Genomic DNA, 72,089 nt, shown 5'->3' on the forward strand with positions numbered 1-72,089 from the left:
AGTGTCACATGATCTGTCACATGATCTCAGTATATAAAGTGGGGGAAAAAGTATTTAGTCAGCCACCAATTGTGCAAGTTCTCCCACTTAAAAAGATGAGAGAGGCCTGTAATTTTCATCATAGGTACACGTCAACTATGACAGACAAATTGAGGAAAAAAAATCCAGAAAATCACATTGTAGGATTTTTAATTAATTAATTTGCAAATTATGGTGGAAAATAAGTATTTGGTCACCTACAAACAAGCAAGATTTCTGGCTCTCACAGACCTGTAACTTCTTCTTTAAGAGGCTCCTCTTTCCTCCACTCGTTACCTGTATTAATGGCACCTGTTTGAACTTGTTATCAGTATAAAAGACACCTGTCCACAACCTCAAACAGTCACACTCCAAACTCCACTATGGCCAAGACCAAAGAGCTGTCAAAGGACACCAGAAACAAAATTGTAGACCTGCACCAGGCTGGGAAGACTGAATCTGCAATAGGTAAGCAGCTTGGTTTGAAGAAATCAACTGTGGGAGCAATTATTAGGAAATGGAAGACATACAAGACCACTGATAATCTCCCTCGATCTGGGGCTCCACGCAAGATCTCACCCCGTGGGGTCAAAATGATCACAAGAACGGTGAGAAAAAACCCCAGAACCACACGGGGGGATCTAGTGAATGACCTGCAGAGAGCTGGGACCAAAGTAACAAAGCCTACCATCAGTAACACACTACGCCGCCAGGGACTCAAATCCTGCAGTGCCAGACGTGTTCCCCTGCTTAAGCCAGTACATTTCCAGGCCCGTCTGAAGTTTCTTAGAGTGCATTTGGATGATCCAGAAGAGGATTGGGAGAATGTCATATGGTCAGATGAAACCAAAATATAACTTTTTGATAAAAACTCAACTCGTCGTGTTTGGAGGACAAATAATGCTGAGTTGCATCCAAAGAACACCATACCTACTGTGAAGCATGGGGGTGGAAACATCATTCTTTGGGGCTGTTTTTCTGCAAAGGGACCAGGACGACTGATCCGTGTAAAGGAAAGAATGAATGGGGCCATGTATCGTGAGATTTTGAGTGAAAACCTCCTTCCATCAGCAAGGGCATTGAAGATGAAACGTGGCTGGGTCTTTCAGCATGACAATGATCCCAAACACACCGCCCGGGCAACGAAGGAGTGGCTTCGTAAGAAGCATTTCAAGGTCCTGGAGTGGCCTAGCCAGTCATCTTTTTAAGTGGGAGAACTTGCACAATTGGTGGCTGACTAAATACTTTTTTCCCCCACTGTATACACCTGTTCTGAAAGGCCCCAGAGTCTGCAACACCACTAAACAAGGGGCACCACCAAGCAAGCGGCACCATGAAGACCAAGGAGCTCTCCAAACAGGTCAGGGACAAAGTTGTGGAGAAGTACAGATCAGGGTTGGGTTATAAAAAAATATCTGAAACTTTGAACATCCCATGGAGCACTATTAAATCCATTATAAAAAAATGGAAAGAATATGGCACCACAACAAACCTGCCAAGAGAGGGCCGCCCACCAAAACTCACGGACCAGGCAAGGAGGGCATTAATCAGAGAGGCAACAAAGAGACCAAAGATAACCCTGAAGGAGCATCATAGCTCCACAGCGGAGATTGGCGTATCTTTCCATAGGACCACTTTAAGCCGTACACTCCACAGAGCTGGGCTTTACGGAAGAGTGGCCAGAAAAAGCCATTGCTTAAAGAAAATAATAAGCAAACACGTTTGGTGTTCGCCAAAAGGCATGTGGGAGACTCCCCAAACATATGGAAGAAGGTACTCCGGTCAGATGAGACAAAAATTGAGCTTTTTGCCCATCAAGGAAAACGCTATGTCTGGTGCAAACCCAACACCTCTCATCACCCGAGAACACCATCCCCACAGTGAAGCATGGTGGTGGCAGCATCATGCTGTGGGATGTTTATCATCGGCAGGGACTGGGAAACTGGTCAGAATTGAAGGAATGATGGATGGCGCTAAATACAGGGAAATTCTTGAGGGAAACCTGTTTCAGTCTTCCAAAGATTTGAGACTGGGACGTAGGTTCACCTTCCAGCAGGACAATGACCCTAAGCATACTGCTAAAGCAACACTCGAGTGGTTTAAGGGGAAACACTTAAATGTCTTGGAATGGCCTAATCAAAGTCCAGATCTCAATCCAATTGAAAATCTGTGGTATGACTTAAAGATTGCTGTACATCAGCGGAACCCATCCAAGTTGAAGGAGCTGGAGCAGTTTTGCCTTGAAGAATGGACAAAAATCCCAGTGGCTAGATGTGCCAAGCTTATAGAGACATACCCCAAGAGACTTGCAGCTGTAATTGCTGCAAAAGGTGGCTCTACAAAGTATTGACTTTGGGGGGGTGAATAGTTATGCACGCTCAAGTTTTCTGTTTTTTTTTATTATTTCTTGGTTGTTTCACCCCCAAAAATATTTTGCATCTTCAAAGTGGTAGACATGTTGTTTAAATCAAATGATACAAACCCCCCAAAAATCCATTTTAATTCCAGGTTGTAAGGCAACAAAATAGGAAAAATGCCAAGGGGGGTGAATACTTTCGCAAGCCACTGTAGACTACTGCACATTATGCATGAAATAAAAACATAAAAGCCTTTAGATGTAGATAGCTATATGCTCTCTTGGGTAAATAAATTAAACAAGCTCCAGTAGGCTAATCTTTTTGAGTGTGAACTGTATTACTGTACTGTATTGTATTACACTGTATTATATGGATTGGAATAATGCACCTCCTTCAAATCATGCTAAAGTTGGGAGAGAACATGCAATTCTGGTGCACCCACTGTGGCCTACAAAGATACAGGTAGGCTATAGGCTAGTGAATTTGATTTAAATTTGTAATATATAATAGTGCAAATTTCTATAATTAGTAGGCTGAATCATATATATACATTTGATTATATTTCCCATAATGTTTTAACCTACCTCCTCTTTCTCTCTCTACTGTTGCTTCATTCCTTCCTGGTTTTCAACAGTTAAATTAAATATGTTTAGTTGTCCTTAACTTCATCATTCTAATGACATGCTTGCATAATATAGGACTAGAATTAGATGCAGACGGATTTCACTTCTCTTTCACGAAGAATGAATGGTTAAGGGTCTGAATATATAACTGCTATATCCAACCGCCATCGCACGTTCATTCTTCTTTCAAACTACACGTGAGTTCTATTGGCTGCTGTATTTAACATTCAGCAAACAAGAGCTAGTGGCTACCTGCCGGAGTATGTGGGAATATACACTACCGGTCAAAAGTTTTAGAACACCTACTCATTCACGGGTTTTTCTTTATTTTTACTATTTTCTACATCAAAACTATGAAATAACACATATGGAATCAAGTAGTAACCAAAAAAGTGTTAAACAAATGAAAATATATTTTATGAGTGTGCAAAGCTGTCATCAAGGCAAAGGGTGGCTATTTGAAGAATCTCAAATATAAAATATATTTTGATTTGTTTAACACTTTGTTGGTTACTACATGATTCCATATGTGTTATTTCATAGTTTGGTTGTCTTCACTATTTTTCTACAATGTAGAAAATAGTAAAAATCAAGAAAAACCCTTGAATGAGTAGGTGTTCTAAAACTTTTGACCGGTAGTGTATATATATATACAGTGGGGAGAACAAGTATTTGATACACTGCCGATTTTGCAGATTTTCCTACTTACAAAGCATGTAGAGGTCTGTAATTTTTATCATAGGTACACTTCAACTGTGAGAGACGGAATCTAAAACAAAAATCCAGAAAATCACATTGTATGATTTTTAAGTAATTAATTTGCATTTTATTGCATGACATAAGTATTTGATCACCTACCAACCAGTAAGAATTCCGGCTCTCACAGACCTGTTAGTTTTTCTTTAAGAAGCCCTCCTGTTCTCCACTCATTACCTGTATTAACTGCACCTGTTTGAACTCGTTACCTGTATAAAAGACACCTGTCCACACACTCAATCAAACAGACTCCAACCTTTCCACAATTGCCAAGACCAGAGAGCTGTGTAAGGACATCAGGGATACAATTGTAGACCTGCACAAGGCTGGGATGGGCTACAGGACAATAGGCAAGCAGCTTGGTGAGAAGGCAACAACTGTTGGCGCAATTATTAGAAAATGGAAGAAGTTCAAGATGACGGTCAATCACCCTCGGTCTGGGGCTCCATGCAAGATCTCACCTCGTGGGGCATCAATGATCATGAGGAAGGTGAGGGATCAGCCCAGAACTACACGGCAGGACCTGGTCAATGACCTGAAGAGAGCTGGGACCACAGTCTCAAAGAAAACCATTAGTAACACACTATGCCATCATGGATTAAAATCCTGCAGCGCACGCAAGGTCCCCCTGCTCAAGCCAGCGCATGTCCAGGCCCGTCTGACGTTTGCCAATGACCATCTGGATGATCCAGAGGAGGAATGGGAGAATGTCATGTGGTCTGATGAGACAAAAATAGAGCTTTTTGGTCTAAACTCCACTCGCCGTGTTTGGAGGAAAAAGAAGGATGAGTACAACCCCAAGAACACCATCCCAACCGTGAAGCATGGAGGTGGAAACATCATTCTTTGGGGATGCTTTTCTGCAAAGGGGACAGGACGAATGCACCGTATTGAGGGGAGGATGGATGGGGCCATGTATCGCAAGATCTTGGCCAACAACCTCCTTCCCTCAGTAAGAGCATTGAAGATGGGTCGTGGCTGGGTCTTCCAGCATGACAACGACCCGAACCACACAGCCAGGGCAACTAAGGAGTGGCTCCGTAAGAAGCATCTCAAGGTCCTGGAGTGGCCAAGCCAGTCTCCAGACCTGAACCCAATAGAATATCTTTGGAGGGAGCTGAAAGTCCGTATTGCCCAGCGACAGCCCCGAAACCTGAAGGATCTGTAGAAGGTCTGTATGGAGTGTTGTAGAAACATTTGACTAGATAATCAACTCAAAAATATCTCTCAAGACATCAGAGCCTGTGAATTTAAGAATTTAGACTTTATTTAAAAAACAAAGCCGAGCCTTTTTCCAAAGAGACAAAGACTGTCCCTTTTTCGCCAAGCGCTCAATTTTATAGCCACATGTACAAACATTCCTAACTTTTTTTAGTTCGGTACCACCCTCTCATTCGATCATTCTATTGGCTGCGTGCCTAGGCCCCTTCTCAAAAGCCCCTTCTTAAAAAACTAATGTAAATGCAAACCAGATGTCTATACAACCCCATGGCCACAGTTTAAAAAACCCTTTTGAAAGAACACATCATATACTTAATGTCTATATTCATTATTTAAACATATATCTGGATTATAAAATATCAAACATGTTCATTCTGTTTCACCATTATCATTTCATAATACATTATAAAACATTTATCATTCATCATCCTCTCAGCCCCTGAGATTATGTGCATGTGGCCATGTGTCAGGTCATAAGGTCATAAACATAAAAAAATGCAAACACTAGTTCCATTGTTACTTCTATCTCCACAGCCATCACGTCATTGACATTCCTAAACCAGCTGCAGGAGTTTTCATGAAAAACACATAATTATCTCTGCTCTGAATTCAACTGGCTCTCAATCCATAAACACTCCAAGGCATATAGATTTTCAATTTTACAACATATCCATGCTTATTACTAATATTATTATTTTACCTTTGACCTTTCCCTACACTTGCCTTCATGATACATAAAATAATACCACATATCCCCCCTTTGGGACATTATAATATTGTCCCATCAATACAAAGATTAATCACTCATATCACAAGTATTATAACAATCAAAATAATCAATATCCATATCTAATCAAGTAATTGCCATGTCAACATCACTAAGCATTAATATTACAAGTTATTCAGATCAGTCAGTCCACTTATAATTTATAATCATAATCAAATGAATTACCCAAAACACTTTAAAATGACAATTCTTAATTAGTCACCTTTGTTCCATCATTCAAGTTAAAACTCTCACCTTGGCACATATCGATACTGGCTGAATGTATATTTATATTATAATAATTCTAGCATTAACTTCCTCATAACAAGAATTACATCAGATCAGTACCCTAATGCATTGTCCAAATTACTATAAATTTAGTAGTGTATAATACCTCCTTAATCAACATACTACCTCAACTAACACTCCTTCCTCTACCGGCACTCAATCTTCTGGCGTCTTCATTATTCTTCATTATGTTGTTCATAGTTCATCTTGAATTACCCATAACAATGTCCCAATTCCAATGTCACACCTGAACCACCACACCTCCACCATCATCCTGTTTTGTCCATGTGCAAACCAGTATATTGCTTTGATTTGATGCAGAAGTGAACAAGAGACAGGAACATCTTCAACGCCTTTGTTGTTTCCTCTTCAGCCAAGTAGAGGATTTTTGGTTTTTATTGAGGTTTACACCGTTCTGAGCCAATTGATCTCTGCAATGCATTACGACACCATCCGTTGTAACCTCAGGAAAGGACAGATCATAACAGTTCAGTTGAGTTAATTTCCAATCCAAAACATCCCTAGTAACATCGTCTACATGACAAATCATTATGTTTCACATTCTCCCTTGAATTCTTCCAAACTATATAACCCAATTGTTTTATTGTAACATTCCTATATTTTTGCTCATACCCTATTTGACATTAATCTAGTGTTTCCCTTTCTTTGTTCCTATTCTAACACTTGCTTATACTTCTCTCTTCTAATAACACTTTCCCCTGGAAATCTAACACCACATACTACATCAAATTGTTTATCTAAGTCTTGGACTGTTCTCCTTATGTCTATGATTCACCTGTCTCTTTCTTTCATTATCTTAAAGTCACACTACCCCATGTGACTTCCCCATACTCTTTGTGCTGGTTTCTCACACACCAATACTATTTTAACCCTTGTATTCTAATAGTGATCCCTTCCTGTATTTTTAGTTATGGTTCCTGCCTGTGCAAGAATCTACATTCTACTCCTTTCTATATCCCTTCTATGTCTTGTTCTTCTGCTCTTTATTATTATTATCAGTACTCCATTCCCCTTATTCTCAGGTAACTAGTCAAATACATAGAAATCAATGATAAGGATATCTGGTGCGTCTTGGAGATCTGGAATCTCTCAATCATCAGTTCCCTCACTCTGGTACAATGGTTAAGATGATACCCAATACTCCCCTCTATCCGTACCATCGTCGGTATAACCCATAACACATTATTACTACTTTCACATCCTTAATACACCTTGCATACTTCCCCACAAAACCATAATAAACCATTAAAACCTCTGTAATCCCAACTTCCCCCCTTGGACACATACATCACATCGTGATTCATGTGTACAAAAAACAAAACAAAACAATATTGCCTATCAAACCTAAAATAATAACTAACCTTAAAATGACAACCCTTGAGCATATCTTTACTTAACTGTATTCCATAACACTATTCAATGAATACTTCTCATTCAGGACTAACTCTCTCACTACATCCTTGTCCTGTTTAGACTCATTTATATATAGGATTTTTCCAATTTGTAAACTTCTTCACAATTATCCTTATTTTATCTAACCCCTTAATTCAGCATGCCTCTAGAATTCATAGTGCGGGTGATCAGGTCACACTATAAAGCCAGGACAGATTTCAGAGGTCATTGAAATCATTCAATGAATTGTTTCATCCTATAGTATACTACTTCTAACAACCATCAAAACCTTTCATAAATGTTGTAATACCTTATTACAGCTCTTTTCAAAATAAATCATACATATTTACTTATCCCTCAGTAAATAACCCCAAATTACATGTGTATGCCCCTTTAAGATATTTCACTTCCATCCTGTCAAAAAACCCCAAATAGAAATAAAAATCCTATACAACTAACATTTCATACTAAGTAGTTTGTTTGTGGTTATTTGAACACCATATAGTAAACCAATAAACAAACAAAAATGGCCAGGCCTTATTTATTTTTGTAGCTCCCTATGACAACCTAAAAATAAAACTACTTAATTTTACTAACTAGTTCCACCCTAGCCTAAATACTTTTCTAACCTCCCAATAAAGAAATCCCCATGTTCCTGGAAGAGAAAGTATACATGTCGTTAACATATAATCATCAATCCAAAGATAGTAATTACATACAAAACATCATACATATATCCCCAGTCCTATCTCATCAACAATCATTAACCCCAGCATCGATTTTAAAATTGTTTGATACGTCGTGTCCTACTTTACCTTTAACCTAATATTATAGGAGACTCTCATCAATTCTTAAAAGAAAACTCCCATTTAGAAGACACTATATAATAACCCATTTTATTAAGTTAACTCCACCTTCCACTATAAACCTATAACCCCTTTTTAGTAATTTAAACGTCGCAAACTGTTGCATCGATGTTCTTTTTTTTCCCCAAATATAAACTTATTGTTTCATAATCCAAAACCCATAAAAAAATGTCTACTTAATCCATCAAGTCAACAGCAACAACTACCTCCCAAGGTTCAACGTACTATAAACAATTCATCGTTATCTGAAGTAATAAAACATCATCATAACTCACTGCTGTTTAAACAAACTATATAATGTCATAATAAAATGATCAATTATCAAATATCGTTCCTTATTCAACTATCGAGACATGTTCTTCATTAGTTAATCGTCTCCACAAAGCAATACTACCTAATAACATATTCTCATTCTCCTAAATATAAACCAATAAAACATCCAATTCACCAATATGCTATTTCAATTACTATGTTATCCTATCCGACATAGATTGGTAGGACATCTTCCCTATAATGTTATCAATGAAACCAGTAATTCACATCAATAACCTCAATGTAAAAGATTTGCTTTCTGTCCCCTACTGGATTCGAACCAGGGACCCTCTGCACACATTGACAACTTTCACCATAAAAGTACCGTTACCCGGCGCTCCACCAGTGCCACACAAAGCATCTACTTCCAGTTCATAGAGCAAATGACATCACCCAACGAAAACCACACTAGCTTTCACCGCTAACTAGCCAGCAATCTCCTGCCAATAACATTCAACGACCTCCCACAAACCACGCGATCCCCGTACACCTAACGTAACCCACAACGTCCATTATAGCGCTCTCACGTTTCAGCAAGTTTAACATCCACAGAGAAAAAATTGAAATTCTTCAATTTTTCCTAGCAGACGAAATAAAACCACTTTCAAACAGCGTTCTGCATTTACCTCTATCATAGGGTTTAAAAACCCCACTTAACAACATTAACCATCCTAAATTGCCGTAGTAACGTCATGTTTGGTTCAATTGATCTATTACCATATAAGACATTCACTTTTCCATGCGTCGTAAACTATATCCTATTTCTCCTGTAATCAACTAAAATCATAGCCACATAATTAAACCATCACTCCGCCATTACAGAATGAATTAACTATCCTTGCTATGTAAGCTACAAGTAACACCATACACTTGCTATAGTTTACCTCATATATTGAAATCATCCATTTATCACAATCCGATTTATTTATAGACATATTCCACCATTGTCACTCGTTTAATTTAGCAAAACCTCATTCAATGACTAAAAATTACTACCACGTTGTCTCCTCTCCGTTAACATTTTAGTCATTTAGCAGATGCTCTCATTCCAAGCGACTCACAATTAGTGTGCTCATACATTATTATACTTATACTAGCCCCCCTTGGGAATCGAACACCCAACCCTGGCGTTGTAAGCACCGTGCTCTACCAACTGAGCTACCCGGCCACCGATGAGCGTATAGCGCCCTTTTCTGATAATGTTATAATTGTAGCCTATTGCATTACTTTTGTTTAAAATATACGTTTGTTTAGTCAACAAATCTAGAACCCACTATAAATGGGTGCTTATTCACTCAGCATAATAGCCAAAGCTCCTTGCATCCCCTAGTTCACGTAATGAAAATACATTATCATTCTACAATTCACCAAATATTCGCATACACCACTGGTGACGCAAACCATAGAATAAAATAATAACAATTAGAATTTTGTCAAATAGATGTTTTCCATCCAACTATTCAAAATGTCTTTAAATAACTATTTCAGCTCGATACAGTCAAACAAGTATGACTCTCTTTTTACCGGAAACTAATTCATGCTTTTAGTAAAATCTATTCACATCCCAACAATAGCCAATAATATATGTATATTAATATTATTAAAATACCTTACTTTCATTCCAGTCTACCTAAACAATTCAAATTATGGCCAAATCTCTTATCCAAATTGCCAGTCCGCTATTCAAATGTAACTGTCCTTTCTGATTTAGACTATAGACACTCCTCCTTTCCCGTTGAATAAGTGAGTCCTTCAGTCTGAAAAGACGCAGGCTACTAGATCTTCCAATCCTATCCTGACTGTTCCTTCAATCTAAACAACCCCCAACTATAGCTAAACTATACTTAGAAAACCTAGACTCTGTTCAGCGATGCAGAATCCATGCTTTATCGAAATGACAAGTTAATCCTCTTTTATTCCAATGATAATAGTCAGTAGTATTAGTATCTGGATTATACCACACTTTATCAGAAAATAGTTCTGAAGGACACAGTTCTCACACGCTCAACGTAATCAACTTAGCAGCCAACAAGTCAAACCCCACATTCATTGATTTGAAAACAGATCTAACAACCTAACCAAATGAATTATATATCTGCTTCTGAAATAATATATAGTTTATTATTATGCTTAATTCTACCACATGTCCTATGTACTCTCTCCCATTTCCACATCCGCCTACGTGTTTGAACAAGTCAACACCTATAGTTTTATTATTTTACGTAGTCAATTTATCATAATACTGCATTACCTCTAAAGTTTCTAAATATATCGTCCGAAACATACTCTAACAGATGTATCAAAATACAATGCATAGACGTCATATGACCACACCAATAAACGTGACCTATTCCTCCAACAGGATTTATTCTACCCCTCCTGGTAACGTGAATTTTCTACACTCAGTTGGTCAATGAATATCCACGCACCATTTATTCTTCTCTTTCCTAATGTGAGATTGGGCAAACCTTTCTCCATCAGACAGAAGCTTCAACCAACCTCAAATAGATTTCCCTTCCTTACAGAAAGGCTATCTACTTGCAGGATTTAATATTATATTCTCACTCACACAGATGAGCAGCCACTTGTGCCCAAATGAATCAGACAGTTGAATGACTCACAGCCGCACAAGCAACCCATTCACCATACGAGATGAGCAGACCTACTCTATATATAACACTTTATCAAAATTTGGAAGCCCTTGTAGCTATTTAACCCGTTCACCTACTCAGGATGACCTAACTTTTTTACCTGATAGACCCTACATAATATTGACATCATCACAACACAGGATGATTCACTACTTACCCGTACAGACCTCTAACAAAGAATTTATCATCAGAGCGGTATCCGTAAGTAATCTTGTCTGTTCAGCCCAATGGAATGCTAATTATAGCCCTCCAAAGCGGTATCCACAAGATTTCTATTTATAGCCCCCTAAGTATTACATACCTGGACTTCTACTACGCTTCCTAAGCGACCTGTCAATTCTGCCCTAATTTTTCTGTTACACTTCCTCAACACAGAAAAAGAAGCGGTATTACCCAGGATTTCTGCCTACCTATGCAGTCCTCAAGACGATTAACGTCTAAAGCGGTATCTGCAGGACTTAACCTGTTATTGTCTGATCGCTCAACCAGCCGTACAACCACCCGTGTCGAAATGACCCAGACAGAGCAATCAGCAAGATGAATCAACTGAATCAAATGAATCAAATGAATCAAATCAATTGAACAGACGGTTCAGACAAACAACAGCGACATGTATTCTTAAATTCAAAAGCTCCTAGTGTCTAACTTTCTGGTTCTTAAATTTGGAGAGACCTACTTGGTATTTCTTTAGATGTTGCCGAGTCCCGGATCGGACCACACAAACTTTATACTATTTTAGTAAGAACTTCTTACCTTTTTAAAAGCGGCCGCTTTTGTTTGTATGGTCCGTCCAAGCCGTTTCACAACTGCAAATACATACCGTCACTGATCCCTATCAAGTCCCATCTGGGGTGCCAATTATGTTGTAGAAACATTTGACTAGATAATCAACTCAAAAATATCTCTCAAGACATCAGAGCCTGTGAATTTAAGAATTTAGACTTTATTTAAAAAACAAAGCCGAGCCTTTTTCCAAAGAGACAAAGACTGTCCCTTTTTCGCCAAGCGCTCAATTTTATAGCCACATGTACAAACATTCCTAACTTTTTTTAGTTCGGTACCACCCTCTCATTCGATCATTCTATTGGCTGCGTGCCTAGGCCCCTTCTCAAAAGCCCCTTCTTAAAAAACTAATGTAAATGCAAACCAGATGTCTATACAACCCCATGGCCACAGTTTAAAAAACCCTTTTGAAAGAACACATCATATACTTAATGTCTATATTCATTATTTAAACATATATCTGGATTATAAAATATCAAACATGTTCATTCTGTTTCACCATTATCATTTCATAATACATTATAAAACATTTATCATTCATCATCCTCTCAGCCCCTGAGATTATGTGCATGTGGCCATGTGTCAGGTCATAAGGTCATAAACATAAAAAAATGCAAACACTAGTTCCATTGTTACTTCTATCTCCACAGCCATCACGTCATTGACATTCCTAAACCAGCTGCAGGAGTTTTCATGAAAAACACATAATTATCTCTGCTCTGAATTCAACTGGCTCTCAATCCATAAACACTCCAAGGCATATAGATTTTCAATTTTACAACATATCCATGCTTATTACTAATATTATTATTTTACCTTTGACCTTTCCCTACACTTGCCTTCATGATACATAAAATAATACCACAGGAGGAGTGGGCCAAAATCCCTGCTGCAGTGTGTGCAATCCTGGTCAAGACCTACAGGAAACGTATGATCTCTGTAATTGCAAACAAAGGTTTCTGTACCAAATATTAAGTTCTGCTTTTCTGATGTATCAAATACTTATGTCATGCAATAAAATGAAAAATAATTACTTAAAAATCATACAATGTGATTTTCTGGATTTTTGTTTTAGATTCCGTCTCTCACAGTTGAAGTGTACCAGTTGAAGATTACAGACCTCTACATGCTTTGTAAGTAGGAAAACCTGCAAAATCGGCAGTGTATCGAATACTTGTTCTCCCCACTGTATTTGGGACAAGTCTCTGAATGTCCTTGAGTGGCCCAGCCAGAGCCTGAATTTGAACCCGATCAAACATTTCTGTAGAGACCTGAAAATAGCTGTGCAGCGACGCTCCCCATCAAACCTGACAGAGCTTGAGAGGATCTGCAGAGAAGAAAGGGAGAAACTCCCCAAATACAGGTGTGCCAAGCTTGTAGCGTCATACCCAAGAATACGAGGCTGTAATTGCTGCCAAAGGTGTTTCAACAAAGTACTGAGTAAAGGGTCTGAATATTTATGTAAATCTGATATTTCCGTTTATTAGTTGTAATACATTTGCAACAATTACAACAAAAAATTGCTTTGTCATTATGGGATATTGTGTGTAGATTGATGAGGGAAAAAACTATTTAATCCATTTTAGAATAAGGCTGTAATGTAACAAAATGTGGAAAAAGTCAAGGGGTCTGAATGCTTTCCGAATGCACTGTAAATGCAGTGTTTTCCAACACACATGAGTGATGATGAGTTGAATCAAGTGTGTTAGTGCTAGGACAAAAACAAAAATGTGCACCCCTTTGGGTCCCTTGGACCAGGACTGAGAAACTCTGTCCACCCACCCTACAATTCTGGAAAGAAACCATACACAAACTAATCCACCCTTTTGGGTCACAGCATTCCACTCTCCCCATCTCTCTGCCTTCTTGGAGATCATCAGTCAATTTTAATCACCTTAAATATCGCCAAGAAAACAATATTACTCAACTACAAAAACAGAAACGAACAGTCTATTTTGTCAACGAGTTAACCTTCTCACAGACGACATCACAATGAAAAAATTACAGCATCCACCAAAGACAAAATTCAAACCTACAACAAAAACTGGACTCCACACCTCAACTTCTTTCAGCTACCACTGATCCCACCCTAGTGTTTCCTCTACCACCCAAGTTGCTATTACTATTTATTTGTATACATTATATGGAGCAGCAGTTGAAGGGTACAAAGGTTGATAGTAACCAGCCACAATAAGGAAGCCCCTCAGGGGAAACAAAATCTTTGATACAGCAATGCCCTCAGGTAAAAGGAGACCAATCTGCCCCAAATATTATGGTAAACATATAGGGGAAGGAAATTCCTATGTTGGTAGATACAGGTGCTAACACGTATGGGATTTCCTGTTCCCTGGTAATACATTTTGAAACAAAACCCATGTCCTATTCCATAAGACCTATTAATGTTGAAAATGATTTTCTGTATTCACCCACCCAACTGTGTAACTTGTTAGGTAGAGACTTGTTAACTAAACTTATTGCTACAATGTATTGTACCCCAGGTGGAGTTTTAGTTGATATCCCAAACGATGGGATATTAAACCAATCAGTAAGCAGGCAAATTGAACCACTCCCCCAGGAGGAGTGGGGGTCTGACACTGTTTCCCAGTCTATCCTGTTTCAGGAGCCAGACTCATCATGGACAGAACACTCCAATAACAGTAGACTTATATGCAGTGCTAGCCCAGTTATAAGAAATGTTGATCCCTGAAACAAACTCTAGTGTTGACAGCTACATTTAAAAAAGGAAGCTCCCGCTCTCCCGTTCTGAATTGGCCGATGTATTTGATCATTTCAGCGCATTACATATTCATTCTAAAATAATAGACATTTAATGAGTGTGAAGCAGAAAGTGAATATCCTACAGAAATTGGTAATAAATATAAAGAGTAACATTGTTAGGGTAGACTAAAATGCAAACAATGCCTTCCAATAAGGATACATGTTTGTTTTGTTTGTTTTTAAACCTTACAATAGGGGTAAAAGTAGAACATTGTTTGAGGGTGATCCCAACCCACCCTCACTCTCTCTGTCAGCGCTACCCTATAAAAGTGCAACCAGTCATTGAGTGTAAGGGGGCAATTACTTTTTCACACAGGGGAATTGGGTGTTGCATAACTTTGTTAATAAAATAAATAAAATAACTGTACCTTTTTTTTGTTATTTGTAAACTCAGGTTCCATTTATATAATATTAGGTTTTGGTTGAAGATCTGATAACATTCAGTATCAAAAAGATAACATTCAGGATAAAAAATATGCAAAAGTAGACAAAATCAGAAAGGGGGCAAATGCTTTTTCACAACACTGTATATTAGTTTGTTTTGTTTGGTGTGTTTGTAAAAAATAAATATATTATTATACTTCACATGAAACTGTGATTGAAATCAATGTGAAAACCCACTAAATAAAATGTTCCACAAAATATGTAGCCTATATAGTATGATGTGTTCTCGTGTTTCAGGAGCGTACGTTTGGCTGTAAGGTGTGTGTGGGAAGTGTTTAAGTACCCTATCCACCCACCTGCTAAACTAATTTCCCCAGAAGTTTGACATGAAGAAACACACCTTCATTCATACAGGTGAGTCAACATGTATTCTATTGGAATAGAGATCTTGTCTTTGTCATGGTCACAGTCAAAATGTCCAGCCGGAGGGTCAACCTGGCAGGGCATTAAGCGCTGCGGAAATACCTGGAAAATGTCAATAACTCCAAATATTTTGTTTAATTTATTTCCCTGAGCCTCAATATACTTTAAAAGGACTAAACACAAATCAAAACTGTGTAGAAATGACAATGGACCTATGTACATTCATACAGTTTCTTGACTGTGTCTAGCTCGCTAATAATCACCGAAATGAAATCTAGACAGTCAGGGATCATGGAAAATTCCCCAAACTACAATCTTACCCATTTTCTGAGCGGCCCTCCATGTCTCATTGAAGACCGAAGGCTACCCCTGGGGCATAATGAGTTTGACACCACGACTCTAGAGCCTACCCTGCTTACACCTTCAACATAGGAGGACACATATTAAAATAGAAGATGACTGATCATTGCAATTGTAAAAATCTCTGAAGCTGGAGACTTTAAGCATCAGTTGTCAGAGCACCTTACCGATCACTGCACCTGTACACAGCCCATCCGAAATTAGCCCACCCAACTACCTCATCCCTATATTGTTATTTATTTTGCTCATTTGCACCCCAGTATCTCTATTTGCACATAATCTCTTGCACATCTATCATTCAAGTGTTAATACTAATTGTAATTATTTTGCACTATAGCCTATTTATTGCCTTACCTCCATAACTTGCTACATTTGCACACACTCTATATATATTTTCTGTTGTATTTTTGACTTTATGTTTTGTTTTACCCCATATATAACTCTGTGTTGTTGTTTTTATCGCATTGCTTTGCTTTATCTTGGCCAGGTCGCAGTTGTAAATGAGAACTTGTTCTTAACTGGCTTACCTGGTTAAATAAAGGTGAAATAAAATAAAAAAATAAAAATGTATCAGAAAAATCTGATCAGATTGTGATGTCATACTGTGGGACAAAAACTCCATCCCACCTGAACAGGCTGAAAGCTCCTACACTAAAAAGGCATTATCCTAATTTTCACAATCTCAGAGGGTTATTTTTATTTTGACAATATAATGTGGAAGGAAAATCACATTTTTGACTGCACTGCCCCTTTAACTTATAAAATAGTGAACTTCCCCTTTAATACAGTATGTCCTCTCTGTTTTTCTATCCCAGATGAGAAGCCCCATGCGTGCCAGGTGTGTGGCAAAGCCTTCAGCCAGAGCTCCAACCTCTTCACTCACAGCCTTCAGCACAGTGGCAACCAACCCTACTACTGGCCATAAACAAATATGTGTGCATTTATCAAGGCCTATATGCCAACAGTTCGCAACAATGTCTAATTTATCAGAACCATTAAAGATAACAAATCGTAATTGCTAAAATGACCCATATACAGTGTCTTCGGAAAGTACACACAATACCCCATAATGTTAAAGCAAAAAAACGTTTTTAGAACTACAACTTTGTCCCGAAGCCACTTGTCGTGGAAATTCTACACAGTGGACACTCTGTGTAATCTTAAATGAATCATCGTCTGGCCACTCTACCATTAAGGCCTAATTGGTGGAGTGCTGCAGAGATCATTGTCCCTCTGGAAGGTTCTCCCACCTCCAAAGAGGAACTCTAGAAGTCTGTCAGAGTGACCATCGGGTTCTTGGTCACCTCCCTGACCAAGGCCTTTCTCCCCCGATTGCTCAGTTTGGCTGGGCGGCCAGCTCTAGGAAGAGTCTTGGTGGTTCCAAACTTCGTCCATTTAAGAATGATGGAGGCCACTGTGTTCTTGGGAACCTTCAATGCTGCATAAATGTTTTGGTACCCTTCCCCAGATCTGTGCCTCGACACAATCCTGTTTCGGAGCTCCACTTACAATTCCTTTGACCTCATGGCTTGGTTTTTGCTCTGCACTCTCACCTGTGGGACCTTATATAGACAGATATAGACTGGTGTGTGCTTTTCCAAATAATGTCCAATCAATTGAATGTACCACAGGTGGACTCCAACCAAGCTGTAGAAACATCTCAAGGATGATCAACGGAAACAGTATGCACCTGAGCTTAATTACGAGTCTCATAGAAAAGGGTCTGAATACTTATGTTTTTTATTTGTAATACATTAGAAAAAATATCTAAAAACCAGTTTTCGCTTTGTCATTGTGGGGTATTGTGTGTAGATTGATGAGGAAGAAAAATAATTTCATCCATTTTAGAATAAGGCTGTAACGTAACAAAATGGGGAAAAGGGTCCTTGTCTGAATACTTTCCGAATGCACTGTATATTCATACAGTTTCTTGATTGTGTCTAGCTTGCTAATAATCACCAAAATGACAGTCAGGAATTATGGAAAATTCCCCAAACTAAAATGTAACCCATTTTCAGTGCTGCCCTCCGGACCTCGTTGAAGACCGAATGCTGCCCATGGGGCAAAATAAGTTTCACACCACTGCTCTAGAGCCTAACCCGCTTTTCAACGTAGGATGACACATGAAAATAGAAGATGAATGGTCAGAATAATCAGATCAGATTGTGCAGGCATACTGTGGGACAAAAACTCCATCCCACCTAAACAGGCTGAAATTCCATTTTTGACTGCACTGCCCCTTTAACTTAGTAAAAAATAGTGAACTTCCCCTTTAATACAGTATGTCCCCTCTGCCCTCTTATCCCAGGTAAGATGCTCCATGCATGCCAGGTGTGTGGCAAAGCCTTCAGCCAGAGCTCCAACCTCATCACTAGCAGCTGTCAGCACAATGGCAACCAGCCCTACCACTGACCCCGCTGCTTCTTCTTCCAACGCAAACTGGACCTGAGACAGCATCAGGAGAACCAATGCACATAGATTTTCAGGCTTCCAGCTGATCTGAGATCAGTTTTAACAAGTAAGTGAACCACTGCACATAGATAGCAACTCAGAGACTCTCACATGGTTGCTAATTTTTTCATTCTTAGGCTGATCATCAAACTCCATTGATTGTCAGTGATTTACCTGTCAGTGGGTAGTTAAAGATATGGCCCTTTGAGATGAAATACGTTTTAGTGCTTGACTTATCTAAATGTATTGCTCTTGTGACACCCACGTAGCTTCTCTGGAACTGAGTCCTCCTCTTCAGTTCTCTGGAACATCAACATTTACCTGGAATGGATTGGGCAACATTTACCTGGAATGGACTCCCCACCCACCCTTCCTCTCTCTGTCAGCGCTACCCTATAAAAGCAGAGACATCTCTCCACTCTGCACTAGAACACCTGATTACTACAAACTTCAAGCGCGCCACTGCACCGAGGAAGAACACACAGACACAGGTAAATACATTATTTGAAATACATGCTTTAGGTTTTCTTTATTTTTTACATTGTAGAATAATAGGGAAGACATCAAAACGATGAAATAACACATATGGAATCATGTAGTAACTGTATTAGGTTCCGACACAATAAAATATATTGAACTCCAGATACAATTTGGCAGCTTGAACAGATGTGTGTCTCATGGCTGGAACAGTTACTCTGTAGCTCAGCTGGTAGAGCATGGCGCTTGTAACGCCAAGGTAGTGGGTTCGATCCCCGGGACCACCCATACACAAAAAAAAAATTATGCACGCATGACTGGAAGACGCTTTGGATAAAAGCGTCTGTTAAATGGCATATTATTATTATTATTATTAAATAGTGATCATTTGGCAGAGTTGAAAGATATTGGTCGATATTACTTAACAAGCAGAGCTTTGGTTCACACAACACAAATGATATATAACACATTGGACATGAAACAAAGATACAAATGTAACAGCACAACAAAGTATATAAACAATTTTTTTTTGCAGGTGCCTTTTCATTTTAAACACTGAATAGTGCTTTCTAACGGTCGTCACTAGTTACCACAGTCACAAAGTGATAAACCCTGCCAAATCGTTTAAAGACTTACAATTAGCATAAGGACCAAGACATCGCAAAATACATGCAATGCCACTTAGTGCAATGGTGAGAAATAATGATAGATTGCAGAGATAAACTTTGCTTATCGAGATCTGTGCTTTATGTGGACAGTTTGGATGAGGAATATTCTTTCATTGAATCAGTGGTATAAAGTACTTAAGTAAAAATACTTTAAAGTACTACTTAAGAAATTTTTTGGGTTATCTGTACTTTACTATTCATTTATTTTGACAACTTTTACTTGACACCCAAAAGTACTAGCTACATTTGGAACGCTTAGCAGGACAGGAAAATTGTCAAACTCATACACTTGTCAAGAGAACATCCTGCTCCCTCTGATCTGGCGGACTCAATAAACACACATGCTTCGTTTGTAAATGTTTTCTGAGTGTTGGAGTGTGCCCCTGGCTATCTGTAAATTAAAATAACAAAATGGTGCCATTTGGTTTGCTTAATATGAGGAATTTGAAATGAATTTTACTTTTGATACATACGTATATTTGAGCAATTACATTTACTTTTGATACTTCAGGATATTTAAAACCAAATACTTTTACTCAAGTAGTATTTTACTGGATGACTTTGACTTGAGTCATTTTCTATTAAGGTTTCTTTACTTTTACTCAAGACAATTGGGTAATTTTTCCACCACTGAATTTAATCAACTTAACCCTTAATTATCCTCTTTCTCTCCCCCTCTCTTTTCTCTATCGTTGCAGCAATGGATTGTGCTTCACATACCAACAGCCAAAATGACTGCAATAAAGAAAAACATGTTGCCAAATGTCCTACAAAACCAGGCCAAGACATATCATGCCAAGACAAATCAGGCCAATCCATATCAGGCCAAACCATATCAGGCCAAAACATATCAGGCGCTGTGAGCGGCAATATTTCCTTTGGCAGCCAGACCAATAAACCCAGTCATACCGGTATGTAACCCTATCCAGCGGGAGGGAATCTATATATGAATGAATAATAAATACATTCATATTTTATTGTTTTGTGGCCATTCAACATGGGAATATAACACACATTGATATTAGACATTTCAAAGCATAAAGTAATTACATTTCACAGCTCAGTTCCAGCACCAGCGTAAATATAGATACAAATAGAAAATTGTTTATTGTTGCTCATAGCAGTGTTCTCAGCAAACTTCTAATACTGACAACCACATTTATTTCAGCACTGTCCAATGACTCTCTCTCTCTCGTTCCCTTAGCTTAACAAAAAAATCCCAGAAAAACTGTCGCACCCAGCATCACCATAGCCAACATAACAGGTGGCAGAGTGGGTCTCTACTACAAGGCAGAGAAGATGGCTCTCTGTGACCTCATCAAGGGGAGTCAACTCAAGGGCGAATCCATCCTTATCCTGGAAGACACCTTTAAGAAGACCCCTCTTCCTCAGAACCTCGATTTCACTGGCTTCCAAGTAGAAAGTGACAATACACACAGATTAAACTACATACAAATTATTGATTACAAATAAACAGAAAAAATCACAGATATGTGAAAAAGTGCTGAGTGTATGGTCGAAATCAGCAATATAATCACTGTAGGTTTTTGAACAAATAATAAATGTTACCTTACTGAGAAAATGTGTTCTGTAAGATGTTAGGAGTGTGTGTGGGATTACATTACATGATTGGGGTTGCCACCAGATATCCTACATACTCATACTAATTTTAACAAAGGTCAACAACACAAGATTGTAATCAAAGTTTTATTTCTAAGGTTGTAGTCATGTTATTTTAAGCATACAGGGTGATGGTGCAAGACACATACAGGGAGCACAAATATATATAGCAGAGAAGAAATCTGCACATTTCCTCATTACACTGGATTTAAAAACCATGTGAACTAGAATGTTAGATGCATGCAGTGTTTCCCAACTAAAGGTTTGATGATTAGTTGAATCAAGTGTGTTAGTGCTAGGGTAAAAACTGAAATGTGCACCCGTTTGGGTCCCTAGGACCAGGATTGAGAAACAGTAGATTCATGCATCATAATGAATGAACAATACACCAGACAACTACTTTCAAGCACATGGCTCTGTCCACCAAACCTACAATTCTGGAAACAAACCATACAAACTAATCCACCCTTTTGGGTCACAGCATTCCACTCTCCCCATCTCTCTGCCTTCTTGGAGATCATCAGTCAATTTTAATCACCTTAAATATCGCCAAGAAAACAATATTACTCAACTAGAAAAACAGAAAACAACTGTGTTTGTCTGTCATGTTGTATAATGATTTGAAGACAAGCGCAGGAATACATATTAGGGGTTTAATTTACGCCTCCCAACACAAACACGTCTATATATACAAAAGGGATGTAACCCAAACAAAGAGCGAGGTGTAACCTCAACACAATACACGGGACGAGACCCGTAAACAGCAAGACCACAATACATGGTACTCTCGAGACCAACGGACATGGGACAATAATCGACAAGGACAATGGGGAACAGAGGGCACATATATACACATACTAATCAGGGGGAATGGGAACCAGGTGTGCGTAATGAGACAAGATAGACCGGGGTTGGTGGTAACGATCCATGTCAGTGACGCCTAGAAAGCCAATGACGTAGACCTCCGGTACTGGTGAACGGAATGAGCAGCATTACCGGGGGGATCCGTGACATTGTCAACAGATTAACCTTCTCACAGACCACATCACAATGGAAAAAATTACAGCATCCACCAAAGACTAAATTAAATCCTTCAACGAAAACTGGACCCCACTCCTCAACTCACCCGCTGAGCTGATCCCACCCTAGTGTTTACTCTACCACCCAAGTTGCTATTACTATTTATTTGTATACATTATATAGAGCAGCAGTTGAAAGGTACAACGTTTGATTGTTGATAGATGTTGTACAGTCAGGTCCATAATTATTGGTACTCTTGAAAAAGGTTAGCAAAGAATACTGAGCTATATTGAATGCAATTTTTTGGGGCAAATTGTATTATTTTAAACTAATACAATTGTTCAGTTAAAGAGGTTTTGTTTAACAAGTAAGATTTTTTTTTAAATATATATATATAATCTAAAAAATTATTGCCACCCTTGTTTTGAATACTCCAGCACACTCCCCTTGCAAGGTTAATGACACTGAGCAAATAAAAAGAGAGAAAACACGTTGGGAGGGATTTTGCAAATGCAAATTAATTACTTAAAAATCATACAATGTGATTTTCTGGATTTTTGATTTAGATTCCGTCTCTCACAGTTGAAGTGTACCTATGATAAAAAATTACAGACCTCTACATTCTTTGTAAGTAGGAAAACCTGCAAAATCAGCAATGTATCAAATACTTGTTCTCCCCACTGTATATATATATATATATATATATATATATATATACATATATATATATATATATATATATATATATATTTATATGGTCCATAGACTACTTTCAGGGTGAGGAACTGCTAACCTTGTTATAAAAGAGTGAACTTCCCCTTTAATACAGTATGTCCCCTCTGCCCTGCTATCCCCCCATGTGTGCCTCAGTGTGGCAAAGCCTTCAGCCAGAGCTCCAACGTCATCACCCACAGCCGTCAGCACAGTAGCAACCAGCCCAACCGCTGCCCTCGCTGCCTCTACGGCTTCCAGCGCAAACTGGACCTGAGACAGCACCAGGAGAACCACTGTGCATAGACCTTCAGGCTAAGACCCTGGCTAAGAGTTGATCTGAGCTCAGTTTCCAAAAATCGGGAGAACCGCTGTACATACATAGCAACTCAGAGACCATCACATGATCACAGCTGACCCCAGTTAATTTTTTCATTATAAGGGGCACCACTGCACAAGCTGAATAGAAGCTGGGGATGGATGAAGGGATGGATGCTCCACTCAAAATTCTAACAAACATTTACCTTGACTGTAGTCGAATCCCGAATATACACTTTGCCTACATATATATTTGTGTTTTTTCAGTGTCATCATACGGTCATATCTGAAAATATGTCTGAAACACTCCAATCCAATTTACACTGAACAAAAATATAAACGCAACATGTAAAGTGCTGGTCCCATGTTTCATGAGCTGAAAAATAGATTTACAAATTTGTTTATGTCCCTATTAGTGAGCATTTGATCCTTTGTCAAGATAATCCATCCACCTGACAGGTGTGGCTTAAACAGCATGATCATTACACAGGTGCACTTTTCTGGGGACAATAAAAGGCCACTCTAAAATGTGCCTTTTTGTCACGCAACACAATGCCAAAGAAATGGGAGAGCCTTCCAGAAAGATAACCATCTCTGCAGCACTCAACCAATCAGGCCTTTATGGTAGAGTGAAAGGCACATGACAGCCCACTTGGAGTTTGCCAAAAGACATCTAAACGACTCTCCGACCATGAGAAACAAGATTCTCTGGTCTGATGAATCCAAGATGTAACTCTTTGGCCTCAATGCCAAGCGTCACGTCTGGAGGAAAGCTGGCACCATCCTTACCGTGAAGCATGGTGGTGGCAGCATCATGCTGTGGGGATGTTTTTCAGTGGCAGGGACTGGGAGACTAGTCAAGATCGAGGGAAAGATGAACGGAGCAAAGTACAGAGAGATCCTTGATGAAAACCTGCTCCAGAGCATTCAGGACCTCAGACTGGGGCAAAGGTTCACCTTCCAACAGTACAACGACCCTAAGCACACAGCCAAGACAACGCAGGAGTCGCTTTGGGACAAGTCTCTGAATGTCCTTGATTGGCCCAGCCAGAGCCTGAATTTGAACCCGATCAAACATTTCTGTAGAGACCTGAAAATAGCTGTGCAGCGACGCTCCCCATCAAACCTGACAGAGCTTGAGAGGATCTGCAGAGAAGAAAGGGAGAAACTCCCCCAGTACAGGTGTGCCAAGCTTGTAGCGTCATACCCAAGAATACGAGACTGTAATTGCTGCCAAAGGTGTTTCAACAAGGTACTGAGTAAAGGGTCTGAATACTTATGTAAATCTGATATTTCCGTTTATTAGTTGTAATACATTTGCAACAATTACAACAAAAAATGGCTTTGTCATTATGGGATATTGTGTGTAAATTGATGAGGGAAAAAACTATTTAATCCATTTTAGAATAAGGCTGTAATGTTACAAAATGTGGAAAAAGTCAAGGGGTCTGAATACTTTCCGAATGCACTGTAAATGCAGTGTTTTCCAACACACATGAGTGATGATGAGTTGAATCAAGTGTGTTAGTGCTAGGACAAAAACAAAAATGTGCACCCCTTTGGGTCCCTTGGACCAGGACTGAGAAACTCTGTCCACCCACCCTACAATTCTGGAAAGAAACCATACACAAACTAATCCACCCTTTTGGGTCACAGCATTCCACTCTCCCCATCCTTCTGCCTTCTTGGAGATCATCAGTCCATTTTAATCGCCTTAAATATTGCCAAGAAAACAATATTACTCAACTACAAAAACAGAAACGAACAGTCTATTTTGTCAACGAGTTAACCTTCTCACAGACCACATCACAATGAAAAAATTACAGCATCCACCAAAGACAAAATTCAAACCTACAACGAAAACTGGACTCCACACCTCAACTTCTTTCAGCTACCACTGATCCCACCCTAGTGTTTCCTCTACCATCCAAGTTGCTATTACTATTTATTTGTATATATTATATGGAGCAGCAGTTGAAGGGTACAAAGGTTGATAGTAACCAGCCACAATAGGGACGCCCCTCAGGGGAAACAACATCTTTGATACAGCAATGCCCTCATGTAAAAGGAGACCAATCTGCCCCAAATATTATGGTAAACATATAGGGGAAGGAAATTCCTATGTTGGTAGATACAGGTGCTAACACGTATGGGATTTCCTGTTACCTGGTAATACATTTTGAAACAAAACCCATGTCCTATTCCATAGGACCTATTAATGTTGAAAATGATTTTCTGTATTCACCCACCCAACTGTGTAACTTGTTAGGTAGAGACTTGTTAACTAAACTTATTGCTACAATGTATTGTACCCCAGGTGGAGTTTTAGTTGATATCCCAAACGATGGGATATTAAACCAATCAGTAAGCAGGCAAATTGAACCACTCCCCCAGGAGGAGTGGGGGTCTGACACTGTTTCCCAGTCTATCCTGTTTCAGGAGCCAGACTCATCATGGACAGAACACTCCAATAACAGTAGACTTATATGCAGTGCTAGCCCAGTTATAAGAAATGTTGATCCCTGAAAGAAACTCTAGTGTTGACAGCTACATTTAAAAAGGAAGCTCCCTCTCTCCCGTTCTGAATTGGCCGATGTATTTGATCATTTCAGCGCATTACATATTCATCTCAAAATAATAGACATTTAATGAGTGTGAAGCAGAAAGTGAATATCCTACAGAAATTGGTAATAAATATTAAGAGTAACATTGTTAGGGTAGACTAAAATGCAAACAATGCCTTCCAACAAGGATAAATGTTTGTTTTGTTTATTTTTAAAACTTACAATAGGGGTAAAAGTAGAACATTGTTTGAGGGTGATCCCAACCCACCCTCACTCTCTCTGTCAGCGCTACCCTATAAAAGTGCAACCAGTCATTGAGTGTAAGGGGGCAATTACTTTTTCACACAGGGGAATTGGGTGTTGCATAACTTTGTTAATAAAATAAATAAAATAACTGTACCTTTTTTTTGTTATTTGTAAACTCAGGTTCCATTTATATAATATTAGGTTTTGGTTGAAGATCTGATAACATTCAGTATCAAAAAGATAACATTCAGTATAAAAAATATGCAAAAGTAGACAAAATCAGAAAGGGGGCAAATGCTTTTTCACAACACTGTATATTAGTTTGTTTTGTTTGGTGTGTTTGTAAAAAATAAATATATTATTATACTTCACATGAAACTGTGATTGAAATCAATGTGAAAACCCACTAAATAAAATGTTCCACAAAATATGTAGCCTATATAGTATGATGTGTTCTCGTGTTTCAGGAGCGTACGTTTGGCTGTAAGGTGTGTGTGGGAAGTGTTTAAGTACCCTATCCACCCACCTGCTAAACTAATTTCCCCAGAAGTTTGACATGAAGAAACACACCTTCATTCATACAGGTGAGTCAACATGTATTCTATTGGAATAGAGATCTTGTCTTTGTCATGGTCACAGTCAAAATGTCCAGCCGGAGGGTCAACCTGGCAGGGCATTAAGCGCTGCGGAAATACCTGGAAAATGTCAATAACTCCAAATATTTTGTTTAATTTATTTCCCTGAGCCTCAATATACTTTAAAAGGACTAAACACAAATCAAAACTGTGTAGAAATGACAATGGACCTATGTACATTCATACAGTTTCTTGACTGTGTCTAGCTCGCTAATAATCACCGAAATGAAATCTAGACAGTCAGGGATCATGGAAAATTCCCCAAACTACAATCTTACCCATTTTCTGAGCGGCCCTCCATGTCTCATTGAAGACCGAAGGCTACCCCTGGGGCATAATGAGTTTGACACCACGGCTCTAGAGCCTACCCTGCTTACACCTTCAACATAGGAGGACACATATTAAAATAGAAGATGACTGATCATTGCAATTGTAAAAATCTCTGAAGCTGGAGACTTTAAGCATCAGTTGTCAGAGCACCTTACCGATCACTTCACCTGTACACAGCCCATCCGAAATTAGCCCACCCAACTACCTCATCCCTATATTGTTATTTATTTAGCTCATTTGCACCCCAGTATCTCTATTTGCACATAATCTCTTGCACATCTATCATTCCAGTGTTAATACTAATTGTAATTATTTTGCACTATAGCCTATTTATTGCCTTACCTCCATAACTTGCTACATTTGCACACACTCTATATATATTTTCTGTTGTATTTTTGACTTTATGTTTTGTTTTACCCCATATATAACTCTGTGTTGTTGTTTTTATCGCATTGCTTTGCTTTATCTTGGCCAGGTCGCAGTTGTAAATGAGAACTTGTTCTCAACTGGCTTACCTGGTTAAATAAAGGTGAAATAAAATAAAAAAATAAAAATTGATCAGAAAAATCAGATTAGATTGTGATGTCATACTGTGGGATAAAAACTCCATCCCACCTGAAGAGGCTGAAAGCTCCTCCACTAAAAAGGCATTATCCTAATTTTCACAATCTCAGAGGGTTATTTTTATTTTGATATAGTGTGACAATATAATGTGGAAGGAAAATCACATATTTGACTGCACTGCCCCTTTAACTTATAAAATAGTGAACTTCCCCTTTAATACAGTATGTCCTCTCTGTTTTTCTATCCCAGATGAGAAGCCCCATGCGTGCCAGGTGTGTGGCAAAGCCTTCAGCCAGAGCTCCAACCTCTTCACTCACAGCCTTCAGCACAGTGGCAACCAACCCTACTACTGGCCATAAACAAATATGTGTGCATTTATCAAGGCCTATATGCCAACAGTTCGCAACAATGTCTAATTTATCAGAACCATTAAAGATAACAAATCCTAATTGTTAAAATGACCCATATACAGTGTTTTCGGAAAGTACACACAATACCCCATAATGTTAAAGCAAAAAAAGTTTTTAGAACTACAACTTTGTCCCGAAGCCACTTGTCGTGAAATTCTACACAGTGGACACTGTGTAATCTTAAATGAATCATCGTCTGGCCACTCTACCATTAAGGCCTAATTGGTGGAGTGCTGCAGATGTCGTTGTCCCTCTGGAAGGTTCTCCCACCTCCAAAGAGGAACTCTAGAAGTCTGTCAGAGTGACCATCGGGTTCTTGGTCACCTCCCTGACCAAGGCCTTTCTCCCCCGATTGCTCAGTTTGGCCGGGCGGCCAGCTCTAGGAAGAGTCTTGGTGGTTCCAAACTTCGTCCATTTAAGAATGATGGAGGCCACTGTGTTCTTGGGGACCTTCAATGCTGCATAAATGTTTTGGTACCCTTCCCCAGATCTGTGCCTCGACACAATCCTGTTTCGGAGCTCCACTTACAATTCCTTTGACCTCATGGCTTGGTTTTTGCTCTGCACTCTCACCTGTGGGACCTTATATAGACAGATATAGACTGGTGTGTGCTTTTCCAAATAATGTCCAATCAATTGAATGTACCACAGGTGGACTCCAACCAAGCTGTAGAAACATCTCAAGGATGATCAACGGAAACAGTATGCACCTGAGCTTAATTACGAGTCTCATAGAAAAGGGTCTGAATACTTATGTTTTTTATTTGTAATACATTAGCAAAAATATCTAAAAACCAGTTTTCGCTTTGTCATTGTGGGGTATTGTGTGTAGATTGATGAGGAAGAAAAATAATTTCATCCATTTTAGAATAAGGCTGTAACGTAACAAAATGGGGAAAAGGGTCCTTGTCTGAATACTTTCCAAATGCACTGTATATTCATACAGTTTCTTGATTGTGTCTAGCTTGCTAATAATCACCAAAATGACAGTCAGGAATTATGGAAAATTCCCCAAACTAAAATGTAACCCATTTTCAGTGCTGCCCTCCGGACCTCGTTGAAGACCGAATGCTGCCCATGGGGCAAAATAAGTTTCACACCACTGCTCTAGAGCCTACCCCGCTTTTCAACGTAGGATGACACATGAAAATAGAAGATGAATGGTCAGAATAATCAGATCAGATTGTGCAGGCATACTGTGGGACAAAAACTCCATCCCACCTAAACAGGCTGAAATTCCATTTTTGACTGCACTGCCCCTTTAACTTAGTAAAAAATAGTGAACTTCCCCTTTAATACAGTATGTCCCCTCTGCCCTCTTATCCCAGGTAAGATGCTCCATGCATGCCAGGTGTGTGGCAAAGCCTTCAGCCAGAGCTCCAACCTCATCACTAGCAGCTGTCAGCACAATGGCAACCAGCCCTACCACTGACCCCGCTGCTTCTTCTTCCAATGCAAACTGGACCTGAGACAGCATCAGGAGAACCAATGCACATAGATTTTCAGGCTTCCAGCTGATCTGAGATCAGTTTTAACAAGCAAGTGAACCACTGCACATAGATAGCAACTCAGAGACTCTCACATGGTTGCTAATTTTTTCATTCTTAGGCTGATCATCAAACTCCATTGATTGTCAGTGATTTACCTGTCAGTGGGTAGTTAAAGATATGGCCCTTTGAGATGAAATACGTTTTAGTGCTTGACTTATCTAAATGTATTGCTCTTGTGACACCCACGTAGCTTCTCTGGAACTGAGTCCTCCTCTTCAGTTCTCTGGAACATCAACATTTACCTGGAATGGATTGGGCAACATTTACCTGGAATGGACTCCCCACCCACCCTTCCTCTCTCTGTCAGCGCTACCCTATAAAAGCAGAGACATCTCTCCACTCTGCACTAGAACACCTGATTACTACAACCTTCAAGCGCGCCACTGCACCGAGGAAGAACACACAGACACAGGTAAATACATTATTTGAAATACATGCTTTAGGTTTTCTTTATTTTTTACATTGTAGAATAATAGGGAAGACATCAAAACGATGAAATAACACATATGGAATCATGTAGTAACTGTATTAGGTTCCGACACAATAAAATATATTGAACTCCAGATACAATTTGGCAGCTTGAACAGATGTGTGTCTCATGGCTGGAACAGTTACTCTGTAGCTCAGCTGGTAGAGCATGGCGCTTGTAACGCCAAGGTAGTGGGTTCGATCCCCGGGACCACCCATACACAAAGAAAAATGTATGCACGCATGACTGTAAGACGCTTTGGATAAAAGCGTCTGTTAAATGGCATATTATTATTATTATTAAATAGTGATCATTTGGCAGAGTTGAAAGATATTGGTCGATATTACTTAACAAGCAGAGCTTTGGTTCACACAACACAAATGATATATAACACATTGGACATGAAACAAAGATACAAATGTAACAGCACAACAAAGTATATAAACAATTTTTTTTTGCAGGTGCCTTTTCATTTTAAACACCGAATAGTGCTTTCTAACGGTCGTCACTAGTTACCACAGTCACAAAGTGATAAACCCTGCCAAATCGTTTAAAGACTTACAATTAGCATAAGGACCAAGACATCGCAAAATACATGCAATGCCACTTAGTGCAATGGTGAGAAATAATGATAAATTGCAGAGATAAACTTTGCTTATCGAGATCTGTGCTTTATGTGGACAGTTTGGATGAGGAATATTATTTAATTGAATCAGTGGTATAAAGTACTTAAGTAAAAATACTTTAAAGTACTACTTAAGACATTTTTTGGGTTATCTGTACTTTACTATTCATTTATTTTGACAACTTTTACTTGACACCCAAAAGTACTAGCTACATTTGGAACGCTTAGCAGGACAGGAAAATTGTCAAACTCATACACTTGTCAAGAGAACATCCTGCTCCCTCTGATCTGGCGGACTCAATAAACACACATGCTTCGTTTGTAAATGTTTTCTGAGTGTTGGAGTGTGCCCCTGGCTATCTGTAAATTAAAATAACAAAATGGTGCCATTTGGTTTGCTTAATATGAGGAATTTGAATTGAATTTTACTTTTGATACATACGTATATTTGAGCAATTACATTTACTTTTGATACTTCAGGATATTTAAAACCAAATACTTTTACTCAAGTAGTATTTTACTGGATGACTTTGAACTGAGTCATTTTCTATTAAGGTTTCTTTACTTTTACTCAAGACAATTGGGTAATTTTTCCACCACTGAATTTAATCAACTTAACCCTTAATTATCCTCTTTCTCTCCCCCTCTCTTTTCTCTATCGTTGCAGCAATGGATTGTGCTTCACATACCAACAGCCAAAATGACTGCAATAAAGAAAAACCTGTTGCCAAATGTCCTACAAAACCAGGCCAAGACATATCATGCCAAGACAAATCAGGCCAATCCATATCAGGCCAAACCATATCAGGCCAAAACATATCAGGCGCTGTGAGCGGCAATATTTCCTTTGGCAGCCAGACCAATAAACCCAGTCATACCGGTATGTAACCCTATCCAGCGGGAGGGAATCTATATATGAATGAATAATAAATACATTCATATTTTATTGTTTTGTGGCCATTCAACATGGGAATATAACACACATTGATATTAGACATTTCAAAGCATAAAGTAATTACATTTCACAGCTCAGTTCCAGCACCAGCGTAAATATAGATACAAATAGAAAATTGTTTATTGTTGCTCATAGCAGTGTTCTCAGCAAACTTCTAATACTGACAACCACATTTATTTCAGCACTGTCCAATGGCTCTCTCTCTCTCGTTCCCTTAGGTTAACAAAAAACTCCCAGGAAAACTGTCGCACCCAGCATCACCATAGCCAACATAACAGGTGGCAGAGTAGGTCTCTACTACAAGGCAGAGAAGATGGCTCTCTGTGACCTCATCAAGGGGAGTCAACTCAAGGGCGAATCCATCCTTATCCTGGAAGACACCTTTAAGAAGACCCCTCTTCCTCAGAACCTCGATTTCACTGGCTTCCAAGTAGAAAGTGACAATACACACAGATTAAACTACATACAAATTATTGATTACAAATAAATGGAAAAAATCACAGATATGTGAAAAAGTGCTGAGTGTATGGTCGAAATCAGCAATATAATCACTGTAGGTTTTTGACCAAATAATAAATGTTACCTTACTGAGAAAATGTGTTCTGTAAGATATTAGGAGTGTGTGTGGGATTACATTACATGATTGGGGTTGCCACCAGATATCCTACATACTCATACTAATTTTAACAAAGGTCAACACCACAAGATTGTAATCAAAGTTTTATTTCTAAGGTTGTAGTCACGTTATTTTAAGCATACAGGGTGATGGTGCAAGACACATACAGGGAGCACAAATACATATAGCAGAGAAGAAATCTGCACATTTCCTCATTACACTGGATTTAAAAACCATGTGAACTAGAATGTTAGATGCATGCAGTGTTTCCCAACTAAAGGTTTGATGATTAGTTGAATCAAGTGTGTTAGTGCTAGGGTAAAAACTGAAATGTGCACCCGTTTGGGTCCCTAGGACCAGGATTGAGAAACAGTAGATTCATGCATCATAATGAATGAACAATACACCAGACAACTACTTTCAAGCACATGGCTCTGTCCACCAACCCTACAATTCTGGAAAGAAACCATACAAACTAATCCACCCTTTTGGGTCACAGCATTCCACTCTCCCCATCTCTCTGCCTTCTTGGAGATCATCAGTCAATTTTAATCACCTTAAATATCGCCAAGAAAACAATATTACTCAACTAGAAAAACAGAAACCAACTGTGTTTGTCTGTCATGCTGTATAATGATTTGAAGACAAGCGCAGGAATACATATTAGGGGTTTTATTTACGCCTCCCAACACAAACACGTCTATATATACAAAAGGGATGTAACCCAAACAAAGAGCGAGGTGTAACCTCAACAAAATACACGGGACGAGACCCGTAAACAACAAGACCACAATACATGGTACTCTCGAGACCAACGGACATGGGACAATAATCGACAAGGACAATGGGGAACAGAGGGCACATATATACACATACTAATCAGGGGGAATGGGAACCAGGTGTGCGTAATGAGACAAGATAGACCGGGGTTGGCGGTAACGATCCATGTCAGTGACGCCTAGAAAGCCAATGACGTAGACCTCCGGAACTGGTGAACGGAATGAGCAGCAGTACCGGGGTGATCCGTGACATTGTCAACAGATTAACCTTCTCACAGACCACATCACAATGGAAAAAATTACAGCATCCACCAAAGACTAAATTAAATCCTTCAACGAAAACTGGACCCCACTCATCAACTCACCGGCTGAGCTGATCCCACCCTAGTGTTTACTCTACCACCCAAGTTGCTATTACTATTTATTTGTATACATTATATAGAGCAGCAGTTGAAAGGTACAACGTTTGATAGTTGATAGATGTTGTACAGTCAGGTCCATAATTATTGGTACTCTTGAAAAAGGTTAGCAAAGAATACTGAGCTATATTGAATGCAATTTTTTGGGGCAAATTGTATTATTTTAAACTAATACAATTGTTCAGTTAAAGAGGTTTTGTTTAACAAGTAAGATTTTTTTTTAATATATATATATAATCTAAATAATTATTGCCACCCTTGTTTTGAATACTCCAGCACACTCCCCTTGCAAGGTTAATGACACTGAGCCAATAAAAAGAGAGAAAACATGTTGGGAGGGATTTTGCAAATGCAAATTAATTACTTAAAAAATCATACAATGTGATTTTCTGGATTTTTGATTTAGATTCCGTCTCTCACAGTTGAAGTGTACCTATGATAAAAAATTACAGACCTCTACATGCTTTGTAAGTAGGAAAACCTGCAAAATCAGCAATGTATCAAATACTTGTTCTCCCTACTGTATATATATATATATATATATATATATTTATATGGTCCATAGACTACTTTCAGGGTGAGGAACTGCTAACCTTGTTATAAAAGAGTGAACTTCCCCTTTAATACAGTATGTCCCCTCTGCCCTGCTATCCCCCCATGTGTGCCTCAGTGTGGCAAAGCCTTCAGCCAGAGCTCCAACGTCATCACCCACAGCCGTCAGCACAGTAGCAACCAGCCCAACCGCTGCCCTCGCTGCCTCTACGGCTTCCAGCGCAAACTGGACCTGAGACAGCACCAGGAGAACCACTGTGCATATGTAACAGGTCAAAGAATTACAGATTTTTGTAACCTTTCATTTTCTATTTTTTATTTTATTTTGTGAGTTGATTTCACCAAAATATTGTATTGTTCAGCATTTCGTGTAGTTTACAGATATTGGGAGAGTTAGTTGTGTAAGTGCGCCCTCTAGTGTGTTGGTTTGGTTATATGTGGAGTTGTCTCATGCTTCTCTCAGTCTGCATTCTCCTCGACTGAGAGAGGTATATGTTCACTTCGGCGTGATATAAACTTGATATACCTGTTAAAACTAAAACGTTTCAGTGCACATAGTAACTTGTATGTATATTATATGATGAGTTTACGTACATTTAATCAAGCTGTGTCGTGAATTTAGCTATTTTTTAGAGTTTGAGAAATTGCTAACTTAGCTAACCTCGTGTTTTGTTTAGCTGTAAGTTAGCAATCGTCATTCTATCCACTTGTGTTGAAGCCGACGTTTCAGTTGTTTTTTTTTAATGTTAGGCGGATTCTGGTCGAGGGTAGAGTTTTGAACATTTTCTCTCCTTGATGTTGAACAGGTATGTATTCCCTATATCAGGTTAAAAATATGTGTTCATTTAAAATGTTTTCATGTATTGATTAGTGTTTATTGGCACTGAAAAGCTCAAATGTGAAGGATTACATGTTGCTTCGTGCATATTACTGTATGTATTACCTATTTGAAAGATGGTTTATGTCATGTTGCACAGTATTAATGTAAAGGCTAAAAGCTCAGAGTTTTTGGCAGAGATAACATGCAATATGACACATACATAAGATATACACCAGATGCGATGGTTATTTTCCAATTATGTTGCATTTTATTCCTTGGATTTTTGAATGTGATTATACTCAGTCTGCATTCTACTCGACTGAGAGAGGCGGATTCTGGTCGAAGGTAGAGTTTTGAACATTTTCTCTCCTTGATGTTGAACAGATTGAGAGAGTTGTACACAATAAAGTGCCTTCAAGTACGCCAGTGTCTTGTCTTCAGGGCACCGGAACACAACGCAGTAGTCGGCAACGAGCAGACCGCGCCGGCTACACATAGACCTTCAGGCTAAGACCCTGGCTAAGAGTTGATCTGAGCTCAGTTTCCAAAAATCGGGAGAACCGCTGTACATACATAGCAACTCAGAGACCATCACATGATCACAGCTGACCCCAGTTAATTTTTTCGTTATAAGGGGCACCACTGCACAAGCTGAATAGAAGCTGGGGATAGATGAAGAGATGGATGCTCCACTCAAAATTCTAACAAACATTTACCTTGACTGTAGTCGAATCCCGAATATACACTTTGCATACATATATGTGTTTTTTCAGTGTCATCCTACGGTCATATCTGAAAATAGGTCTAAAACACCTTAGAAACACTCCAATCCAATTTACACTGAACAAAAATATAAACGCAACATGTAAAGTGCTGGTCCCATGTTTCATGAGCTGAAATATAAGATCTCAGAAATGTTCCATACGAACAAAAGGCTTATTACTCTCAAATTTTGTGCACAAATTTGTTTATGTCCCTGTTAGTGAGCATTTGATCACTTGTCAAGATAATCTATCCACCTGACAGGTGTGGTTTAAACAGCAAGATCATTACACAGGTGCACCTTGTACTTGGGACAATAAAAGGCCACTCTAAATGGTGCTGTTTTGTCACGCAACACAATGCCACAGATGTCTCAAGTTTTGAAGAAGCATGCATTTGGCATGCTGACTGCAGAAATGTCCACAAGAGCTGTTTCCAGATAATTTCATATTAATTTCTCTACCATAAGCCGCCTCCAACGTCATTTTAGAGAATTTGGCAGTACGTCCAACTGGCCTCACAATCTCAGACCACGTGTAACCACGCCAGCCCAGGACCTCCACATCCGGCTTCTTCACCTGCAGGATTGGCTGGGCCTGGCTCCCCAGTGACCGGGCCTGGCTCCCTAGTGGCTGGGCATATGCCCTACCAGGCCGACCCATGGCTGCGCCCCTGCCCAGTCATGTGAAATCCATAGATTAGAGCCTAATTAATTTATTTCAATTGACTGATTTCCTTATATGAACTCTAACTTTTTGCTCAGTAGATATTACAATAGTATCGCTTTAAGTGTGTATTACAAACATGTTTATGTTATCCACTTTCAGATTTGGATAACAACAGTACCCATATTAGGAATTAACAGTTTTTTATTTAGGTGATCAAACTCTTTAATGATGTACCTGTGTGGGTGATTTTAAAGAAGTCACTTTGAAATAAACAAAGTTAATCAGTGTGCAATGCCCACTTAGGTTCTTTGGAATTCTATGGAAATGAATCATCATTTTCATTCTCGGAAACATTTACCTGGATTTAAATACCTGTGGTGGGCTGTGATGAGGTGATTTTGAAGGATTCAGGCACAGAAGTGTAAATCACAGAATAACAGGATTTATTCTGTTCCACAGAGTTATGCAGAAATGCATCAAAACACTCCAGCGCGCAAAACAGGTGCACTGGAAAATACAAGGCACACAGGGAATATTCCCGGTGATACAAAATAAAAGGAGCTCCAACGTGCATCTCTCTCCTCCACAATAAACAATCACACACAAAGACAAGGGGGCAAAGGGAACACTTATACAGGTACTGATGAGGGGATATGAACCAGGTGTGTGTAATAAACAAGACAAAACAAATGGAATGATTAGATGAGGAGCGGCAGTGGCTAGAAGGCCGGTGACGACGAACGCCGAAGCCTGCCCGAACAAGGAGAGGAGGCTGCCTCGGAGGAAGTCGTGACATTGCCTGAGAATCCCCCCTCTCTCTCTGTCAGCGCTACCCTATAAAAGTCATCAAAATGGAATTGACCCCAACCTGAAATATGTGACATTGTGCATTATCACCAGGACTGTTTATTAAGGTTTTGATGCCAGTAATAAACTATAAACAGGAAAACACACCACCGTAAATCTTATTCATGACTATATAGCCTATACTATATGACCTATATTCGTTTGTTTTGTTTTGTGTAAATGTAAAAAATAAAATAATAAAAAGATTAACTTAACTTCACATGAAACTGTGATTGAAATGAATGTGGAAACCCAATAAATAAAATGTTACACAAAATATATGGCCTGTACAGTATGCTGTGTTCTCATGTGTTTCAGGAGCAAACATTTGGTTGTAAGGTGTGTGGAAAAATGTTCAAGCATGTTCAAGCATGTTCAATCATTTAAAAACAAAGGTGTCATTGCATGCTGATGACTCAAGTTTCCTCTTAAATCCACATTCTGGATCCCTGCACAGTCTCATAGAGGATATAGATAATTTTTCTAACCTCTCTGGGCTACAACCAAACTACGATAAATTTACCATATTACGTATTGATCGCAACTTTTACATTACCATGTAGTTTACCAATGAAATGGTCCGATGGTGAAGTGGACATACTCTGTATAAAATAAAATAAACATAAAGAAAGAAAAACACTTGTTCAAGCGCATCTCAGCACTATCCACCCCCCTGTAATGTAATCTGACACTTGATCTTGCCCTACCCCTGTCAATACTGTGGAAAAAGATTTTGCTAGAAAAAACACACCTTCATTCACACAGGTGAGTCAATATGTATTCCATGGGAATAGGTGTCACGCCCTGGCTCTGGGGACACTGTTATGTTGAGCCAGGGTGTGTAATTCTATGTTTGTATTTCTATGTTGGCCTGAGTGACTCCCAATCAGAGGCAACGAGTGTCAGCTGGTTGTCTCTGATTGGGAGCCATATTTAACTGTCTGTCTTTCACTTTGTGTTTGTGGTTTCTTGTTCTTATTTGGTTTGTTTATGTAACCAGAGACATCACGTTTTCGTCTGTTATTTTGATCGTGTGATCATACCCTAATAAATATAAATATGTTCACCTTCAACGCTGCGCCTTGGTCTCTCCCTGACGATCGTGACAGAAGAAACCACCAAAACTGGACCAAGCAGCGTGTCTAGGAGCCATCGCCTGGGGAATCGCTTGCAGATCTCCGTGGCAACCTCGACTGGGTCCAGCCTTGTAAAGAGCAGAGTGGATGGACTTGGGAACAGTTGAGGAAGAGCTTCGACTGGGTCAAGCCCATTGAGGAGCTGAATAGCGGGAGTTGGAGACAGAAGAGCGAGAGTTGGGCGAGAACGATAGAGGCCTGGCCCACGGGGAGGAGAGACCCCCAGAACATTTTTAGGGGGGGCTCACGACGTCGGGGCAGCAGGAGGCCGCGATAGAGCGGTCCAGCGGGTTGGCAGAGGAGGCCGCCAGGTTACGGGGGCCACTGGTCGAAGAGGGGATGGAAGGTGGAGAGGCACGGCGAGAGGTACTGGGGTGTGTTACCATTCCGGTCCGGCCTTTTCCAGATCCCGATGTAGGGCCAGTGGTGTGTGTCCCCAGTACGGTCCGGTCTGTTCCTGCTCCCCGCACCAAGTCAGTGGTGCGCTTCGTCAGCCCTGCTCGGCCCGTTCCTGCTCCCCGCACCAAGTCTGTGGTGCGTTTCGTCAGCCCTGTCCGGCCCGTTCCTGCTCTCCGCACCAAGTCTGTGGTGCGCGTCGCCAGCCCAGTCCGGCCCATTCCTGCTCCCCGCACCAAGTCTGTGGTGCGTTTCGTCAGCCCGGCTCGGCCCGTTCCTGCTCCCCGCACCAAGTCTACGGTGCGTGTCGCCAGCTCGGCCCGGCCTGCTCCCCGCACCAAGTCAGTGGTGCGTTTCGTCAGCCCTGTCCGGCCCGCTCCTGCTCCCCACACCAAGCCAGTGGTGTGCATCGTCAGTCCAGCACGGCCCGTGCCTGTTCCCCACACCAAGTCAGTTGTGCGCTGCGTCAGCCCTGCTCGGCCCGTTCCTGCTCCCCGCACCAAGTCTGTGGTGCGTTTCGTCAGCCCTGTCCGGCCCGTTCCTGCTCTCCGCACCAAGTCTGTGGTGCGCGTCGCCAGCCCAGTCCGGCCCATTCCTGCTCCCCGCACCAAGTCTGTGGTGCGTTTCGTCAGCCCGGCTCGGCCCGTTCCTGCTCCCCGCACCAAGTCTACGGTGCGTGTCGCCAGCTCGGCCCGGCCTGCTCCCCGCACCAAGTCAGTGGTGCGTTTCGTCAGCCCTGGTCCGGCACCGGTCAGATGTGTTACGCCGGAGCTAGAGCAATCCGCTCCATCAGTGTGCAGTCCAGCTCCGGCCAGCGGGGCCAGACCGGACCAGGGGTACTTTGGGGGGTTGGAGAGGGAGTGGGGATCAGGCCCGGAGCCGGATCCGCCGCCAAGGCGGAGTGCCCACCCGGTCCCTCCCCTGTGGTATTTAGTTGGCGCGGTCGGAGTCCGCGCCTTTAGGGGGGGGTACTGTCACGCCCTGGCTCTGGGGACACTGTTATGTTGAGCCAGGGTGTGTAATTCTATGTTTGTATTTCTATGTTGGCCTGAGTGACTCCCAATCAGAGGCAACGAGTGTCAGCTGGTTGTCTTTGATTGGGAGCCATATTTAACTGTCTGTCTTTCACTTTGTGTTTGTGGTTTCTTGTTCTTATTTGGTTTGTTTATGTAACCAGAGACATCACGTTTTCGTCTGTTATTTTGATCGTGTGATCATACCCTAATAAATATAAATATGTTCACCTTCAACGCTGCGCCTTGGTCTCTCCCTGACGATCGTGACAATAGGGATCTTAACTTCATCACGGTCACATTAGAAACAAAACTAAAATATAAAAATGAATTTGGGAGTAGAAGTGGCTAGGGTTGAATCTTTTTTCAGATGTTCCATCCCGAGAATAAAACAACTTTCTCCCGTGTAACCCCATATTTCCCGCCTAAACCGGAAGTGTAATTCAAAAGCTTATAAAGCATGTAAATAGAACTACTGTATGTCTGGATTTGATTATAGATTTGATCAAAAATTCAAGGCTGATGCTACCTGAGCCTAATGAGCCATACATTAAAGACATTTTATGATCTCAAGCCCAAAAAAGCCCAAATGATTGTGCCGCTATCCAATACATAGATGATATATACAGTGCCTTGCAAAAGTATTCATCCCCCTTGGCGTTTGTCCTATTTTGTTGCATTACAACCTGTAATTTAAATGGATTTTTATCTGGATTTCATGTAATGGACAAACACAAAATAGTCCAAATTGGTGAAGTGAAATGAAAAAATATACAGTGGGGGAAAAAATTATTTAGTCAGCCACCAATTGTGCATGTTCTCCGACTTAAAAAGATGAGAGAGTCCTGTAATTTTCATCATAGGTACACGTCAACTATGACAGACAAATTGAGGAAAAAAAATCCAGAAAATCACATTGTAGGATTTTTAATTAATTAATTTGCAAATTATGGTGGAAAATAAGTATTTGGTCACCTACAAACAAGCAAGATTTCTGGCTCTCACAGACCTGTAACTTCTTCTTTAAGAGGCTCCTCTGTCCTCCACTCGTTACCTGTATTAATGGCACCTGTTTGAACTTGTTATCAGTATAAAAGACACCTGTCCACAACCTCAAACAGTCACACTCCAAACTCCGCTATGGCCAAGACCAAAGAGCAGTCAAAGGACACCAGAAACAAAAGTGTAGACCTGCACCAGGCTGGGAAGACTGAATCTGCAATAGGTAAGCAGCTTGGTTTTAAGAAATCAACTGTGGGAGCAATTATTAGGAAATGGAAGACATACAAGACCACTGATAATCTCCCTCGATCTGGGGCTCCACGCAAGATCTCACCCCGTGGGGTCAAAATGATCACAAGAACGGTGAGCAAAAATCCCAGAACCACACGGAGCGACCTAGTGAATGACCTGCAGAGAGCTGGGACCAAAGTAACAAAGCCTACCATCAGTAACACACTACGCCGCCAGGGACTCAAATCCTGCAGTGCAGACGTGTCCCCCTGCTTAAGCCAGTACATTTCCAGGCCCGTCTGAATTTTGCTAGAGTGCATTTGGATGATCCAGAAGAGAATTGGGAGAATGTCATATGGTCAGATGAAACCAAAATATAACTTTTTGATAAAAACTCAACTCGTCGTGTTTGGAGGACAAAGAATGCTGAGTTGCATCCAAAGAACACCATACCTACTGTGAAGCATGGGAGTGGAAACATCATGCTTTGGGGCTGTTTTTCTGCAAAGGGACCAGGACGACTGATCCGTGTAAAGGAACGAAGGAATGGGGCCATGTATCGTGAGATTTTGAGTGAAAACCTCCTTCCATCAGCAAGGGCATTGAAGATGAAACGTGGCTGGGTCTTTCAGCATGACAATGATCCCAAACACACCGCCCGGGCAACGAAGGAGTGGCTTCGTAAGAAGCATTTCAAGGTCCTGGAGTGGCCTAGCCAGTCTCCAGATCTCAACCCCATAGAAAATCTTTGGAGGGAGTTGAACGTCCGTGTTGCCCAGCGACAGCCCCAAAACATCACTGCTCTAGAGGAGATCTGCATGGAGGAATGGGCCAAAATACCAGCAACCGTGTGTGAAAACCATGTGAAGACTTACAGAAAAAGTTTGAACTGTGTCATTGCCAACAAAGGGTATATAACAAAGTATTGAGAAACTTTTGTTATTGACCAAATACTTATTTTTCACCATAATTTGCAAATCAATTCATTAAAAATCCTACAATGTGATTTTCTGGATTCTTTTTTCTCATTTTGTCTGTCATAGTTGACGTGTACCTATGATGAAAATTACAGGCCTCTCTCATCTTTTTAAGTGGTAGAACTTGCACAATTGGTGGCTGACTAAATACTTTTCCCCCCCACTGTATACACCTGTTCTGAAAGGCCCCAGAGTCTGCAACACCACTAAGCAAGGGGCACCACCAAGCAAGCGGCACCATGAAGACCAAGGAGCTCTCCAAACAGGTCAGGGACAAAGTTGTGGAGAAGTACAGATCAGGGTTGGGTTATAAAAAAATATCTGAAACTTTAAACATCCCATGGAGCACCATTAAATCCATTATAAAAAAATGGAAAGAATATTGCACCACAACAGACCTGCCAAGAGAGGGCCGCCCACCAAAACTCACGGACCAGGCAAGGAGGGCATTAATCAGAGGCAACAAAGAGACCAAAGATAACCCTGAAGGAGCATCATAGCTCCACAGCGGAGATTGGCGTATCTGTCCATAGGACCACTTTAAGCCATACACTCCACAGAGCTGGGCTTTACGGAAGAGTGGCCAGAAAAAGCCATTGCTTAAAGAAAATAATAAGCAAACACGTTTGGTGTTCGCCAAAAGGCATGTGGGAGACTCCCCAAACATATGGAAGAAGGTAAATGTAAAGGTACTCCGGTCAGATGAGACAAAAATTGAGCTTTTTGCCCATCAAGGAAAACGCTATGTCTGGTGCAAACCCAACACCTCTCATCACCCCGAGAACACCATCCTCACAGTGAAGCATGGTGGTGGCAGTATCATGCTGTGGGATGTTTATCATCGGCAGGGACTGGGAAACTGGTCAGAATTGAAGGAATGATGGATGGCGCTAAATACAGGGAAATTCTTGAGGGAAACCTGTTTCAGTCTTCCAAAGATTTGAGACTGGGACGTAGGTTCACCTTCCAGCAGGACAATGACCCTAAGCATACTGCTAAAGCAACACTCGAGTGGTTTAAGGGGAAACACTTAAATGTCTTGGAATGGCCTAGTCAAAGCCCAGATCTCAATCCAATTGAAAATCTGTGGTATGACTTAAAGATTGCTGTACATCAGCGGAACCCATCCAACTTGAAGGAGCTGGAGCAGTTTTGCCTTGAAGAATGGACAAAAATCCCAGTGGCTAGATGTGCCAAGCTTATAGAGACATACCCCAAGATACTTGCAGCTGTAATTGCTGCAAAAGGTGGCTCTACAAAGTATTGACTTTGGGGGGGTGAATGGTTTTGCAGGCTCAAGTTTTCTGTTTTTTTGTATTATTTCTTGGTTGTTTCACCCCCAAAATTATTTTGCATCTTCAAAGTGGTAGACATGTTGTTTAAATCAAATTATACAAACCCCCCAAAAATCCATTTTAATTCCAGGTTGTAAGGCAACAAAATAGGAAAAATGCCAAGGGGGGTGAATACTTTCACAAGCCACTGTAGACTACTGCACATTATGCATGAAATAAAAACATAAAAGCCTCTTTTTGAGTGTGAACTGTATTACTGTACTGTATTGTATTACACTGTATTATATGGATTGGAATAATGCACCTCCTTCAAATCATGCTAAAGTTGGGAGAGAACATGTAATTCTGGTGCACCCACTATGGCCTACAAAGATACAGGTAGGCTATAGGCTAGTGAATTTGATTTACATTTGTAATATATAATAGGGCACATTTCTATAATTAGTAGGCTGAATCATATATACATTTTATTATATTTCCCATAATGTTTTAATCTACCTCCTCTTTCTCTCTCTACTGTTGCTTCATTCCTTCCTGGTTTTCAACAGTTAAATTAAATACGTTTAGTTGTCCTTAACTTCATCATTCTAATGACATGCTTGCATAATATAGGACTAGAATTAGATGCAGGCGGATTTCACTTCTCTTTCACGAAGAATGAATGGTTAAGGGTCTGAATATATAATTGCTATTTCCAACCGCCATCGCACGTTCGTTCTTCTTTCAAACTACACGTGAGTTCGATTGGCTGCTGTATTTAACATTCAGCAAACAAGAGCTAGTGGCTACCTGCCGGAGTATGTGGGAAAAGTTTTAGAACACCTACTCATTCACGGGTTTTTCTTTATTTTTACTATTTTCTACATCAAAACTATGAAATAACACATATGGAATCAAGTAGTAACCAAAAAAGTGTTAAACAAATGAAAATATTTTTTATGAGTGTGCAAAGCTGTCATCAAGGCAAAGGGTGGCTATTTGAAGAATCACAAATATAAAATATATTTTGATTTGTTTAACACTTTGTTGGTTACTACATGATTCCATATGTGTTATTTCATAGTTTGGTTGTCTTCACTATTTTTCTACAATGTAGAAAATAGTAAAAATAAAGAAAAACCCTTGAATGAGTAGGTGTTCTAAAACTTTTGACCGGTAGTGTTTATATATATATACAGTGGGGAGAACAAGTATACAGTGGGGAGAACAAGTATTTGATACACTGCCGATTTTGCCGATTTTCCTACTTACAAAGCATGTAGAGGTCTGTAATTTTTATCATAGGTACACTTCAACTGTGAGAGACGGAATCTAAAACAAAAATCCAGAAAATCACATTGTATGATTTTTAAGTACGTAATTTGCATTTTATTGCATGACATAAGTATTTGATCACCTACCAACCAGTAAGAATTCCGGCTCTCACAGACCTGTTAGTTTTTCTTTAAGAAGCCCTCCTGTTCTCCACTCATTACCTGTATTAACTGCACCTGTTTGAACTCGTTACCTGTATAAAAGACACCTGTCCACACACTCAATCAAACAGACTCCAACCTTTCCACAATGGCCAAGACCAGAGAGCTGTGTAAGGACATCAGGGATACAATTGTAGACCTGCACAAGGCTGGGATGGGCTACAGGACAATAGGCAAGCAGCTTGGTGAGAAGGCAACAACTGTTGGCGCAATTATTAGAAAATGGAAGAAGTTCAAGATGACGGTCAATCACCCTCGGTCTGGGGCTCCATGCAAGATCTCACCTCTTGGGGCATCAATGATCATGAGGAAGGTGAGGGATCAGCCCAGAACTACACGGCAGGACCTGGTCAATGACCTGAAGAGAGCTGGGACCACAGTCTCAAAGAAAACCATTAGTAACACACTATGCCATCATGGATTAAAATCCTGCAGCGCACGCAAGGTCCCCCTGCTCAAGCCAGCGCATGTCCAGGCCCGTCTGACGTTTGCCAATGACCATCTGGATGATCCAGAGGAGGAATGGGAGAAGGTCATGTGGTCTGATGAGACAAAAATAGAGCTTTTTGGTCTAAACTCCACTCGCCGTGTTTGGAGGAAAAAGAAGGATGAGTACAACCCCAAGAACACCATCCCAACCGTGAAGCATGGAGGTGGAAACGTCATTCTTTGGGGATTCTTTTCTGCAAAGGGGACAGGATGACTGCACCGTATTGAGGGGAGGATGGATGGGGCCATGTATCGCAAGATCTTGGCCAACAACCTCCTTCCCTCAGTAAGAGCATTGAAGATGGGTCGTGGCTGGGTCTTCCAGCATGACAACGACCCGAAACACACAGCCAGGGCAACTAAGGAGTGGCTCCGTAAGAAGCATCTCAAGGTCCTGGAGTGGCCTAGCCAGTCTCCAGACCTGAACCCAATAGAACATCTTTGGAGGGAGCTGAAAGTCTGTATTGCCCAGCGACAGCCCCGAAACCTGAAGGATCTGGAGAAGGTCTGTATGGAGGAGTGGGCCAAAATCCCTGCTGCAGTGTGTGCAAACCTGGTCAAGACCCACAGGAAACGTATGATCTCTGTAATTGCAAACAAAGGTTTCTGTACCAAATATTAAGTTCTGCTTTTCTGATGTATCAAATACTTATGTCATGCAATAAAATGAAAATTAATTACTTAAAAATCATACAATGTGATTTTCTGGATTTTTGTTTTAGATTCCGTCTCTCACAGTTGAAGTGTACCTATGATAAAGATTACAGACCTCTACATGCTTTGTAAGTAGGAAAACCTGCAAAATCGGCAGTGTATCGAATACTTGTTCTCCCCGCTGTATATATATGGTCCATAGACTACTTTCAGGGTTAGGAACTGCTAACCTTGTTATAAAAGAGTGAACTTCCCCTTTAATACAGTATGTCCCCTCTGCCCTGCTATCCCCCCATGTGTGCCTCAGTGTGGCAAAGCCTTCAGCCAGAGCTCCAACGTCATCACCCACAGCCATCAGCACAGTAGCAACCAGCCCAACCGCTGCCCTTGCTGCCTCTACGGCTTCCAGCGCAAACTGGACCTGAGACAGCACCAGGAGACCCACTGTGCATAGACCTTCAGGCTAAGACCCTGGCTAAGAGTTGATCTGAGCTCAGTTTCCAAAAATCGGGAGAACCGCTGTACATACATAGCAACTCAAAGACCATCACATGATCACAGCTGACCCCAGTTAATTGTTTCATTATAAGGGGCACCACTGCACAAGCTGAATAGAAGCTGGGGATGGATGAAGGGATGGATGCTCCACTCAAAATTCTAACAAACATTTACCTTGACTGTAGTCGAATCCCGAATATACACTTTGCCTACATATATATTTGTGTTTTTTCAGTGTCATCCTACGGTCATATCTGAAAATAGGTCTAAAACACCTTAGAAACACTCCAATCCAATTTACCCTGAACAAAAATATAAACGCAACATGTAAAGTGCTGGTCCCATGTTTCATGAGCTGAAAAAAAGATTCCAGAAATGTATCATTTGCACAAAAAGCGTATTACTCTCAAATTTTGTGCACAAATTTGTTTATGTCCCTATAAGTGAGCATTTGATCCTTTGTCAATATAATCCATCCACCTGACAGGTGTGGCTTAAACAGAATGATCATGACACAGGTGCACTTTGTGCTGGGGACAATAAAAGGCCACTCTAAAATGTGCCTTTTTGTCACGCAACACAATGCCACAGAAATGGGAGAGCCTTCCAGAAAGATAACCATCTCTGCAGCACCCCACCAATCAGGCCTTTATGGTAGAGTGAAAGGCACATGACAGCCCACTTGGAGTTTGCCAAAAGACATCTAAACGATTCTCCGACCATGAGAAACAAGATTCTCTGGTCTGATGAATCCAAGATGTAACTCTTTGGCCTCAATGCCAAGCGTCACGTCTGGAGGAAAGCTGGCACCATCCTTACTGTGAAGCATGGTGGTGGCAGCATCATGCTGTGGGGATGTTTTTCAGGGGCAGGGACTGGGAGACTAGTCAAGATCGAGGGAAAGATGGACAGAGAGAGTACAGAGAGATCCTTGATGAAAACCTGCTCCAGTGCGCTCAGGACCTCAGACTGGGGCAAAGGTTCACCTTCCAACAGTACAACGACCCTAAGCACACAGCAAAGACAACGCAGGAGTGGCTTTGGGACAAGTCTCTGAATGTCCTTGAGTGGCCCAGCCAGAGCCTGAATTTGAACCCGATCAAACATTTCTGTAGAGACCTGAAAATAGCTGTGCAGCGACGCTCCCCATCAAACCTGACAGAGCTTGAGAGGATCTGCAGAGAAGAAAGGGAGAAACTCCCCAAATACAGGTGTGCCAAGCTTGTAGCGTCAAACCCAAGAATACGAGGCTGTAATTACTAACAAAGGTGTTTCAACAAAGTACTGAGTAAAGGGTCTGAATACTTATGTAAATCTGATATTTCCGTTTATTAGTTGTAATACATTTGCAACAATTACAACAAAAAATGGCTTTGTCATTATGGGATATTGTGTGTAGATTGATGAGGGAAAAAACGATTTAATCCATTTTAGAATTAGGCTGTAATGTAACAAAATGTGGAAAAAGTCAAGGGGTCTGAATACTGTCACGCTCTGGTTCCGGGACGTTGTTTATGAACCAGGGTGTGTTTGTATTGTTGGGTGTTGTGTGGGTTAGGTTGGGTATAGGGTGTGTTCGTTTTGTTGTGTGCTGTGTGGTTGGGGTGTCGAGGTGGTTGTCTTCCTTGTTTGTATTCATGTGACTCCCAATCGGAGGTAACGAGTGACAGCTGTTGGCTCGTTATCTCTGATTGGGAGCCATATTTAAACTGTGTGGTTTCTCCTTGGTTTGTGGGTTATTGTTTCCGTATTCAGTATTTGTAACTGTGGACTTCACTAGCCGTCTTTGTTTATTATTTTTTTCGTTCGTGTCTTTACTCTAATAAAGTCATGTTCACTCAACGCGCTGCGCTTTGGTCTGCTCCTTTTGAAGACGGCCGTGACAGAATAATCCACCTTAAAAGGACCAAGCGGCGTGTCAAGCGGCAACAGGATCCACCGACACAGGATTTATATTCACCCATAAAGGATTCATGGACATGGGAGGAGATTCTGGATGGTAAGGGGCCTTGGGCACAACCGGGAGAATATCGCCGTCCTCGTGAAGAGCTGGAGGCAGCTAAAGCCGAGAGGCGGCGATATGAGGAGGCAGCACGGAGGCAAGGCTGGAAGCCCGAGAGTACTACCCAAAAATTTCTTGGGGAGGGGCTACAAGGGAGAGTGGCGAAGTCAGGTAGGAGACCTGCGCCTACTCCCTGGACTGACCGTGGAGAGCGAGAGTACGGGCAGACACCGTGTTACGCAGTAGAGCGCATGGTGTCTCCTGTACGCAGGCATAGCCCGGTAAGGTACATTCCAGCTCCACGTATCGGCCGGGCTAGATTGAGCATTGAGCCGGAGGTCATGAAGCCGGCCCTACGCATCAAGCCACCAGTGCGTCTCCTCGGGCCGGCTTACATGGCACCTGCCTTACGCATGGTGTCCCCGGTTCGCCCACATAGCCCGGTGCGGGTTATTCCTCCTTCCCGTACTGGTCGGGCGACGGGGAGTATACAACCAGGTAAGGTTGGGCAGGCTCAGTGCTCAAGGGAGCCAGTACGCCTGCACGGTCCGGTATTTCCGGCGCCACCTCCCCGCTCCAGCCCAGTACCACCAGTACCTACACCACGCACCAGGTTTCCAGAGCGTCTTCAGAGCCCTGTGTCTCCTCCACGCACTGGCTCTATGGTGCGTGTCTCCAGCCCTTTACCACCAGTGCAGACACCACGCACCAAGCCTCCTGTGTGTCCCCCGAGTCCTGTGCGTCCTGTTGTTGCTCTCCGCACTAGCCCTGAGATGCGTGTCCTCAGCCCGGTACCTCCAGTTGCGGCACCACGCATCAGGCCTACGGTGCGTCCCCAGGGCCAAGCATGCCCTGTTGCTGCTTCCCGCACTAGCCCTGAGATGCGTGTCCTCAGCCCGGGACCACCAGTTCCGGCACCACGCACTAGGCCTTATGTGAGTCCCCAGGGTCCAGCATGCCCTGTTCCGGCTCTCCGCACTAGCCCTTATGTGCGTTCCCAGGGTCCAGCATGCCCTGTTGCTTCTCCCCGCACTAGCCCTGAGATGCGTGTCCTCAGCCCGGTACCTCCAGTTCCGGCACCACGCATCAGGCCTATGGTGCGCCTCAGACGGCCAGAGTACGCCGTCTGAACTGTCCGTTTGCCAAGCACTGCCTGAACTGCCCGTCTGCCCAACGCCGTCTGAACTGTCCGTATGCCAAGCGCTGCATGAACTGCCCGTCTGCCCAACGCCGTCTGAACTGTCCGTCTGCCAAGCACTGCATGAACTGCCCGTCTGCCCAACGCCGTCTGAACTGTCCGTATGCCAAGCGCTGCATGAACGGCCCGTCTGTACTGAGCCTGCTAAGCCGCCCGTCTGCCATGAGCCTTCAGAGCCGTCCACCAGACCGGAGCCGCTAAAGCCTTCCGCCAGACAGGAGCCGCTAAAGCCTTCCGCCAGACAGGATCAGCCAGAGCCTTCCGCCAGACATGATCAGCCAGAGCCTCCCGCCAGACAGGATCAGCCAGAGCCTTCCGCCAGACAGGATCAGCCAGAGCCTTCCGCCAGACAGGATCAGCCAGAGCCTACCGCCAGACAGGATCAGCCAGAGCCTTCCGCCAGACGGGATCAGCCAGAGCCTTCCGCCAGACGGGATCAGCCAGAGCCTTCCGCCAGACAGGATCAGCCAGAGTCTTCCGCCCGACAGGATCAGCCAGAGCCTTCCGCCAGACAGGATCAGCCAGCGCCTTCTGCCAGACAGGATCAGCCAGAGCTTTCTGCCAGACAGGATCAGCCAGATCCGTCAGCCAGCCATGAGCAGCCAGATCCTTCAGCCAGCCATGAGCAGCCAGATCCGTCAGCCAGCCATGAGCAGCCAGATCCGTCAGCCAGCCATGAGCAGCCAGATCCGTCAGCCAGCCATGAGCAGCCAGATCCGTCAGCCAGCCAGGATCCGCCAGAGCCAGCCAGCCAGGATCCGCCATTTAGTCCGGTGCTGCCCCTTAGCCCGGTGCTGCCCCTTATCCCGGTGCTGCCCCTTATCCCGGTGCTGCCCCTTATCCTGGTGCTGCCCCTTAGTCCGGTGCTGCCACTTAGTTCGGTGCTGCCTCTTAGTCCGGTGCTGCCCCTTAATCCAGGTGGGGTGAGTTGGAGTGTGGTCATTTGGAGGAGGCTACTTAAGCAGTTTGTGACTGTGGTGGGGTGGGGATCACGACCGGGGCCAGAGCCGCCACCGTGGACAGACGCCCACCCAGACCCTCCCCTAGACTTTATGTTGGTGCGCCCGGGGTTCGCACCTTTAGGGGGGGGGTACTGTCACGCTCTGGTTCCGGGACGTTGTTTATGAACCAGGGTGTGTTTGTATTGTTGGGTGTTGTGTGGGTTAGGTTGGGTATAGGGTGTGTTCGTTTTGTTGTGTGCTGTGTGGTTGGGGTGTCGAGGTGGTTGTCTTCCTTGTTTGTATTCATGTGACTCCCAATCGGAGGTAACGAGTGACAGCTGTTGGCTCGTTATCTCTGATTGGGAGCCATATTTAAACTGTGTGGTTTCTCCTTGGTTTGTGGGTTATTGTTTCCGTATTCAGTATTTGTAACTGTGGACTTCACTAGCCGTCTTTGTTTATTATTTTTTTCGTTCGTGTCTTTACTCTAATAAAGTCATGTTCACTCAACGCGCTGCGCTTTGGTCTGCTCCTTTTGAAGACGGCCGTGACAGAATAATCCACCTTAAAAGGACCAAGCGGCGTGTCAAGCGGCAACAGGATCCACCGACACAGGATTTATATTCACCCATAAAGGATTCATGGACATGGGAGGAGATTCTGGATGGTAAGGGGCCTTGGGCACAACCGGGAGAATATCGCCGTCCTCGTGAAGAGCTGGAGGCAGCTAAAGCCGAGAGGCGGCGATATGAGGAGGCAGCACGGAGGCAAGGCTGGAAGCCCGAGAGTACTACCCAAAAATTTCTTGGGGAGGGGCTACAAGGGAGAGTGGCGAAGTCAGGTAGGAGACCTGCGCCTACTCCCTGGACTGACCGTGGAGAGCGAGAGTACGGGCAGACACCGTGTTACGCAGTAGAGCGCATGGTGTCTCCTGTACGCAGGCATAGCCCGGTAAGGTACATTCCAGCTCCACGTATCGGCCGGGCTAGATTGAGCATTGAGCCGGAGGTCATGAAGCCGGCCCTACGCATCAAGCCACCAGTGCGTCTCCTCGGGCCGGCTTACATGGCACCTGCCTTACGCATGGTGTCCCCGGTTCGCCCACATAGCCCGGTGCGGGTTATTCCTCCTTCCCGTACTGGTCGGGCGACGGGGAGTATACAACCAGGTAAGGTTGGGCAGGCTCAGTGCTCAAGGGAGCCAGTACGCCTGCACGGTCCGGTATTTCCGGCGCCACCTCCCCGCTCCAGCCCAGTACCACCAGTACCTACACCACGCACCAGGTTTCCAGAGCGTCTTCAGAGCCCTGTGTCTCCTCCACGCACTGGCTCTATGGTGCGTGTCTCCAGCCCTTTACCACCAGTGCAGACACCACGCACCAAGCCTCCTGTGTGTCCCCCGAGTCCTGTGCGTCCTGTTGTTGCTCTCCGCACTAGCCCTGAGATGCGTGTCCTCAGCCCGGTACCTCCAGTTGCGGCACCACGCATCAGGCCTACGGTGCGTCCCCAGGGCCAAGCATGCCCTGTTGCTGCTTCCCGCACTAGCCCTGAGATGCGTGTCCTCAGCCCGGGACCACCAGTTCCGGCACCACGCACTAGGCCTTATGTGAGTCCCCAGGGTCCAGCATGCCCTGTTCCGGCTCTCCGCACTAGCCCTTATGTGCGTTCCCAGGGTCCAGCATGCCCTGTTGCTTCTCCCCGCACTAGCCCTGAGATGCGTGTCCTCAGCCCGGTACCTCCAGTTCCGGCACCACGCATCAGGCCTATGGTGCGCCTCAGACGGCCAGAGTACGCCGTCTGAACTGTCCGTTTGCCAAGCACTGCCTGAACTGCCCGTCTGCCCAACGCCGTCTGAACTGTCCGTATGCCAAGCGCTGCATGAACTGCCCGTCTGCCCAACGCCGTCTGAACTGTCCGTCTGCCAAGCACTGCATGAACTGCCCGTCTGCCCAACGCCGTCTGAACTGTCCGTCTGCCAAGCACTGCCTGAACTGCCCGTCTGCCCAACGCCGTCTGAACTGTCCGTATGCCAAGCGCTGCATGAACGGCCCGTCTGTACTGAGCCTGCTAAGCCGCCCGTCTGCCATGAGCCTTCAGAGCCGTCCGCCAGACCGGAGCCGCTAAAGCCTTCCGCCAGACAGGAGCCGCTAAAGCCTTCCGCCAGACAGGATCAGCCAGAGCCTTCCGCCAGACATGATCAGCCAGAGCCTCCCGCCAGACAGGATAAGCCAGAGCCTTCCGCCAGACAGGATCAGCCAGAGCCTTCCGCCAGACAGGATCAGCCAGAGCCTACCGCCAGACAGGATCAGCCAGAGCCTTCCGCCAGACGGGATCAGCCAGAGCCTTCCGCCAGACGGGATCAGCCAGAGCCTTCCGCCAGACAGGATCAGCCAGAGTCTTCCGCCCGACAGGATCAGCCAGAGCCTTCCGCCAGACAGGATCAGCCAGCGCCTTCTGCCAGACAGGATCAGCCAGAGCCTTCTGCCAGACAGGATCAGCCAGATCCGTCAGCTAGCCATGAGCAGCCAGATCCGTCAGCCAGCCATGAGCAGCCAGATCCTTCAGCCAGCCATGAGCAGCCAGATCCGTCAGCCAGCCATGAGCAGCCAGATCCGTCAGCCAGCCATGAGCAGCCAGATCCGTCAGCCAGCCATGAGCAGCCAGATCCGTCAGCCAGCCATGAGCAGCCAGATCCGTCAGCCAGCCATGAGCAGCCAGATCCGTCAGCCAGCCATGAGCAGCCAGATCCGTCAGCCAGCCATGAGCAGCCAGATCCGTCAGCCAGCCATGAGCAGCCAGATCCGTCAGCCAGCCATGAGCCGTCCAGCCAGGATCCGCCAGAGCCGTCCAGCCGGGATCCGCCAGAGCCGTCCAGCCGGGATCCGCCAGAGCCGTCCAGCCGGGATCCGCCAGAGCCGTCCAGCCGGGATCCGCCAGAGCCGTCCAGCCGGGATCCGCCAGAGCCGTCCAGTCGGGATCCGCCAGAGCCGTCCAGCCGGGATCCGCCAGAGCCGACCAGCCGGGATCCGCCAGAGCCGTCCAGCCGGGATCCGCCAGAGCCGTCCAGCCGGGATCCGCCAGAGCCGTCCAGCCGGGATCCGCCAGAGCCGTCCAGCCGGGATCCGCCAGAGCCGTCCAGCCGGGATCCGCCAGAGCCGTCCAGCCTGGATCCGCCAGCCAGCCAGGATCCGCCAGAGCCAGCCAGCCAGGATCCGCCATTTAGTCCGGTGCTGCCCCTTAGCCCGGTGCTGCCCCTTATCCCGGTGCTGCCCCTTATCCCGGTGCTGCCCCTTATCCCGGTGCTGCCCCTTATCCCGGTGCTGCCCCTTAGTCCGGTGCTGCCCCTTAGTTCGGTGCTGCCTCTTAGTCCGGTGCTGCCCCTTAATCCAGGTGGGGTGAGTTGGAGTGTGGTCATTTGGAGGAGGCTACTTAAGCAGTTTGTGACTGTGGTGGGGTGGGGATCACGACCGGGGCCAGAGCCGCCACCGTGGACAGACGCCCACCCAGACCCTCCCCTAGACTTTATGTTGGTGCGCCCGGGGTTCGCACCTTTAGGGGGGGGTACTGTCACGCTCTGGTTCCGGGACGTTGTTTATGAACCAGGGTGTGTTTGTATTGTTGGGTGTTGTGTGGGTTAGGTTGGGTATAGGGTGTGTTCGTTTTGTTGTGTGCTGTGTGGTTGGGGTGTCGAGGTGGTTGTCTTCCTTGTTTGTATTCATGTGACTCCCAATCGGAGGTAACGAGTGACAGCTGTTGGCTCGTTATCTCTGATTGGGAGACATATTTAAACTGTGTGGTTTCTCCTTGGTTTGTGGGTTATTGTTTCCGTATTCAGTATTTGTAACTGTGGACTTCACTAGCCGTCTTTGTTTATTATTTTTTTCGTTCGTGTCTTTACTCTAATAAAGTCATGTTCACTCAACGCGCTGCGCTTTGGTCTGCTCCTTTTGAAGACGGCCGTGACAAATACTTTCCGAATGCACTGTAAATGCAGTGTTTTCCAACACACATGAGTGATGATGAGTTTAATCAAGTGTGTTAGTGCTAGGACAAAAACAAAAATGTGCACCCCTTTGGGTCCCTTGGACAGGACTGAGAAACTCTGTCCACCCACCCTACAATTCTGGAAAGAAACCATACACAAACTAATCCACCCTTTTGGGTCTCAGCATTCCACTCTCCCCATCCTTCTGCCTTCTTGGAGATCATCAGTCCATTTTAATCGCCTTAAATATTGCCAAGAAAACAATATTACTCAACTACAAAAACAGAAACGAACAGTCTATTTTGTCAACAAGTTAACCTTCTCACAGACCACATCACAATGAAAAAATTACAGCATCCACCAAAGACAAAATTCAAACCTACAACGAAAACTGGACTCCACACCTCAACTTCTTGCAGCTACCACTGATCCCACCCTAGTGTTTCCTCTACCACCCAAGGTGCTATTACTATTTATTTGTATACAGTAATCCCTCGTTTATCGCGGGGGTTACGTTCCGAAAATGACCCGCGATAAGTGAAATCCGCGAAATAGAAAACTTTTTTTTTTTACAATTAGCAACTATTACATGTATACAAATACAGTGACTCACGTGTAGGCCGTTTCACTGCTCTTCAGACTGGGCCGCTGCATCCTGACTGCGCTCTGCAGTGTTCTCTTCTTCTGAAGCCCGCGGTGCAGGTGTGTTTGTTCGGGAGAAGAACATAGTGATAGGCAGCTGTTGTCGCTCTTTTTTCTTCTTTGCAAAAAGATCCTTGTACACCGACATGCCACCATCGATTACGTTGGAGAACTGTAATGAACGGCTCATCAAAGGGTCCCATTCCTCAGCTACTCGCTTAAGTTCAGTGGCCATTCGCACCATGGTTGCTAAGCGACCAAGCGTTAGTCCTTCCTCCTCATCTCTCGATTCATTGATTCCGTAATGGCGAGCAACGGCTGCATAGCTTTTACCTTCCCTTAGCATGTCCAGAAGTTTAACTTTATCTGAGATAGGTAGCATCTTCCGCCGTTTGGGCCCATCCGCAGGTGCTTTTGTCGGTCCAGGCCGTTTCGTCGACATTATGGGTTTAGGAGATGTTCGAAATTACAAGATAATTTGGCCAACTTAATGTAAATTTGCCAAGCTGTTTTATGTACGTACACATAACTGCACGAGACGACAAAATGATAGCACAATTCGTAGCATGTTTTGATACAAGAAGCGGGAGTGAGTTTTTAGCGAATCAGAATGCAGAGCACAATGCACCAAAAAAAAAAAAATGCATTATGAAAATCCGCGAAATAGCGAATCCGCGATAAGTGAACCGCGAAGTGGCGAGGGATCACTGTACATTATATGGAGCAGCAGTTGAAAGGTACAAAGGTTGATAGTAACCAGCCACAATAGGGACGCCCCTCAGGGGAAACAACTTATTTGATACAGCAATGCCCTCAGGTAAAAGGAGACCAATCTGCCCCAAACATTATGGTAAACATATAGGGGAAGGAAATTCCTTTGTTGGTAGATACAGGTACTAACACGTATGGGATTTTCTGTTCCCTGGTAATACATTTTGAAACAAAACCCATGTCCTATTCCATAGGACCTATTAATGTTGAAAATGATTTTCTGTATTCACCCACCCAACTGTGTAACTTGTTAGGTAGAGACTTGTTAACTAAACTTATTGCTACAATGTATTGTACCCCAGGTGGAGTTTTAGTTGATATCCCAAACGATGGGATATTAAACCAATCAGTAAGCAGGCAAATTGAACCACTCCCCCAGGAGGAGTGGGGGTCTGACACTGTTTCCCAGTCTATCCTGTTTCAGGAGCCAGACTCATCATGGACAGAACACTCCAATAACAGTAGACTTATATGCAGTGCTAGCCCAGTTATAAGAAATGTTGATCCCTGAAACAAACTCTAGTGTTGACAGCTACATTTAAAAAAGGAAGCTCCCTCTCTCCCGTTCTGAATTGGCCGATGTATTTGATCATTTCAGCGCATTACATATTCATTCTAAAATAATAGACATTTAATGAGTGTGAAGCAGAAAGTGAATATCCTACAGAGATTGGTAATAAATATTAAGAGTAACATTGTTAGGGTAGACTAAAATGCAAACAATGCCTTCCAATAAGGATAAATGTTTGTTTTGTTTGTTTTTAAACCTTACAATAGGGGTAAAAGTAGAACATTGTTTGAGGGTGATCCCAACCCACCCTCACTCTCTCTGTCAGCGCTACCCTATAAAAGTGCAACCAGTCATTGAGTGTAAGGGGGCAATTACTTTTTCACACAGGGGAATTGGGTGTTGCATAACTTTGTTAATAAAATAAATAAAATAAGTGTATCTTTTTTTTGTTATTTGTAAACCCAGGTTCCATTTGTATAATATTAGGTTTTGGTTGAAGATCTGATAACATTCAGTATCAAAAAGATAACATTCAGTATAAAAAATATGCAAAAGTAGACAAAATCAGAAAGGGGGAAAATGCTTTTTCACAACACTTTATATTAGTTTGTTTTGTTTGGTGTATTTGTAAAAAATTAATATATTATTTAACTTCACATGAAACTGTGATAAAAATCAATGTGAAAACCCACTAAATAAAATGTTCCACAAAATATGTAGCCTATATAGTATGATGTGTTATCGTGTTTCAGGAGCGTACGTTTGGCTGTAAGGTGTGTGTGGGAAGTGTTTAAGTACCCTATCCACCCACCTGCTAAACTAATTTCACCAGAAGTCTGACATGAAGAAACACACCTTCATTCATACAGGCGAGTCAACATGTATTCTATTGGAATAGAGATCATGTCTTTGTCATGGTCACAGTCAAAATGTCCAGCAGGAGGGTCAACCTGGCAGGGCATTAAGCGCTGCGGAAATACCTGGAAAATGTCAATAACTCCAAATATTTTGTTTAATTTATTTCCCTGAGCCTCAATATACTTTAAAAGGACTAAACACAAATCAAAACTGTGTAGAAATGACAATGGACCTATGTACATTCATCCAGTTTCTTAACTGTGTCTACCTCGCTAATAATCACCGAAATGAAATCTAGACAGTCAGGGATCATGGACAATTCCCCAAACTACAATCTTACCCATTTTCTGAGCGGCCCTCCATGTCTCATTGAAGACCGAAGGCTACCCCTGGGGCATAATGAGTTTGACACCACTGCTCTAGAGCCTACCCTGCTTACACCTTCAACATAGGAGGACACATATTAAAATAAAAGATGACTGATCATTGCAATTGCAAAAATCTCTGAAGCTGGAGACTCTTGTCTCTCTCACTAACTTTAAGCATCTGTTGTCAGAGCACCTTACCGATCACTGCACCTGTACACAGCCCATCCGAAATTAGCCCACCCAACTACCTCATCCCTATATTGTTATTTATTTTGCTCATTTGCACCCCAGTATCTCTATTTGCACATAATCTCTTGCACATCTATCATTCCAGTGTTAATACTAATTGTAATTATTTTGCACTATAGCCTATCTATTGCCTTACCTCCATAACTTGCTACATTTGCACACACTCTATATATATTTTCTGTTGTATTTTTGACTTTATGTTTTGTTTTACCCCATATATAACTCTGTGTTGTTGTTTTTATCGCATTGCTTTGCTTTATCTTGGCCAGGTCGCAGTTGTAAATGAGAACTTGTTCTCAACTGGCTTACCTGGTTAAATAAAGGTGAAATAAAATAAAAAAATAAAAATGTATCAGAAAAATCAGATCAGATTGTGATGTCATACTGTGGGACAAAAACTCCATCCCACCTGAACAGGCTGAAAGCTCCTACACTAAAAAGGCATTATCCTAATTTTCACAATATCAGAGTGTTATTTTTATTTTGACAATATAATGTGGAAGGAAAATCACATTTTTGACTGCACTGCCCCTTTAACTTATAAAATAGTGAACTTCCCCTTTAATACAGTATGTCCTCTCTGTTTTTCTATCCCAGATGAGAAGCCCCATGCGTGCCAGGTGTGTGGCAAAGCCTTCAGCCAGAGCTCCAACCTCTTCACTCACAGCCTTCAGCACAGTGGCAACCAACCCTACTACTGGCCATAAACAAATATGTGTGCATTTATCAAGGCCTATATGCCAACAGTTCGCAACAATGTCTAATTTATCAGAACCATTAAAGATAACAAATCCTAATTGCTAAAATGACCCATATACAGTGTCTTCGGAAAGTACACACAATACCCCATAATGTTAAAGCAAAAAAAGTTTTTAGAACTACAACTTTGTCCCGAAGCCACTTGTCGTGGAAATTCTACATAGTGGACACTCTGTGTAATCTTAAATTAATCATCGTCTGGCCACTCTACCATTAAGGCCTAATTGGTGGAGTGCTGCAGAGATCGTTGTCCCTCTGGAAGGTTCTCCCACCTCCAAAGAGGAACTCTAGAAGTCTGTCAGAGTGACCATCTGACCAAGGCCTTTCTCCCCCGATTGCTCAGTTTGGCTGGGCGGCCAGCTCTAGGAAGAGTCTTGGTGGTTCCAAACTTCGTCCATTTAAGAATGATGGAGGCCACTGTGTTCTTGGGGACCTTCAATGCTGCATAAATGTTTTGGTACCCTTCCCCAGATCTGTGCCTCGACACAATCCTGTTTCGGAGCTCCACTTACAATTCCTTTGACCTCATGGCTTGGTTTTTGCTCTGCACTCTCACCTGTGGGACCTTATATAGACAGATATAGACTGGTGTGTGCTTTTCCAAATAATGTCCAATCAATTGAATGTACCACAGGTGGACTCCAACCAAGCTGTAGCAACATCTCAAGGATGATCAACGGAAACAGTATGCACCTGAGCTTAATTACGAGTCACATAGCAAAGGGTCTGAATACTTATGTTTTTTATTTGTAATACATTAGCAAAAATATCTAAAAACCAGTTTTCGCTTTGTCATTGTGGGGTATTGTGTGTAGATTGATGAGGAAGAAAAATAATTTCATCCATTTTAGAATAAGGCTGTAACGTAACAAAATGGGGAAAAGGGTCCTTGTCTGAATACTTTCCGAATGCACTGTATATTCATACAGTTTCTTGATTGTGTCTAGCTTGCTAATAATCACCAAAATGACAGTCAGGAATTATGGAAAATTCCCCAAACTAAAATGTAACCCATTTTCAGTGCTGCCCTCCGGACCTCGTTGAAGACCGAATGCTGCCCATGGGGCAAAATAAGTTTCACACCACTGCTCTAGAGCCTACCCCGCTTTTCAACGTAGGAGGACACATGAAAATAAAAGATGAATGGTCAGAATAATCAGATCAGATTGTGCAGGCATACTGTGGGACAAAAACTCCATCCCACCTAAACAGGCTGAAATTCCATTTTTGACTGCACTGCCCCTTTAACTTAGTAAAAAATAGTGAACTTCCCCTTTAATACAGTATGTCCCCTCTGCCCTCTTATCCCAGGTAAGATGCCCCATGCGTGCCAGGTGTGTGGCAAAGCCTTCAGCCAGAGCTCCAACCTCATCACTCGCAGCCGTCAGCACAGTGGCAACCAACCCTACTACTGACCCCGCTGCCTCTTCGGCTTCCAACGCAAACTGAACATGAGACAACACCAGGAGAACCACATAGACTTTCAGGCTAAGACCCTGCTACCAGCTGATCTGAGATCAGTTTTAATAAGCAAGAGAACTGCTGCACATAGATAGCAACTCAGAGACTCTCACATGGTCGCACATTTTTTCATTATAACATTGTTTTATTATTTTAGGTGATCAAACTCCCTTGATTGTCAGTGATTTACCTGTCAGGGGGTAGTTAAAGATATGGCCCTTTGAGATGAAATAAGTTTTAGTGCTTGCTCTTGTGACACCCACGTAGCTTCTCTGGAACTGAGTCCTCCTCTTCAGTTCTCTGGAACATCAACATTTACCTGGAATGAATTGGGCTGAGAACTCCCCACCCACCCTTCCTCTCTCTGTCAGCGCTACCCTATAAAAGCAGAGACATCTCTCCACTCTGCACTAGAACACCTGATTACAACAACCTTCAAGCGCGCCACTGCACCGAGGAAGAACACACAGACACAGGTAAATACATTATTTTAAATACATGCTTTAGGTTCTCTTTATTTTTTACATTGTAGAATAATAGGGAAGACATCAAAACGATGAAATAACACATATGGAATCATGTAGTAACTGTATTAGGTTCCGACACAATAAAATATATTGAACTCCAGATACAATTTGGCAGCTTGAACAGATGTGTGTCTCATGGCTGGAACAGTTACTCTCAAATAGTGATCATTTGGCAGAGTTGAAAGATATTGGTCGATATTACTTAACAAGCAGAGCTTTGGTTCACACAACACAAATGACATATAACACATTGGACATGAAACAAAGATACAAATGTAACAGCACAACAAAGTAGATAAACCATTTTTTTTGCAGGTGCCTTTTCATTTTAAACACCGAATAGTGCTTTCTAACGGTCGTCACTAGTTACCACAGTCACAAAGTGATAAACCCTGCCAAATCATTTAAAGACTTACAATTAGCATAAGGACCAAGACATCGCAAAATACATGCAATGCCACTTAGTGCAATGGTGAGAAATAATGATAAATTGCAGAGATAAACTTTGCTTATCGAGATCTGTGCTTTATGTGGACAGTTTTGATTAGGAATATTCTTTAATTTAATCAGTGGTATAAGGTACTTAAGTAAAAATACTTTAAAGTACTACTTAAGACGTTTTTTGGGGTATCTGTACTTTACTATTTATTTTGACAACTTTTACTTGACACCCAAAAGTACTAGCTACATTTTGAATGCTTAGCAGGACAGGAAAATTGTCAAACTCATACACTTGTCAAGAGAACATCCTGCTCCCTCTGATATGGCGGACTCAATAAACACACATGCTTCGTTTGTAAATGTTTTCTGAGTGTTGGAGTGTGCCCCTGGCTATCTGTAAATTAAAATAACAAAATGGTGCCATTTGGTTTGCTTAATATGAGGAATTTGAAATGAATTTTACTTTTGAATACATACGTATATTTGAGCAATTACATTTACTTTTGATATTTCAGGATATTTAAAACCAAATAATTTTACTCAAGTAGTATTTTACTGGATGACTTTAACTTGAGTCATTTTCTATTAAGGTTTCTTTACTTTTACTCAAGACAATTGGGTAATTTTTCCACCACTGAATTTAATCAACTTAACCCTTAATTATCCTCTTTCTCTCCCCCTCTCTTTTCTCTATCGTTGCAGCAATGGATTGTGCTTCACATACCAACAGGCAAAATGACTGCAATAAAAAAAAACCTGTTGCCAAATGTCCTACAAAACCAGGCCAAGACATATCATGCCAAGACATATCAGGCCAAACCATATCAGGCCAAACCATATCAGGCCAAACCATATCAGGCCAAACCATATCAGGCAGTGTGAGCGGCAATATTTCCATTGGCAGCCAGACCAATAAACCCAGTCATACCGGTATGTAACCCTATCCAGTGGGAGGGAATCTATATATGAATGAATAATAAATACATTCATATTTTATTGTTTTATGGCCATTCAACATGGGAATATAACACACATTGATATTAGACATTTCAAAGCATAAAGTAATTACATTTCACAGCTCAGTTCCAGCACCAGCGTAAATATAGATACAAATAGAAAATTGTTTATTGTTGCTCATAGCAGTGTTCTCAGCAAACTTCTAATACTGACAACCACATTTATTTCAGCACTGTCCAATGACTCTCTCTCTCTCGTTCCCTTAGCTTAACAAAAAACTCCCAGAAAAACTGTCGCAGCCAGCATCACCATAGCCAACATAACAGGTGGCAGAGTGGGTCTCTACTACAAGGCAGAGAAGATGGCTCTCTGTGACCTCATCAAGGGGAGTCAACTCAAGGGCGAATCCATCCTTATCCTGGAAGACACCTTTAAGAAGACCCCTCTTCCTCAGAACCTCGATTTCACTGGCTTCCAAGTAGAAAGTGACAATACACACAGATTAAACTACATACAAATTATTGATTACAAATAAACTGAATATATCACAGATATGTGAAAAAGTGCTGAGTGTATGGTCGAAATCAGCAATATAATCACTGTAGGTTTTGGACCAAATAATAAATGTTACCAAACTGAGAAAATGTGTTCTGTAAGATGTTAGGAGTGTGTGTGGGATTACATTACATGATTGGGGTTGCCACCAGATATCCTACATACTCATACTAATTTTAACAAACGTCAACAACACAAGATTGTAATCAAAGTTTTATTTCTAAGGTTGTAGTCATGTTATTTCAAGCATACAGGGTGATGGTGCAAGACACGTACAGGGAGCACAAATATATATAGCAGAGAAAAAATCTGCACATCTCCTCATTACACTGGTTTAAAAACCATGTGAACTAGAATGTTAGATGCATGCAGTGTTTCCCAACTAAAGGTTTGATGATTAGTTGAATCAAGTGTTAGTGCTAGGGTAAAAACTGAAATGTGCACCCGTTTGGGTCCCTAGGACCAGGATTGAGAAACAGTAGATTAATGCATCATAATGAATGAACAATACACCAGACAACTACTTTCAAGCACATGGCTCTGTCCACCAACCCTACAATTCTGGAAAGAAACCATACAAACTAATCCACCCTTTTGGGTCACAGCATTCCACTCTCCCCATCTCTCTGCCTTCTTGGAGATCATCAGTCAATTTTAATCACCTTAAATATCGCCAAGAAAACAATATTACTCAACTAGAAAAACAGAAAACAACTGTGTTTGTCTGTCATGTTGTATTATGATTTGAAGACAAGCGCAGGAATACATATTAGGGGTTTTATTTATTCCTCCCAACACAAACACGTCTATGTATACAAAACGGATGTAACCCAAACAAAGAGCGAGGTGTAACCTCAACACAATACACGGGACGAGACCCGTAAACAACAAGACCACAATACATGGTACTCACGAGACCAACGGACATGGGACAATAATCGACAAGGACAATGGGGAACAGAGGGCACATATATACACATACTAATCATGGGGAATGGGAACCAGGTGTGCGTAATGAGACAAGATAGACCGGGGTTGGTGGTAACGATCCATGTCAGTGACGCCTAGAAAGCCAATGACGTAGACCTCCGGAACTGGTGAACGGAATGAGCGGCAGTACCGGGGGGATCCGTGACATTGTCAACAGATTAACCTTCTCACAGACCACATCACAATGGAAAAAATTACAGCATCCACCAAAGACTAAATTCAATCCTTCAACGAAAACTGGACCCCACTCCTCAACTCCACCGCTGAGCTGATCCCACCCTAGTGTTTCCTCTACCACCCAAGTTGCTATTACTATTCATTTGTATACATTATATGGAGCAGCAGTTGAAAGGTACAACGTTTGATTGTTGATAGATGTTGTACAGTCAGGTTCATAATTATTGGTACTCTTGAAAAAGGTTAGCAAAGAATACTGAGCTATATTGAATGCAATTTTTTGGGGGAAATTGTATTCTTTTAAACTAATACAATTGTTCAGTTAAAGAGGTTTTGTTTAACAAGTAAGAAAAAAAAAAATATATATATTATGGTAAAAATTATTACCACCCTTGTTTTGAATACTCCAGCACACTCCCCTTGCAAGGTTAATGACATTGAGCCAATAAAAAGAGAGAAAACACGTTGGGAGGATTTTGCAAATGCAAATTAATTACTTAAAAATCATACAATGTGATTTTCTGGATTTTTGTTTTAGATTCCGTCTCTCACAGTTGAAGTGTACCTATGATAAAAATTACAGACCACTACATGCTTTGTAAGTAGGAAAACCTGCAAAATCGGCAATGTATCAAATACTTGTTCTCCCCACTGTATATATATATATATATATGGTCCATAGACTACTTTCAGGGTGAGGAACTGCTAACCTTGTTATAAAAGAGTGAACTTCCCCTTTAATACAGTATGTCCCCTCTGCCCTGCCATCCCCCCATGTGTGCCTCAGTGTGGCAAAGCCTTCAGCCAGAGCTCCAACGTCATCACCCACAGCCATCAGCACAGTAGCAACCAGCCCAACCGCTGCCCTCGCTGCCTCTACGGCTTCCAGCGCAAACTGGACCTGAGACAGCACCAGGAGAACCACTGTGCATATGTAACAGGTCAAAGAATTACAGATTTTTGAAACCTTTCATTTTCTATTTTTTATTTTATTTTGTGAGTTGATTTCACCAAAATATTGTATTGTTCAGCATTTCGTGTAGTTTACAGATATTGGGAGAGTTAGTTGTGTAAGTGCGCCCTCTAGAGTGTTGGTTTGGTTATATGCGGAGTTGTCTCATGCTTTTCTCAGTCTGCATTCTCCTCGACTGAGAGAGGTATGTGTTCACTTCGGTGTGATATAAACTTGATATACCTGTTAAAACTAAAACGTTTCAGTGCACATAGTAACTTGTATGTATATTATATGATGAGTGTACGTACATTTAATCAAGCTGTGTCGTGAATTTAGCTATTTTTGAGAGTTTGAGAAATTGCTAACTTAGCTAACCTCGTGTTTTGTTTAGCTGTAAGTTAGCAATCGTCATTCTATCCTCTTGTGTTGAAGCCCACGTTTCAGTTGTTTTCTTTATGTTAGGCGGATTCTGGTCGAGGGTAGAGTTTTGAACATTTTCTCTCCTTGATGTTGAACAGGTATGTATTCCCTATATCAGGTTAAAAATATGTGTTCATTTAAAATGTTTTCATGTATTGATTAGTGTTTAATGGCACTGAAAAGCTCAAATGTGAAGGATTACATGTTGCTTCGTGCATATTACTGTATGTATTACCTATTTGAAAGATGGTTTATGTCATGTTGCACAGTATTAATGTAAAGGCTAAAAGCTCAGAGTTTTTGGCAGAGATAACATGCAATATGACACATACATAAGATATACAACAGATGCTATGTTTATTTTCCAATTATGTTGTATTTTATTCCTTGGATTTTTGAATGTGATTATACTCAGTCTGCATTCTACTCGACTGAGAGAGGCGGATTCTGGTCGAGGGTAGAGTTTTGAACATTTTCTCTCCTTGATGTTGAACAGATTGAGAGAGTTGTACACAATAAAGTGCCTTCAAGTACGCCAATGTCTTGTCTTCAGGGCACCGGAACACAACGCAGTAGTCGGCAACGAGCAGACCGCGCCGGCTACACATAGACCTTCAGGCTAAGACCCTGGCTAAGAGTTGATCTGAGCTCAGTTTCCAAAAATCGGGAGAACCGCTGTACATACATAGCAACTCAGAGACCATTTACATTTTAGTCATTTAGCAGACGCTCTTATCCAGAGCGACTTACAGTTAGTGAATACATATATATATTTTTTTATACTGGCCCCCCGTGGGAATCGAACCCACAACCCTGGCGTTGCAAACGCCATGCTCTATCAACTGAGCTACATCCCTGCTGGCCATTCCCTCCCCTACCCTGGACGACGCTGGGCCAATTGTGCGCCGCCCATGAGTCTCCCGGTCGCGGCCGGCTGCGACAGAGCCTGGATTCGAACCAGGATCTCTAGTGGCACAGTCAGCACTGCGATGCAGTGCCTTAGACCACTGCGCCACTCATGTGACCATCACATGATCACAGCTGACCCCAGTTAATTTTTTCATTATAAGGGGCACCACTGCACAAGTTGAATAGAAGCTGGGGATGGATGAAGGGATGGATGCTCCACTCAAAATTCTAACAAACATTAACCTTGACTGTAGTCGAATCCCGAATATACACTTTGCCTACATACATGTGTTTTTTCAGTGTCATCCTACGGTCATATCTGAAAATATGTCTAAAACACCTTAGAAACACTCCAATCCAATTTACACTGAACAAAAATATAAACGCAACATGTAAAGTGCTGGTCCCATGTTTCATGAGCTGAAATATAAGATCTCAGAAATGTTCCATACGAACAAAAGGCTTATTACTCTCAAATTTTGTGCACAAATTTGTTTATGTCCCTGTTAGTGAGCATTTGATCATTTGTCAAGATAATCTATCCACCTGACAGGTGTGGTTTAAACAGCATGATCATTACACAGGTGCACCTTGTACTTGGGACAATAAAAGGCCACTCTAAAAGGTGCTGTTTTGTCACGCAACACAATGCCACAGATGTCTCAAGTTTTGAAGAAACATGCATTTGGCATGCTGACTGCAGAAATGTCCACAAGAGCTGTTTCCAGATAATTTCATATTAATTTCTCTACCATAAGCCGCCTCCAACGTCATTTTAGAGAATTTGGCAGTACGTCCAACTGGCCTCACAATCTCAGACCACGTGTAACCACGCCAGCCCAGGACCTCCACATCCGGCTTCTTCACCTGCAGGATTGGCTGGGCCTGGCTCCCCAGTGACCGGGCCTGGCTCCCTAGTGGCTGGGCATATGCCCTACCAGGCCGACCCATGGCTGCGCCCCTGCCAAGTCATGTGAAATCCATAGATTAGAGCCTAATGAATTTATTTCAATTGACTGATTTCCTTATATGAACTCTAACTTTTTGCTCAGTAGATATTACAATAGTATCGCTTTAGGTGTGTATTACAAACATGTTTATGTTATCCACTTTCAGATTTGGATAACAACAGTACTCATATTATGAATTAACAGTTTTTTATTTAGGTGATCAAACTCTTTAATGATGTACCTGTGTGGGTGGTTTTAAAGAAGTCACTTTGAAATAAACAAAGTTAATCAGTGTGCAATGCCCACGTAGGTTCTTTGGAATTCTATGGAAATGAATCATCATTTTCATTCTCGGAAACATTTACCTGGATTTAAATACCTGTGGTGGGCTGTGATGAGGTGATTTTGAACGATTCAGGCGCAGAAGGGTAAATCACAGAATAACAGGATTTATTCTGTTCCACAGAGTTACGCAGAAATGCATCAAAACACTCCAGCGCGCAAAACAGGTGCACTGGAAAATACAAGGCACACAGGGAATATTCCCGGTGATACAAAATAAAAGGAGCTCCAACGTGCATCTCTCTCCTCCACAATAAACAATCACACACAAAGACAAGGGGTCAGAGGGAACACTTATACAGGTACTGATGAGGGGATATGAACCAGGTGTGTGTAATAAACAAGACAAAACAAATGGAATGATTAGATGAGGAGCGGCAGTGGCTAGAAGGCCGGTGACGACGAACGCCGAAGCCTGCCCGAACAAGGAGAGGAGGCTGCCTCGGAGGAAGTCGTGACATTGCCTGAGAATCCCCCCTCTCTCTCTGTCAGCGCTACCCTATAAAAGTCATCAAAATGGCATTGACCCCAACCTGAAATATGTGATATTGTGCATTATCACCAGGACTGTTTATTAAGGTTTTGATGCCAGTAATAAACTATAAACAGGAAAACACACCACAGTAAATCTTATTCATGACTATATAGCCTATACTATATGACCTATATTCGTTTGTTTTGTTTTGTGTAATTGTAAAAAATAAAATTATGAAAAGATTAACTTAACATGAAACTGTGATTGAAATGAATGTGGAAACCCAATAAATAAAATGTTACACAAAATATATGGCCTGTATAGTATGCTGTGTTCTCATGTGTTTCAGGAGCAAACATTTGGTTGTAAGGTGTGTGGGAAAATGTTCAAGCATTTAAAAACAAAGGTGTCATTGTATGCTGATGACTCAACTTTCCTCTTAAATCCACATTCTGGATCCCATAGAGGATATAGATAATTTTTCTAACCTCTCTGGGCTACAACCAAACTACGATAAATGTACCATATCACGTATTGATCGCAACTTTTACATTACCATGTAGTTTACCAATGAAATGGTCCGATGGTGAAGTGGACATACTCTGTATAAAATAAAATAAACATAAAGAAAGAAAAACACTTGTTCAAGCGCATCTCAGCACTATCCACCCTCCTGTAATATACACTTGATCTTGCCCTACCCCTGTCAATACTGTGGAAAAAGATTTAGCTAGAAATCTGATATGAAAAAACACACCTTCATTCACACAGGTGAGTCAATATGTATTCCATGGGAATAGGGATCTTATCTTCATCACGGTCACATTAGAAACAAAACTAAAATATAAAAACGAATTTGGGAGTAGTAGTGGCTAGGGTTGAATGTTTTTTCAGATGTTCCATCCCGAGAATAAAACACCTTTCTCCCGTGTAACCCCATATTTCCCGCCTAAACCGGAAGTGTAATTCAAAAGCTTATAAAGCATGTAAATAGAACTACTGTATGTCTGGATTTGCTTATAGATTTGATCAAAAATTCAAGGCTGATGCTACCTGAGCCTAATGAGCCATACCTTAAAGACATTTTATGATCTCAAGCCCAAAAAAGCCCAAATGATTGTGCCGTTATCCAATACATATATGATATATACAGTGCCTTGCAAAAGTATTCATCCCCCTTGGCGTTTGTCCTATTTTGTTGCATTACAACCTGTAATTTAAATGGATTTTTATCTGGATTTCATGTAATGGACATACACAAAATAGTCCAAATTGGTGAAGTGAAATGAAAAAAATAACTTGTTTCAAAAAATTATTTAAAAAAAATAACGGAAAAGTGGTACGTGCATCTGTATTCACCCACTTTGCTATGAAGCCTCTAAAAAAGATATGGTGCAACCAATTACCTTCAGAAGTCAGATAATTAGTTAAATAAAGTGCACCTGTGTGCAATCTAAGTGTCACATGATCTGTCACATGATCTCAGTATATAAAGTGGGGGAAAAAAGTATTTAGTCAGCCACCAATTGTGCAAGTTCTCCCACTTAAAAAGATGAGAGAGGCCTGTAATTTTCATCATAGGTACACGTCAACTATGACAGACAAATTGAGGAAAAAAAATCCAGAAAATCACATTGTAGGATTTTTAATTAATTAATTTGCAAATTATGGTGGAAAATAAGTATTTGGTCACCTACAAACAAGCAAGATTTCTGGCTCTCACAGACCTGTAACTTCTTCTTTAAGAGGCTCCTCTTTCCTCCACTCGTTACCTGTATTAATGGCACCTGTTTGAACTTGTTATCAGTATAAAAGACACCTTTCCACAACCTCAAACAGTCACACTCCAAACTCCACTATGGCCAAGACCAAAGAGCTGTCAAAGGACACCAGAAACAAAATTGTAGACCTGCACCAGGCTGGGAAGACTGAATCTGCAATAGGTAAGCAGCTTGGTTTGAAGAAATCAACTGTGGGAGCAATTATTAGGAAATGGAAGACATACAAGACCACTGATAATCTCCCTCGATCTGGGGCTCCACGCAAGATCTCACCCCGTGGGGTCAAAATGATCACAAGAACGGTGAGAAAAAACCCCAGAACCACACGGGGGGATCTAGTGAATGACCTGCAGAGAGCTGGGACCAAAGTAACAAAGCCTACCATCAGTAACACACTACGCCGCCAGGGACTCAAATCCTGCAGTGCCAGACGTGTCCCCCTGCTTAAGCCAGTACATGTCCAGGCCCGTCTGAAGTTTGCTAGAGTGCATTTGGATGATCCAGAAGAGGATTGGGAGAATGTCATATGGTCAGATGAAAACAAAATTTAACTTTTTGATAAAAACTCAACTCGTCGTGTTTGGAGGACAAATAATGCTGAGTTGCATCCAAAGAACACCATACCTACTGTGAAGCATGGGGGTGGAAACATCATGCTTTGGGGCTGTTTTTCTGCAAAGGGACCAGGACGACTGATCCGTGTAAAGGAAAGAATGAATGGGGCCATGTATCGTGAGATTTTGAGTGAAAACCTCCTTCCATCAGCAAGGGCATTGAAGATGAAACGTGGCTGGGTCTTTCAGCATGACAATGATCCCAAACACACCGCCCGGGCAACGAAGGAGTGGCTTCGTAAGAAGCATTTCAAGGTCCTGGAGTGGCCTAGCCAGTCATCTTTTTAAGTGGGAGAACTTGCACAATTGGTGGCTGACTAAATACTTTTTTCCCCCACTGTATACACCTGTTCTGAAAGGCCCCAGAGTCTGCAACACCACTAAACAAGGGGCACCACCAAGCAAGCGGCACCATGAAGACCAAGGAGCTCTCCAAACAGGTCAGGGACAAAGTTGTGGAGAAGTACAGATCAGGGTTGGGTTATAAAAAAATATCTGAAACTTTGAACATCCCATGGAGCACTATTAAATCCATTATAAAAAAATGGAAAGAATATGGCACCACAACAAACCTGCCAAGAGAGGGCCGCCCACCAAAACTCACGGACCAGGCAAGGAGGGCATTAATCAGAGAGGCAACAAAGAGACCAAAGATAACCCTCAAGGAGCATCATAGCTCCACAGCGGAGATTGGCGTATCTTTCCATAGGACCACTTTAAGCCGTACACTCCACAGAGCTGGGCTTTACGGAAGAGTGGCCAGAAAAAGCCATTGCTTAAAGAAAATAATAAGCAAACACGTTTGGTGTTCGCCAAAAGGCATGTGGGAGACTCCCCAAACATATGGAAGAAGGTACTCCGGTCAGATGAGACAAAAATTGAGCTTTTTGCCCATCAAGGAAAACGCTATGTCTGGTGCAAACCCAACACCTCTCATCACCCGAGAACACCATCCCCACAGTGAAGCATGGTGGTGGCAGCATCATGCTGTGGGATGTTTATCATCGGCAGGGACTGGGAAACTGGTCAGAATTGAAGGAATGATGGATGGCGCTAAATACAGGGAAATTCTTGAGGGAAACCTGTTTCAGTCTTCCAAAGATTTGAGACTGGGACGTAGGTTCACCTTCCAGCAGGACAATGACCCTAAGCATACTGCTAAAGCAACACTCGAGTGGTTTAAGGGGAAACACTTAAATGTCTTGGAATGGCCTAGTCAAAGTCCAGATCTCAATCCAATTGAAAATCTGTGGTATGACTTAAAGATTGCTGTACATCAGCGGAACCCATCCAAGTTGAAGGAGCTGGAGCAGTTTTGCCTTGAAGAATGGACAAAAATCCCAGTGGCTAGATGTGCCAAGCTTATAGAGACATACCCCAAGAGACTTGCAGCTGTAATTGCTGCAAAAGGTGGCTCTACAAAGTATTGACTTTGGGGGGGTGAATAGTTATGCACGCTCAAGTTTTCTGTTTTTTTTTATTATTTCTTGGTTGTTTCACCCCCAAAAATATTTTGCATCTTCAAAGTGGTAGACATGTTGTTTAAATCAAATGATACAAACCCCCCAAAAATCCATTTTAATTCCAGGTTGTAAGGCAACAAAATAGGAAAAATGCCAAGGGGGGTGAATACTTTCGCAAGCCACTGTAGACTACTGCACATTATGCATGAAATAAAAACATAAAAGCCTTTAGATGTAGATAGCTATATGCTCTCTTGGGTAAATAAATTAAACAAGCTCCAGTAGGCTAATCTTTTTGAGTGTGAACTGTATTACTGTACTGTATTGTATTACACTGTATTATATGGATTGGAATAATGCACCTCCTTCAAATCATGCTAAAGTTGGGAGAGAACATGCAATTCTGGTGCACCCACTGTGGCCTACAAAGATACAGGTAGGCTATAGGCTAGTGAATTTGATTTAAATTTGTAATATATAATAGTGCAAATTTCTATAATTAGTAGGCTGAATCATATATATACATTTGATTATATTTCCCATAATGTT

At 42.1% G+C, this 72,089-nt stretch overlaps 3 long non-coding RNA genes across 3 annotated transcripts; all 3 read left to right on the forward strand.

The window, feature by feature from the left end:
- The first annotated feature begins 18,874 nt into the window (after window positions 1–18,874).
- LOC311130219 lies at window positions 18,875–21,697 on the forward strand. Its single transcript, XR_014613342.1, has 3 exons — window positions 18,875–18,941; window positions 20,294–20,506; window positions 20,800–21,697. It is a non-coding gene; the product is annotated as an uncharacterized lncRNA (long non-coding RNA).
- Window positions 21,698–29,901: 8,204 nt separating this feature from the next.
- LOC311130410 lies at window positions 29,902–32,518 on the forward strand. The gene is made up of 3 exons (XR_014613350.1): window positions 29,902–29,975; window positions 31,325–31,537; window positions 31,831–32,518. It is a non-coding gene; the product is annotated as an uncharacterized lncRNA (long non-coding RNA).
- A 27,875-nt stretch (window positions 32,519–60,393) lies between these two features.
- LOC311130869 lies at window positions 60,394–62,890 on the forward strand. Its single transcript, XR_014613401.1, has 3 exons — window positions 60,394–60,460; window positions 61,655–61,882; window positions 62,176–62,890. It is a non-coding gene; the product is annotated as an uncharacterized lncRNA (long non-coding RNA).
- The last annotated feature ends 9,199 nt before the right edge of the window (window positions 62,891–72,089 follow it).

Source organism: Coregonus lavaretus, assembly GCF_964263955.1.
Source record: "Coregonus lavaretus genome assembly, chromosome: 6".
Taxonomy (NCBI): domain Eukaryota; kingdom Metazoa; phylum Chordata; class Actinopteri; order Salmoniformes; family Salmonidae; genus Coregonus; species Coregonus lavaretus.